This window comes from Coturnix japonica, chromosome 1, assembly GCF_001577835.2.
Source record: "Coturnix japonica isolate 7356 chromosome 1, Coturnix japonica 2.1, whole genome shotgun sequence".
In the NCBI taxonomy this organism is placed as follows: Eukaryota; Metazoa; Chordata; class Aves; order Galliformes; family Phasianidae; genus Coturnix; species Coturnix japonica.
The window spans coordinates 146,650,560-146,714,404 of record NC_029516.1 but is presented as its reverse complement, the minus strand read 5'-3'; the positions used below and the strand labels follow the sequence as shown (position 1 = coordinate 146,714,404).

At 35.0% G+C, this 63,845-nt stretch overlaps 1 long non-coding RNA gene across 1 annotated transcript; it reads right to left on the bottom strand.

Annotated features, from left to right (window-relative positions):
• Positions 1-14,548: 14,548 nt before the first annotated feature.
• Positions 14,549-33,164, bottom strand: LOC107308198. The gene is made up of 3 exons (XR_001552685.2): positions 32,841-33,164; positions 25,576-25,679; positions 14,549-15,199 (listed from the first exon to the last, which is right to left on the bottom strand). It is a non-coding gene; the product is annotated as an uncharacterized LOC107308198 (long non-coding RNA).
• Between the last annotated feature and the right edge of the window lie 30,681 nt (positions 33,165-63,845).

The following is a 63,845-nucleotide window of genomic DNA, read 5'->3' as shown; positions in this document are numbered from 1 at the left end:
CTATGGTTTCATCAAGAACACATAATAAATTTTTAGATTTTTTTTTTTCCTTCCCTATGTCCAGAAGTTATTGAGAAGCAGACAAAAACATGAAGAAACATATTGAAACTGGACACAATCTGGAACACAAGAGATCCATTTGCTGCAGAGACTAGCCTCAGGACTGGTGAGACTACACTGCGCAAGAGATCTGGAGTAAAAAAGGCCAACAAAAAAGCTCTTTTTAAGGCTTTTTTTGAAGCCAGCAACAGTGCTGCACTTGTGCAGTGGGGCTGGCAGCTTGTGGGCAGGCTGCTGAGCAAGCAGGGGTGGAGCTGGCACATTAGCAGTACAGTTTAAACACCCTATGAACGTGTCATCACCTGCCCTTGACCTTGGCACCTGGTGATAAGCTTTAAATAGCCTCAGGGAGCACACCAGGTGATTGAGGACCTGGGTTGTGTCCAGAGAAAGTCAACAAAACTGGTGAGTAGACTGGAGCACAAGACTTATGAGGAGTACCTGAGGAAGCTGGCATTGTTTAGTCTGGAGAAGAGGAGGCTCAGGGGAGATGTGATTGCGCTCTACAACTTTCTGAAGGGACATTGTGATGAGGAGGGGTTTGGCCTCTTCTCCCAGGCAACAAACAGGACCCGAGGAAATGGTTGCAAGTTGTACCAGAGGAGGTTTAGTTTGGAAAGAAGGAAAAACGTTTTCTCTCAATTGCCTGCCCAGGGAGGTGGTGGAGTGGCTGTCTCTGACAGTGTTCAAGAGGATGAGGAGCTATGAGATATGGTTTAGTGGCTTGTGGTATTAATGGTGATGGGAGGATGGTTGGACTAGATGATCTTGTAGGTCCTTTCCAACCTTGTGATTCTATGATTCTATACATGGAGGGCCATTTCATTACTGTGAAGATGATGAACTGTAGCACAGGTTACCTAGGGAGGCCTCCCTCCTTGACATGTTTGAAAGCTGCCTATCCTGGAAAACCTGGTTTAGGTATTGCTGCTTGAGTAGAGGTTTGGAACTGAGCTTGGGAAAACCCTCCCAACCTCAGTCGCTCTTGTGATTCTGTGACTTTTGAGAAAAAATGATACTTGGTTTTCGTCGGAAACACTGTTAATAAAATCTTCATAGAAGCCCTAAGAAAAGCTCCCACATTTAAGGTTAAAATGTTTTACAGAGTTGGAGTTTGGAAGGAATTTTCTTCCATGTGAAATTGTCAGAGATTATTATAAATTTGCTACAGGATATGATATTTTCTACATTTCATGGCTTATATTTTTTTCTCAAATTAAGTGCAAGAACTGCAAACCTTAACAATTGGCCTTCTCTCTCTTTCCTCCTCAACATCCTCTATCCCTTATCCTCTCCTATTTTATAGATATTTGTTGTTTTCCATTTTTACTTTGTGGTTAATGGAAGTATGTTGTGAGCTGATGAATAGAAATGCATTTGAAATATTATTTACTTTGAAAGTACATTCACTTCTAGTTATGAATGGTCTTAAAAATGCGTGATTGTTCATTTTTGAGAGAGAGGCAGAGATTCAAAATTTATTGATGAATGTGAGATGAACTTTCCCTGTTAATTAGACACTTGAACTCTTTTTCTAATTAATTCATTAATAAAATCCCCCTCTGGAATTACTTGGTTCAGTTTCTAGCCATCACCCATAGCTTAATTTTTTTTTCTCTCTATATTAAACAATAAAGAAAGAAAGACATAAGAGAATAGTTTGAAGACTAGACTGATATAATTCACAAACAAAATAAATAATAAAATTCATAGGAAAAAGTACATAGGAAATCTGAATAAAAAGCAATAAAATATAAGATAATTAAAAACAACAAGAAAAAATAATAGAACAGATCTTTATGTTATAAAGTATATCAATGTCTTGCACTCTCTCTCCCGTTAGTTAAATCTGTTCTTATATTTTGTTTAAGAGTCTCTCCTTTTCTTTCCCAATTCTGTCTTAGCTTGTATCTTCAGCGGCTGGAGGCCTGTGACTATTTTGTTTTTTTCAGTTCAAAGTTATAGGCTTTTTTTTTCAGAAATAAATAAAGGATAACATAAACATAAACATGATTAGAAGGGGAAGAGTTTAAAGCAATGTCTTCTATTTACTTTCATGAGGGGGAAAAAAACACAGACATTTATGACAACTTTGCATTTTATTGCATTGTAAAGATTTTGTTCCAGAATTCACTGATTTGAGAGTAATATTACTGTGAACTTCTTGAAATTACCTTATCTGTGGTATCAGGATGTTGCATGTGTGAAAATAGTAACTCATTTGATTTTTTTTTTTGTCTAGATTTGCAGAGTAGTAAAAAGCAATGAAAAGACATGTTGCACTTTTCTGATGTTCTTGCAGTGTCCTATTTTCAGCTGAAGTATGGTTCATTTTCTTCACAGTGGCTAGTATCTTATTGAGTTTTGGATTTAGGATAAAAATACTGTTGGTAACATATTAAAGTTTTAGTTGCAGAGCAATGCATACACTAATCCAAGAATTTTTCAGCTTCTCATGCTGCCTTGCCATTGAGGAGGCCAGGAGTTCTCAGAAAGCTGAGAGGGGACAGAGGCAGAATGCAAATTGTCTAGATGGGTATATTTATATATTTATTTATTTATTTTTTATATATATTTATATATATATTTATATATATATATTTATTTTTTATAATATTTTCCCCCCTTCCTTTTCTTCCCTATTTACTTGTCTTCATTTCAACACAATATTTTTATATTTTTCCCTTTCTCTCCCCCATTCCACTGCAGCAAGTGGTTGTGTGGTGCTTAGCTGCCTACTAGGCTAAAAAAAATAAAGAACATACTCCTATTGTGAGCTTGTCTTGCTCCAATTTATAGGCGGGATAAGAGGTTATTTGATATCCGTATACCCAACATTTTATTAAGAAACTGTTCAACTGTTTAGTACAGTTTATTACAAATCTTAATCAGGGAAATGGGGAAGGGAGGACAGGCACTATTACGAATTAGGGTGATGGGGGAGCAAAGGTGGGCAAAAGAAAAAGTTGGAAAGAAGCAAGAATTATGTTAAGTGGGGATAGTCACCACCAGGATTCAGCAGTGTCCTGTTGCATGCCATTCTGATGGTCCAAGGCAAAAGCACAGGGGGAGAGCAGCAGCAGCAGTGTGGCCAGCCTTAGGCAGCAAGCAGGTAGTAGGAAGAAGCGGCAGGGTAAGTCCAGGAGGAAGCAGCAGGTCTCAGGTAGCAGGCCCAGGAGAGTCCGTCAGCATGCAGGCATTCCGTAGTGAGGGATCTGATGGCAGACACCTCTTCTTCAGCATGCAGGCATCATGTTGTGGGAGAGCAGCAGCAGAGTGGCAGGCCTTAGGCAGCAAGCAGGTGGAGCACAGAGCAAGTCCAAGAGGCACGTCGTGAGGCTTCTCATGTCAGAAACATTTTTCTTCTTCTTTAGCATGCAGGTCTAAGGTTGTGAGGAATCTGATGTCAGAAAACCTCAAAAAACATGGTTGATGGTCCCTTTTTTATCCTTCTTCTGCCAATGTGGCATTCCTGGGTGCTTGGGTAAGAGTCATGTGCAGTACCCCCTGAGATGGCTATCTCCCTCAAGATAAGCCCACACAAAAGCCTGCTTCCCAGCTGTTAATCTACATCATATCTCTCACTTTTTGCCCCTGGCCTTGTCCATCTCTATCCCTCAGACACAAGATTTCTCAAACTTTGCCCAGGACTTGTCTGGACTTGTCCATCTGTGTCCTCAGCAAGCTTTGAGACAATGGTATAAAATAATAATCACTTTCAGAGCTAAATGGAAATGTATTTTCTGTACTGTGACAACTGAGATTTTGCAGTAATAGTAAGGTAGTGATCAAGCACAAACTATATTTCTGCGCTGTTACTTGTTTATTTGGAGTACATTTGTATCAGAGAAATTAGGAAAATGGCTTTATTAAAAATCTTGTGCCATTTTAAAACTCCAGTAATAGGAAGAACTCTAAAGAACATTTTATGCAGTATGTCAGGGAGAGGGAGTGACAAGAAAAAGGAAAGTATTTGATAGGTTACATTAATCATATTTTTTATTACAGTCACAGACAAATGTTGATTCAGTATGTGTTTTTCAGTTCTTTTAAAATGAATCTACAATAAGAGAATTCACTAAGAAATAGAGGGAGAAAGATGCTATGGAGGGCAAATTAATAAGTTCCAAGTAGGAACGTTTCACCCATTCAATTCCAAAATGTGCTCTAGCTTTAATAAAATTAATTTGAACTCAGAGAGAAAGCACATAAGACAGTCAAGCAAAGAAAAGTTCACCAAAAAGAAAATAAATAAATAAATAAATAAGAAATGACAGATAATGATGTGATCGGTGACCACCTAATTAGACTCATAGAATCACAGAATTACTCAGGTTGGAAAAGACTGAAGAAATCAAATCAAGTCTGCAACCGCAGCTAACCTATAGTATCCTAAACACTAACACACTCTGGCTAAATCATATTACTGAGCAACCACATCAAATGGCTCTTAACGCATCCAGGGATGACGATTTAATCCACCTCTCTGGGAACCTATTCCAGTACTAAACTACCCTTTCCTGTAAAGAAGTGTTTCTTTTTTAAACAAAAAAATCCCAAAAACCTAAACTTACCTTGGCGCAACTTGAGGCTCATCTCCCCTTGTCCTGCCACTTGTCACCAGTGAGAAAAACTTGCCCCACTCTCACTGTAAGCACCTTTTTGCCAGGTACTGGAAGAGGGCTATAAGGTCTCCCCTCAGCCTCTTTTTCCCCAGACTAAACAGCCCCAGCTTCCTTAGCTTCTCCTCATAGGGTTGATTCTCCAAGCCTTTCACAAGCCTTTCTCTGGACCTGCTCCAGGACCTCCATGTCTTTCCTGTGCTGAGGTGCCCAAAACTGAGCACAGCACTCGAGGTGAGGCCTCACCAATGCTGAGTACAGGGGCAGGATGACTTCCCTAGTCCTGCTCACCACACTATTATTAAATATTATATTAAATATATATATATATATATAATAAATTGATCTTTTAGAAACAAATTATAAACATCTTGAGACATAATATAAATATTATTTGCATCAACATCTGTCTACATCTGATTTAGCAATCAGAGTAGGTTGATGCTCTGCTTCTGATGCAGGTAGGGTATCAGAGAAGTATGTTTTTTCCAGATGAAGGGCAGCAGGAAAGGTCCACGTTAGGCTGTTAGTGGAATGAGAGCAGTTGCCCAGTATGGGGCCTGGCTTAGCCCTGGCTGTCATTTTTCAGTTCTTGAGCATGCTTGTGTGAAGTGTAGCCTCCTGCTGCAGAGCAGATGTTGCATATGGGGCACCGTGTGCCCTGTCATTTACCTCTTTGTGCCCTCTTGCAGAGAGGCCCTGTGGACTGCTATCAGGTTGGTGCACCCTAACAACATAATGGAAAGCCATCTCCATCCCATCTGAAAACTCAGTTCTCAGGAGGTTGGTTGAGTACTAGAAAAAAATTCTTATCAGAAAGAGAGATGAGGCATTGGAATAGGCTGTCCAGGGAGAAGGTTGAGTCACCATCCCTGCAGATGTACAAGATACATGTGGATGTGTCATTTAATGAGACATGAACATTCAGTTGGCATGGTGGTGATGGGTTGAAAGTTGAATTAAATGATCTTAGAGGTCTTTTCCAAACAAAAAGATTCAGGGATTCTATGATTCTATGATTAGATGATTTGAAACAATTACAAAGACTAACAACCTCATAGCATTGTTAGCATCGCAATTATCTTAAAGGAACTTTTTATTAGAACTAAGACAACGTTACAGGCAGAAGAATTTGCTACTCACAAGAAAGTAAATCAAGCATTTTTGCTTTTAGGGTGGAAGGGCAAGGGGAAAATCGGAACTACCAATGATAAAGTGTGGGGAAAAAAATTTAAAAAAAAAAAAAATTACAATAATGAATTTGTTTTCATTAAAGAAATTTATGATATTATACATAAAGGCAAATATACAACTTATAAAATGCTGTTATTGGATAACTTTTGGTATTGAAAAGAAATGTAATGAAATGCAAATGTTTCATACCCTGTACCTCATCAAGAGTATATTAACTAAAAAGAATTAGATACCATCACCCTTCAAGATGAGAACAGGTCTTCTGAAGATAAAGTATTTTGGCATTCTAGAAGAGCACTGAAGACGGGTCAATGCCTCACATTCCATAACCTTGCCACAGTTCCTTTCTGTGAGATTAGAATAAGAATATTTCTCTGGAAATCACTGTGCATTAAATTATGTTTTTGTCCAGTGTAGGAAAAAAGTATCAGAAATCTCTGCTTGTAAACACAAGTTAAAAGAATTGAGTGTGTTTAAGATTTTCTGCAGCTTTCAAAGAAGAGATGTTCAGGAAGTGATGTGTGATGCCAAATATATATTTCTTTATGCTTCATATATCAGCAGGACTATGCTAGATGCCTTTAGAAAAATAGAAAATATATTTGTGTATATTCAATGGCCCCTATGGGAAACACTATTTTCTCAAAGTGCCATTTGGGCTCCGCTCAGTACATGAGGTGTTTTACAAAAAGCAAAACAAAACAAAACAAACAAATATATATATATATATATACACACACACACATATACATACACAATATATAAAAATATATAATATACTATATTATATATTATTATTATATATAATATTTTTATAATATATAACATATGATATATGATATATATGATATATTATATATTATATATGATATATATTATAATGTATTGATGGCATACAGGTTACTGATGTCAGCGCAGATAACATTTTGATCTGGGGAAAAGCAGAAGACCATAGCCAGAGACTCTAAGCAACATTTGAATGAAAAAGAAATAATGATAATTTAAAAAAATAAAATTAAAAAAAATAATAATTAAAAAAAAATAAATATCATAAATAAAAAAGTAAACTACGTGAAACTGAAATAATACTAAAATAATAATAGTAATTATCTTTACATTAAAAAATGAATAAATATATATAGAAAGAAATTAACAGAGAAAAATATGTATACATATTGCAAATATGTAAGAGTATGTTTTGGGTTGTGAACTACTCAGTTAAATTTACATCAAGTCCAGCTGTCCTAGTCAGAAAAACAAGAGAACTAAGGTATCAGAGGGAATGATTTAATGAGAATTTTGGAAACAAAAGATATTTAAAAGGCCCTAATAGTGATGTGCTGTGACTATATTTTCCACTGTTACATCCAAGAAAAGAAATATTGTAATCAGAACTCGTTGTGTTTCTGTCAAAAGCTGAAAATAACATTACCCTTTTACACAACCCATCTAATAGTATAAGAAACTCTGGAATAAATTGAACATTGCTGTTTACTTCAGATGACAGACTGACAATAAATTTTATCAGTGAATTTAATTTATATTTGAATTTAATCAAATTCTGTATAAAGCAGTATTTATTGTTAACTTATTATGGGTAGCTTTACTGAGAATTCATGTGTTGGGACTGATACTCTGCAACAAAGTGCTCTAAAGAGCTTTTAAAATCCAACCAACCAAGATAGGTTTAAGTACATTTTACACAATGGCAGGGAGTTGGAACGGAAGCACACAGTGTGGCTGACTTTCATCTACCTCTTCAACACTATGATTCCAACATCCAGTTTCAACCACCCCATAGCAAGGGGGTTGAAAATAGATGGTGTTTAAAGTCCCTTCTAATCCAAACCTTTTCTATGATTAGCAAACAAGGGGATGTCCATGCTTAGTGCGTTTCTTCCTTTTAACACAGAATCATTTTTTGTTAATTTCACTGCTTTGGAAAAGAGCTGATATTCAGTCTGGCTGAGAGAACTAAGATACTACTGAACTGATTCTGACAATTTTTGTTATTGACTACTCATGTCTGAAATAGGAGCTGTACACCTCAAACACATCTTGAACTTGTATTTCAGACACATTTGAAGCTATAAGTACATTAATATTTTGAATAATGTTACAGACACTTCTCAAATCTTGATTAAATGCTGAACTTTATGACATAAATCAATTACTTGGAAGGAGATATACCATTTTCTTGCTACAACTAGGAGCTGCTTAACTGTTTTCATTTGCATTTTTCTGGGAACATCTCTTCCTTTGGAGCTCATACACTTCTGCATTACCTTCCTTGTGGTCAATTTACAGCAAGAGTTTAGGCTGCATGAAGTAATTGAAATGAACGTCAGTTCTTTGAGAGTGTTTATATTTATGAAACACCTAAATACTGTGTTACCAATTACTCTAGTTATTTCTGCAGAGTATGGACTTTTGACTGCTTCTATGGAGTCAAAAACTATAATTATTATTTTTAAGCAATTCCATTTTCTATAGGCTTTTATTAACTTAGAGTGAACTATGTCTGGCAGTACAAAAACATGTTCTGTCTGCAGGTAGAAAAAATTTGAAAATCATAGAATCATAGAATCACAAGGTTGGAAGGGACCTACAAGACCATCTAGTCCAACTGTCCTCCCATTACTGTAGCTACAGCAAACCACTAAACCATATGGGGAACACAGCTACTTGCAGGCCTCCAACTAGACTCTGTGCTGCCAATGACAACTCTCTGAGCTCTGCCAGTCAGGCAGATTTCAGTTAATCTCATTGCCCTTTTTGAAGACCAGAGTGGCTTCAACCACCTCTCCCATTCTCCATGGTCTTTCAAAGATGATAGGGAGTGACAAGATCAACAAGGAAAATGATATATCTGCTTTTAAAAAATTAAATTTACTATGTGGATTCTATAAATATTACTTAAAAAATTGACAAGAACTAAAGATGTCTGGTTGTTTCTTTGTCCTGACAGATTCCCTCTGGATAGTGGGTAATGTAAGAAGAGAACAGGAAAGTTACCTCCCTCAATAACATCTGTGTGTTCAGTGAGGATGTGGTTCTGGATTTTAGGGCAGGACAAATACAGAGACAGAGGTGGAAAGATGTGGCAAATTAGAAATTTCATTGAAAAACAGAGGAAAGAGTTTCATCTAAAGAAGCACAGACATATGTGATACAAAGATAGTCATCAATACTCCCTAAAAAGGGAAATAAATTAAGCAGAGTCCTTAGGTAAACATCAAAATTATTTCCTGAACCACACTGTAAGTATCTGTTCCTTTTGACTGGCTGATTATAGAGCTTAGAGTGACTAAAAGATATTCAAGCAGGACTGTATCACTATATATTATAATATTGTATGACTACCACTTAGTAAAAGTATAGGAAGAAAAGGAAGCAGAGACAAAGAGAAACTGTCACATCTGAGGTGGTAAAACAGTTTTCTCAGAAACCAATAGAAGAGAGTTTGCAGTTTGGTATTTTTTATTATTATTATTATTATTATTATTATTATTATTATTATTATTATTATTATTATTATTATTGTTAAATACTGAGAACTTATTATGTTATTCCACTCTCAGGAGGAAAGTTGACAGCATTTGGCTTTATATGTAGGCTTTTGCAATTTGTGAAACCATATCAAGTATATGCTTCATCTGTGTGCTTTGTCTAAAGTAGTTTGGCATGAATGTCTCCAGAGAGATAGAAATAAAGAATTCCCTCACTGGTTTCAAAATAATGATAAATAATGATACTCTACTGAACATCAGACTAGAGCCGTGTTTCAATAATGACCTCTGATGAAAAAGAGAACACGATTATTATAGTAGATGACATGAAGCGGGGATGAACAGTTAGAACACTGAAAGACAGAATTAGAACTTCATGACAAATTGGAGAAGTGGCCTGGAAAATAGAGATAAAATTAAATAGGGACATGTGCATTTTCATAAGCTTAGACAGTGTATTGATTAGGTACTTAGCAGTGAGAGGCAGACTTTCTAGGGCATCTTTTAAGATATATGAATAAGGTTTTAACATTTAAAAAAACAAGGAATAATGCTTTCAATATTCTGAGCCTGGAATTGCAAGAAACACATGAGCTGCGGACACTCCCAAGAAATGATCTAACAAGCTGATATAGAAAAGAAGAGAATCATATGTATTTGAGGCACAAGATTTAAGAAAAGAAGATAAAGGCAATTACAGCAAGGAATAATTTGGTGAGACACAAACTTTTTAAGGTCCAAAATAGTGATACACTTTTCTCACACAGGTGGAACAGCTTAAAAATATAGGAATAGACTTGATTGATTGGTGTCACTTTGAATTACACATGCTTTATAATTAAGAATTAGAGTCTTCACTGAGTGAATTAACTTTTCCAACAGACAAAGTTGTGCAATCAACCACCACTTTATTCTAGAAAGTTTCTTTTGTTTGTTAACTGAGGGATGCGTTTTCACTGTTGTCAAACTTAATAATTCAGAGGGATCAGCAATTTTGAAAGTTTCAGCTCTGTGTTCTAAAATTCATTTTTGTTTTATGAGATTCTCAGTTTTTAAATGTGCTCTACCCGTATTTCCTAAAACATTGAAACCATTAAGGTTTTCAAAAATGCCATTGAAAAGTTTACATAAAAAATTATTATAGCAACATGTAGTAGAGTTCTCTGAAACTATGGGGGGTAGATCCCCAAATCCCAAAATGAAATTCTTCAACCAACTTGCTTTCATATTCACATGCTAAATTTAGTCTGACTGTACCTGTGGAAGTTGTGGGTTTTCCTCAGTGGAAGTATTTAAAAACAGTTTAAGAAACTTCTGTCATGAGTGATGAATGTTCTTGCTTTTAAGAGTTATTTTCAGTCTTTTGATTTGCTCTAATTATTCTATTTATTATGAAAAGAAGAGGGAATGATGAAACAGAGGATCCTGTATGTGAGATGTGTGGTACACAGGAAATCTTTCCCATTTAGTAAGGTGCAGAATGACAAGCAAAGATTATAGAATCTTCTTCTATGAAGAAAGGGCAAAGATAATGGATGAATAGGCAATTCAAAAGATGTTGTAAGATGTCAGAAAAAAGATGTTGTAAGATGCTTGGGAAAACAAAACAAAACAAAACCACCACCAACAAAAAAAAAAAAAAACAAAAAAAAACCAAAAAAAAAAACAAAACCAAAACCAAAAAAACTTTAATGACCCATTATTTGATTGCTTGTTAGTTTGTTTATGGAGTGCCCAATGAGTCTTTACTTGTGGGTAAAAACACAGTCCTGTGAGAAGAAGCTGCTTGAGGGGCCTGCTGGCCAGCCAGCCCTGCTTCCAAACACCAAATCTGCCATTCTTCTTGAAGCTGCCAGACTGTGGTGGCCCATGGCTAGCATCCTGTGGCTGCTCCTCCAGCTCAGGCATGTCTTTGGTCGTTGCCAGCTACCAGAGCCAGGCATCCTGCCACTGGTAGCTCACTCAGCTCATCAACTGAGATGTTGAAGCATGCTTCCATTTTCTGCTTAAGGAAATGCATCACAGATATCTTGCCATTTACTTCCTCACCATGCTTCTCCTTCAGCCCTCTCTAGGCTTAGCCCATGGAATGCATTTCTATAGAGCACTGTAACAGCATGGTCACAAAGCCCACAATTGAGTAAGGCGCAATGAAGTATGGAATATGCCCCAGAAATATGCTTAGAGCTGCCACCAGGGCATTATCTTACCCTTTCTCCTGTCAGCCTGACTGCCTAAAGTAGTCTACTGCAGACAGACGTGGCTGACAAGCCAGAAGGCTGTGCTGCCATCCAGTGAGACCTAGAAAGGCTAGAGAGCTGGACAGAGAGAAATTTAATGAAATATAACAAGGACAAGTATAGAGTCTTAAATCTGGGCAGGAACGACCCCACGTACCTGTATAGATTGGGGACTGTCTTGTTGAAAAGTTGTGTAGGGAAAAGCAGCCTGGGGGTCCTGGTGGAAAGTAGGATGACCATGAGCAAGTACTGTACCTGTATCCTGGAATGTATTAGAAAGGATATGGTTAGTAGGTAGAGAGAGGTTCTCCTCCTCTCTACTCTGCCCCAGTGAGACTGCATCTGGAATATTGTGTCCGTCTCTAAGTCCCTGCATTCAAGAAGGACAGAGAACTGTGAGATGGAGTCCAGTGCAGAGCCACAAAGATGGTTAAGAGAGTGGAACATCTTCCTTATGAGGAAAAGCTGAGAGAGCTGGATCTCTTTAGCTTGGAGAAGAGGCAAATGAGGGGTGATCTCATTCATTTTTTGTTGTATTAGGTGAAATACGGGGATCTTATCGAGATGTGATGTGACAGGCCCTTCCCCATATTCTGGAAGAATCTTAGTGTAATACAGTGGGTGTAGACAAAAAGGCGTAGGTTATATAAGGATGTGTCTGTTTCAATAAATCGCCATTTTGCCACTTCATCTCCTTGGTGTCACTTGGTAATTGGCCTAGCTGCTGCTTCAGTTGAAGGCGAGAGATCGTAAAGAAATTAACGACCATAAAGCCTTCAATTTTTATAAATATGTAAAGGGTGTATGTCAAGAGGATGGAGCCAGGCTCTTCTCAGTGACATCCAATGATATGACAAGGGTACAAGCTGGAATACAGGACATTCCACATAAGTATGAGAAAAAAACTTTTTTCACAGAAAGGGTAACAGAACACTGGAACAGGCTGCCCAGAGAAGCTGTGCAATCTCATTCTCTGGAAACATTCAGAACCCTCCTGGACTCATTCTTTTATGACCTAATCTAGGTGTTTCTGCTCTGGCAGGACGATCCTTCCAGGTCCCTTCCAATCCCTGACATTCTGTGGCTCTGTTAATGTTTTCATCAATAGAAGTAGAAATGAGCCAATCTAGTTGAAGAAAGAGAAAATGAGAATCTCATATAGTAGTGACAAACTTCATTTTACAGTTTAGTTCAATCAGTTTGTTGAGAAAGACATAACAGAAATCAAAGAGAAAATATCTTCACCAAATCTGACAATCAAGTAATCTGATGCCATTGGGGTACGAGACTTTAAAAAAAAAAAAAAAAAAAAAAGACCATCATAGAATTTTCTTCTGGGTTTAAATATGAATATACTAAATGCAACAGTAGATGATGTAAAGGTTATATTCAACAATTCTGTATTTTATTTATCTATTTTGTTGAAAGGAGTTTTATTTTATTTTCACATTCATTTCTATACCAGGTTCTTATTCCTTTTTGTTTCTGTATTTCACAGTTTTCTCTCCTGAACTTTTCACTTTAATGTGCTTCACTTTTTTTTTTTTTTTTCTTACTCACATTCAGACTTTTGATTTTAGTGTTCTACCTTGCTAGCTCTTGCCTTTGCTTTTAATGTTTTCTTTAGCATTTCTCTAAATACTATTTTTCTCCTCTCTCGTCTTCCTTTAGTTCTCAGACTGAGATCAATGCAGTGGCTTTTATAGGCACTCCATAGCACTATTTTCCTTCTTTTCACTTACCAATCTGTTTCACTATATCTTTTTACTATGTACTGCATTTGTCCTTATTTCATTATTTCTGCCATTGTCATTTTACATGTTGCTTGTATTTCAGGATTTTATTTTCATTGCAAATTTAGCTACTTTTCCCATAATCTTTGAGGTGTTTTCCAAAACAGTCTTTCACAGCTGGAATACTCTCTTGCTTTATTCTGAGACTCTTTTTCATATTCTTCCTTTAGACTCATTTTACTTAACTTATATAAAAGAACAGATTTTTAATAGTAAGTTAACTCAACAGAACTTTGTATTCACTTAAAAAGAAACATCAGGACATTTCAATACAATCCATCTACTTCCCACAGGTAAGTGTGAACATTTTTGTCACTTTCCAACATCTCTGATCTCTTTTCTTTATTATACAAATTGATGTATTGATTGAAATGAGATTACACATTCTTTGGTAGATGGATCATAGACTATCATAATCTGTCCTGAATTTGCTAAAATGCTATTTTTTGCTCCAGCCTAGATAGGCATCACAGAAAGACAGAAACTAATTCAAGTGGAGGCATGAGCACCTGCTAGTTAGACTAGTGCAGCTGCTTCGAACTGAGTCCCTCAAATGCTTTAATTATATATATATATATATAAGAAAAAACTACAAACAGAAGTGACTTAGAAAATCACTGAAGCTTACTTGGTATGCCTGATTCAGAAAATTCTTGGCAGAGAAAATGTGCTTTAATTTTGGAATGCAATTTGGGTTCAGATGAGAAAAGTCCACTTCAAAAATCATGCACAGGGTGAATACTACTGTGATTCCTTCACAACTACTTCCAACTTGCAAATAAAGGAATATAGATAGAGTATTTTTTTAGATTACTGAACTTTAATTTTTCACACCTCCTTCACATACAGCTAGGGTGGCTTAAGAGTTAGTAATAGGCATGATTAATTGCTTGACTTTTTGATGTGTGCAGGCATTCATACTGTATAATTAGAGTTTTCACTGAAGTGGTTACATCATCTCAAATCTTACGTAGATGGGAGAGGCTTTTACTTCAAAGATTTCTCACCAACAGCAACTTCTTTGTGGAAGATATTTTTCATTGGGGTAGACATTTCCTAATTCAATGATGTGAAATTTAACAGTTCAAAGGGACAAGTGGTTTTTGATGCTTCACTTTTATGTACCCAACTTGAGGTTAGGTACATAAACCTGTGGCAGTCATGATTTCCTAGTGTGCTAAGCCTTTATTCCTGAAAAGATTTCCTAGGCTGTAAACAAAATATTGAACACTAAAATCATACCTGTGAAAATAGTAAATTTATTTAGTACTTTCACTAGGGAACAAGAGACACTTAATGGCTTCACACAGTCACAGAGTTTTTGAGGTAGGAAGTGATTTCTGAAGGTCATTTAGTCCAACATCTCTTCTCAAAGCAGGCATATCTAGAACTGCTGTCAAGGTTCAAATGGCCTTTGAGTAATTTTGAGGATGGAAACTCCATAACCTCCCTGGGCAACTAATGTCAGTGCTCAGTAAGCTTCATTGTAAAGACACATTTCCTGATATTCAAGCAAAGCCACCTGTACTTCAGTCTGTGCCCTTTGCTTCTGGTCTTGTCACTGGATAAGAAGTTACACTTAGCACCACTGTACAATATAAGTATGTTAAACAGGACTGGACCCTGCATTAATCCCTGTGGTACACTGTTAGTTACTAGCCTCCAGCTAGACTTCATACCACTGATGACTGCCCTCAGCGCTCAGCCATTCTGTTCATTCTGTTTGTCCATCCATCAACATCTTGTCTACACAGATCTCCTGAGGAACAGTATCAAAAGACCTAGGCAGGAAATAACCATCATCAGTCTGAGTTGTCAATTAATTATAGAAGCTTATCTAGTTGTTTAAGCATTATATTCTCTCAGTGAATCCATGATGACTATTACTGATGATTTTCTTGTCCTTTTCATGTGCCTGGAAATGATTTTCAGGATTAGCTATTTCACCCACTTCCCAGGGATCAAGGTGAGGCTTACCATATATAGTTCTAGTATATGAAACTGTGTATATGAAATATGTATATTTTATAATTCCAGTCTCAAACAGTCATGATCTCACAGAACACCCACATGTTGCCAACACCTTGCCACTGACAACCAATACAGTTTGTAACTGTAACATGTATGAATGAATATATTTTTTTCTTGTCTGTCTCAGGGAGCACAGAAGCAGAATTAGATGCTACTTGCCTTCCGTTGGCTGCACTGACATGGCTGATTTATGAACCATGTGTATCTATGAAGGGAAAGATACAAGAATATCCTGTGTAGGAATACCACTGCTTGAGAAAGACAAGGAAGAGAAGGAGGAAAGAGTGAAGGAAGGAGGAAAACAAACAAACAAACAAACAAAAAAACCTTGATGCACTGATGCACTGTTCCTTTTAAGTTTTTGAGTCCACAGATGGAAAGTCACTTTTCTCATGGTCATCCAGCTCTGAGGTCTGGGAAGCCCAAATTCTGTCCTTATCATTAAAAAATGAGAAAATAAATAAATAAAAAGATAGATACAGTAAGTGCCTCTGCTTTTTCTTTATCCATCCTTGTCCGTACTTGTTAAGTAACTACCTACACCAAATATCTGTCCGGTGTTTTCCTTTGACCTGTTCTTGCTGTTGGTGTAATTTAAAAAGACATTTTAAAGGCTTTTTAAAGTCATCTGACACCATGCTAGCCAGTGTCAGTTGAAACTGTGATTTGGATTTTCTTGTTTTCTCTCTGCAAATGTGAAGCACGGCTCCATAATTTATCTGTGAAGCCAGACTTTGTGTCTAGACTTTGCATATTTTCTTCTTTCTGCCCTGGTTCCAAGAGGAGTTCTCTGTTCATGCATGTTGATCTTCTGTCTTGCTTGCTTGCAGCACAATGGAATTGCCTGCTCTTGGTCTTTTTAAAAGGTGATTCTTGAAGAGTGACCGGTTTGCATGGATCCCTACATCCTCTTGAGCTATTTCCAATTCAATCCCCCTTACCATCTTCCTCAGAAACTTAAAGTGTAGTCTCAAAGACTTGCTGGGAATTCTGCTGACCTTTCTTCCCATTACACCAAAAATTAAGAACTCAGTAGTCATGATCACTGAAAAGGGGGAATAATTTTAAACTACAAGTGGGGATAATTTCTTTTTCTTTTTTAAACTCATAGCAGTTTGAGACACTGGAACGGGCAGTCCAGAGAAGTTGTGGATTCCCCATCCTTGGTGGTGTTCAAGGCCAGAATGGACGGGACCCTGTGCAACCTGGTCTAGTGGTTGGTAACTCTGCCTATGGCAAGACGGATGGTCCTAGATTTTTTTTAAGGTCTTTCCTAACCCAAGCTATTCTATGATTCTAAGAAACTATTCCACTATTCTCCCACTTGGGGTAAGCAAGTGGCTATGTGGTGCGTAGCTGCCTGTGGGATTTATACCATAGCACTTTCTCACTGTCTTCATTTTAATTTGCAGTAAATTACTTTCCTCAATTGGAGTTTATTATTATTATTATTATTATTATTATTATTATTATTATTATTATTATTATTATTTATTTTTTTATTCTTTCCTCATTATAGTAATTGTATTGGGTTTACATGGTAGTGTTAAAGCAGTTTGAGGGCTGCAGAGCTGGCCTTTGTGAGATGAATTAATAAGTTCCCCCATTTTAGCTGAGACAGTTTCAGACATTTTGAAAAGGGACCTGATGCTGTCTGAAGTAAACCGTTGCACACCACTTGTGCTTTGCTGATAGTAGATATAAGAGAGTGGGAAAAACTGTGAAATGGCAGATGAGAAAGGAGAATGAGAAAAGGTAGAGGGAAACAACTCTGTAGATAAAAAGGTCAGTGAAGAAGGAGAAGGAGATAATGCAAGCAGTGACAAGAAATTCCCCAGCAGCCAAGGTGAGGGGGGACCTCTTAGAGGAGGTATAGCTCCTCTAAGGAGGAGCTCATAGTGCAGCAGTGGATGAGGTGTGAAGAAGGTATAGCCCATGGATACCCCTGAAGGTGCAGAATCAGGCTAGAGCTTCCACCTGTGGGAATATATTATATATATATTTCATATTAAGAAAGATAAAAGGTGTACTGTGTTAATAAGTAGCAAGCAGGTGAGAAGCAATCATTCTCAGTATGATACAAGTCAATTAGTAATAGCAAAGCCAAATTCTCATCTTCCCTGAAGTAAAAAAGAAATTCATGCTTCTTGGTTCTTCCTGTTGATTATATTAAATCAGTTAACAGATCAGGCTAAGGAAAAAAAAACCTAACAAATAAACAAACAAAAACAAAAATGTCACCAGGATTAATTAGTGAGAAGAGAAAGAGACTTCTACTGGGATGCAGTCTAGAAGAGACCTCTTTTCTGATTTTAGTGTTGTCTTTAGTAGCTCAAACTCGAAATCTCCAAACCTCAAATCCTCCCTTCAGACAGGTGTATTCATGATTTTATATGTTTAATGGTTCCTTGGTGTCAAAAAACAGTCCTTCTCAAGTTCATGTTCTCTAAGGTGTGCAGACAAGTTAGTGCTTTTTGAATTCAGCCAATAAGATGGACTGTATAATCTCACATTCATTTATTCCATGAAGAAACAAAGCTCTAACAAAAGAATGGCACAAAACCTAGGAGTGATTTTGGCAGACTGACAAATCCTGATGAAATCCTGCTCACAGTCTTATCCTTAAGTAACAGGAATGAAGAACACATTTGTTTTTCTTTTATAATTTCTTGCAACAGTTTATAGTGCTTAATTTGGCTTCTACTTTGATATTATCTTATTGGTTAAGCAGGTGTTTTATTTGAACAACAGTGTTTCCATGGAGACTGCAGAGCAGGAAGGCGTATTTTTGAGATGCCACCCATCAGATATAAATTACATGATATTTCTAGGTGGATGGAACATTTTGTGCTATGCCACAAGGAACAGATTGGTGATCAGTGGTCTAACTAGTATACTTACGCTGATTTAACTCTTTTCTCTAGTTACTGTTAACTTTTTGCAAACTAGAAAGGAAAAAAAAAAAAAAAAAAAAAAAAAATATAATTTAAAAACTGTATCTTTGAAGCAAATTTTGCTTTTGTCTGTCTTGAAGCATTTCTTGCCTCAAACTACACTAGTATTAGTATTTGCTTCCATCTGCCAATCATGAAATTAGAAATCATATTTGTACTTACTAAGTACTCTTGGAAGATATTGATAAATACTGTAATTTATGTTTCCTTGCATCCTACTGAACTCAGTTTAAAACAGTATTTATTTTGCTTCCAGGGACTTTGAATCTTGTTCAGAAGTATTACCTGTAGCACTTACTAGATAGCTGTAAACATCCAATTCTGTCACGATTCAACCAAGCAAAAATAGCTTAACAATATTTGGGTTTTTTGTTTGTTTGTTTGTTTGTTTTTTCCCATAAACCTAGTTCTTCAAAAAATCCCCATAGGACAAGAGAGGAAAGGTAGAGGAACATATGGGAATATTGAACTTCTTACATTTTTACTTTTGGCATCATTTTTATGATTTAAATAATAATTTAAAAAAAAAAAAAGCATAAAGGCTTTAAGAACAGTATTAATATGCCATCTGTAGAATTTACTTGAACAAGAAATCATAGAATGATGAAATAATTTGTCTTGGAACGACCCTCAAAGATCATGGCCTTTGACATGGTCTTGTGTCACATCCTTGTCTCTAAATTGGAGAGAGATGGATTTGAATGCCAGGCTATCAGCTGAATGGCTTCAATGAGGTCTCCCTGGAGCCCTCTCTTCTCCAGGATGAGCATCCTCAACACCTTCAGCCTGTCTTCATAGGAGAGGTGCTCCACCCTTCTGATAATCTCCTTTAAAGGAGAAAAGTCCTATCTTCTACAGAAAGCTGAAGTAAATATAAATCCGCTCATAGGGAAATGTCATTAGAAAACTACCCACTGAAATTTAAACTTGTTTGATCCATCCACTGTTGAATGCTTTTAAGTTAGCTAGAAACATAGAAGTAAAATTATTAGGATTGGAAAAGACCTCTAATTTAACCTAGTCCAAATGTCATCCCATCAGCACCTAGCCCACTAAACTGTCTCCCTAAGAGTCTCAGAGACAGTGACTCCACCACCACACTGAGAATCCTATTCCTGCACCTCACCACTCTTTCTTAGAAGAATTTTTTCCTAATATTCCCTGCCACAATTTAAGAATATTATCTCTTTCTGTTTCTAGTTGCTTGGAATAAGATGCTGAGAACAGTCACAGCACACTCCAAGAAACTGAACCTTAACAGTTTCACTGTCTCTCAGGACTTCCAGAATAACACAGAGAATTTTTGTTGTTGCAATTCTTAATTAATCTTTTTTTTTTTTTAATGATGAACAGAAATATGAATGAGGAAAATGTGTTCCACTGGGTTGTGTAAAGAACATGCAAATTTAGAGACTTATGCTAGAGAGTTCTGTAAGAAAGCTTTTCTGTATATATATATATATGTGTGTGTGTGTGAACTGACCTACAAATATATACATATATATGTATACACAGATGATAGTGAATTGTGAAAGTAAAACCTAACTTCTAGTCTTGGAAGAAGCCTCTTAGCACTTACAGTGGATGGATATTTCATAACTGAGCAATTGAGCAGGAAAAATACAGGGCTGAACAAAGGAAACAAAGAAGATAATTGAAAGCACTATTTCTGTTTGCTGTTCTTTTGGGATTTGTTGTGGGTTTTTTTGTTTTTTGTTTTTTTTGTTTTGTTTTTTTTTTGTGGAGGTTTTTTTGTTCTTGTTTTTTATTTTTATTTTATTTTCTGAGCGACTAGAAGGTGGAATACATAGCTACTTCAGAAAGAAATCGCTTCAAATTAGAAGAGCGAAAAATACAGATTTCAGAAACTCAAAGGTTTCTTCTTCCTCAGCACAGCTCTCTGCATCTTTTAGGAAGTTTTAAATAAAGTCCTTTCCTAAAATCAAAAATGATCTGATTTTTATCAGGTTGCCAATACTGTATTTTGCTTCAGTTAGAAAAACATCACTATATTGGATTTCTGCTGGAAGTCAGGTTTTTCCCAAATGCAACAGAGTCCTAATACCTTTAGATTTGAATTTATGAAACAAAAACAAATCCATGAAAGAGAAAACAATTCTGCTTACTGTAACCCCCTATTTCAATCAAATTGTTTTATATCTTTTTATATTGTTGAGATTTCTAGGTTCTGTAGGTAAACAGATCTTTTTTTTTTTTTTTTTTTTTTTGAGTTATTTACTTACTACTGAGAGTCAGTGTGTAGATATCACTTTATCTCACAGTTATTCTATGGTAAAGCTCCACTGAAGGTAATCTTATTTTATTGGAAGCTATATGTATACCTGAATTACAATATCACACTCTTAAGAACAGTTTTTTATGCTTTTTATTGTTTGGAAAAAAAAAAAAAAAGAAATAAAAAAGTAATGCTGATGCCCCTTTACTTAACTTCACATCCTTAGACACATGCAATCCCTGTTTTCTCTCCTCTTCTGTCTTCCTCAAATGCACTGAATTTGACCAAATACTGTGAGATGGATATATCCATGTACTGCCAGGAACAATCATTATTTCATGCCTTTCTCTGAAGATGTACTGTTCCTCATAATGAAAGGGAAAATGGGAACTGACGACTAATAAGCCATTATGAAAAGATATATTTTTAAAAAAACTTTTAAGACAGGTGGACTGACTAAACCTTATGAAATACTATGCTTTTTTCTTGCTGTGCTTTTATCTGATTTTATAATAAAATATATTTTTATCACTTTGATGGATGTAAGGTACTGTGCTTAGTGACTAGAGATACTACGCAATGACGCTTGGAGTACATTGTAATCAACAAAATAATCCTTCTGCTTTGCAGCCTTCCTTTGAAGGCCTGTCACAACAGAATGACATTTTGTATATTCTGTATTAAAACTATTTTCCCCCGGCTTTCATCTCTCCTGTAAACCATATAACATAATGGCAAATGGCTTAACCAAATGGACATAAATGTTAGTGCCATTATTTTCCCTTTGAGGGCCAAACTAGCACAGCAGGGCTGCTGAATGAAGCACAGTGATGTAATAACATGCATAGGTGCTTTTTTTAGGAGACTGTGAAAAGGATATGGGAGAAATATGATGGCAACTATCAGAATAATAAGAAGTACAGAATTTGAAGGATTGGCTGGTAATCTGTTCTGATCAGAGCTGAACCATGTTTTAACTGTCAGCAGCAAATCTGGAACTGAATAGACTTCAAAGGAAATGAAACCCCACAAAGGACATAAGGAATTATCCAAAGGTTGCAATTTTATCTGCTTTCTGGGACAGTCTATGATGAGCAAACATTCTCTTTCTTCCCTTTTTTCTTATTTTATTTTTTTTCCCCTTGATTAAAGCAAAATGCAGCCATACAAGAAAAATAAAATATGTTTATGTTATACAGCAAGAAAACAAATATTCATTTTGAAGAGATAAACTAATACACAGTAAACTGTGAATTCACCTTTGAATTATGAACACTTGGATAATTCCCTTAGAAACTAATCTAATGCTTGTGAAGTGAAAGAGCTATTGTTTGCAGTTTTGTTTAACAAAAACATTAATTTAAACTTTTTCAATACTGATATTTTGGGTAACTGCATGTACTTGTGTCTCGGTCCAATTTTTAGGAGGAAGAAGAGGTTCTATAAAAGAATAATCTCTTCCAACTTGTACTGTATAATGATGGCTAGAGTATGTGCAATAAAGTTATTGTATTATATGGTTTTGTACTGAAGTAATAAAAGAAAGATATATATGATGTTTTGGTGTTATATTTTCTAACTGAAAGTTCCTCATTTCTGTTTCATTATAACTTTAACAAATCCTTAGTATGCCATTTTTGTGGAAAGACAAAGCCTAACAACTGTTTAATTACATGCCGTGCTGCATAATGCCAAGGAACAGAAAAAAAAAAATATTTACATCTGAAAATGCAAATGAAATACACTTTAATTTGTGAATTTACTTTCACGAGCATGCTTAAGTCATAGGCCTTTCATAAAGCCGACTTTGACATTTCAACCAAAATAAGCAAAGTTGTGAAGGGCAGACAAGGTTCCAGACACCAAATAAAGTGTGTACAGTTTCTAATTCTTGCTTTCTAATTCCAGTTGAATTCAGTCTATTCAGTTTTTTTAAGCTAGGTTTGCCCAATCTTTTTAAAAAAAATTGAATTCAGAGAGATGGAGGAAGAAAACATTCTGTTTCTGTTGTTCATTAGCTCATGCTATACCTAGGATGCACTTCAAGGTAATAGTCAAAGGGCTTTTCCAGGGATATGAGACAATATAAACCAAATCTTATTCAGACCCTTATTCAGCTACAGAGTGCAATTAAGTGTTGGGATTCTCAACTTGCAAGAAAGTTCCCTCACTACCATAGTAGTGTCACTACTTCAGAACAGAGCAGCTTCAGTTTATGTATTATGAATGCTGAAATAGTAATTTATCCAGACCGAATGCTCATATGAACTATTTGCTATCTTGGAGGCACAGACTTTCACCTGAAAGGGGAATTAAATGCTGATTTGCTGTACAAGTTGTATTTGTCTATTCACAAAAAAGTGAAAGACTGACAACAGAAATGATCCAAGTGTCTTGATTTCCTGTATTCACAACAAAAGTGCTTATGCTCCATGAAAACATATGGTTTCGAAGGAAATAATCTCAAAACAGGAGTATGACTTGATCCAAATTTGTCTGCATATAAGTCCATATTCTAAATACATGACTAAATCAGATTTTTTTGAGAAAATATGTGTTTTCTTATTTCCTTTTTCCCTATAATTGACCCTATATAAACAATGCAATTTATATGTAAAATTTCATAACAAGCTTTATTTTCTACTTGTCAAAAGAACAATGAAATGATACATTTATTTGGGATTCAGAGAATTTTTTTCTACATCTTTCAGCTATTTGACTGAAGAATCAGCTATTCTTTCATCCATAGCCTCCAGATAATAGTTTAAAAACAACAGTATTTACCGTATTATTTTAATGTGCATAGTAATAAGATGATACCTTAATGTAGATAATCATACACAGTGCTTCAAATGGAGCAAGCTAGTCCAGTGAAAACAGGTAACTTTAAAAATGGTATAATTTTGGTTTACAGTGTACAGAATTCCCATTCATAACTAACTCTTTAAAAATTCAGATTTAAATTACATACTCATACACATTTGCCTCTTATTGTGCTTATTATCAAGTATATCTAAGAACTTATACAAGATAAATGTCTTAGATTTCCAGTCTAACTCAAAGACTGAGCACACTCAGGTATAGTTGATTTACATCTCTATGTATCCATTTTAAATATGTGTAATCCTTTGAATATCTCATAATGTTTGACAGTTTTTGTAAATTTAGAACTATGATTATGACAGTCCTAATGCACATGTGCACTTGTAATTTTCTGTTCTTATGCATGAAATATACATAACCCGAACCACCCCAAATTATTAAAATACAAAACATACATTGAATTACTTTTATCCGTACATTTATTCTTTCTCTTGCTGACTCTTAATTGTCACATATATCATTTTAAATTGCACTCTGTATGGTATATAATTGTAATATTTTAATATTATACCATAATTTTGTAGTTTAGGAGACTTTGTTTTAAAGTTTCACATATTCATTCTGAATTTTTGGAGTGTAAAAAGACAAGCTGTCAATAAAGGGTTGGTTAAAAAGATTTCTCAGTTGCATTTGGAATTTGAAAAAAAATGCTATTGCTTGTAGCTAAATTACAGTCATTTCTTTTTGTGTCCTTACACAGACCTTCTGTAACAAATGCTGCGACTTCTCTTACTCTTTGTGAACAGTAGCAATAGCAGAAGACATGACACATAGAGAGAAAATTGAGAACTGAGAATTGAGAATGTTGAGAATAACAGAATAGAGAAAAAAGTATAGGAATACATGGCCATATATGTAACGTCCTCTGAAATCATATAATTTTTTTTTCATTTTTTTTTTTCAGTGTCTCTTCTAGGATGGATCTAGGAAATGCCCACAGTAATTACAGCTACTGAGCTGATGATGAACTTTTGCTATATAAATTCTTGTTTTTAAACAATTGAGCAGATTTTCTTGTGCAGGGCTACCTGTTCTCTCTGGTCTGATTGCAGCTGAATTGACTTTGCTCTTTTTCATTAAGCTTGTCTCTTGATCCACTGAATTTAGTGGGTGTCATTTACTTTGTTATCTTGGAGATCCAGCTCCTCAGATCCATAGACAGGTAATGATGATCATGAACATTATGGTCTGCATAACCTCAGCTTCTGATCCTCAGTTCCATTTCCCATATGAACCCAGCATTTAGTGCCTTTAGTTAATTGTGCATTATCACGCACTGTAATGCCCCTCCTTTACAACTCTTTGTAACCCCCTACATAAACATTTACATGATCTATTCTTTCTCTCTGTGTATAAACAGAATTTATCCACACATTCTCTGTGTTTATGAAGGTCTATGTGTTCATGAAAACAAGGGTAATAAACAGGAAATTGGATTTTTTTTCAGCAATCTTATATTCTGCATCTACAAGTGTTCACAGATGATTATGATAACAGATATCCTAGACTCAATTAAAAGTAATCTATTAAAAACATTTGTCCTGGTTATAGATGTAATAATATATTTATGTGTATTATTTGAAGAACTGTGAGCTACTTACCACTCCTAATAGTTACATTTATTGTGAGAGTTAAGACTGTAAGTGTAGGATATATTGCAAATGAAAAGTACTGAAAATAACACAGGGTAGGAAACACTGACAATACAATTTAATGTCTATTATTGTAACTGAATTAAAAATGATTATAGGGCAAAACAAAACATTTCCTTCTACTCATCCAGCTATTCAATATAGATAACTCCTGCTGAAGTCGCATTGAAAATTTTGAATTCTGAAAATTGCAAGATGATCTCTTTGAATTTGCCTTTACATTTTTATATTTTTCCATAAGATGATCCCATTGGCTTTAAATGCATTTATAATATTTAAAAGATTCAAATTGCCCTTGCCATAAAAAGAAGAATAATAGCATCCTAGACTGCATTAATCAAACTATTTCCAGTTGGTCTATGGAAATGATACTTTCTCTCTATTGAGCGTTGTGGTCATACCTGGAGTGCTGTGTCTACAACAGTTCTCCTTAGTACAAGATAGATGCAGACATATTGCAGAAATCCAGAGTGAGGAAAGGCTGAGAGAGCTGAGGCTGTTACACCTGGAAAAGGCTCATGAGGGATCTCATCAATGTATGTAAGTACATGAAAGCAAGAACAAAGATACAGGCTGTGATGGTCACTGATGGCCAGTGCCAGGATAAGAGGGAATAGTCACAAACACAGGAGGTTCCATCTAAATATAAGGAAGAACTGATTAAGTGACAGAACACTGGAACAGGTGTCTTTGAGAGGGTATGGTATCCTTCCTCAGTACGGAGACTATTTTAAAATCTGTCTGGATATGGTCTTGGGCAAATGGCTCTAAGTGTCCTTGACTCAGAATGGTGTTGAAACAGATGACCTTCAGAGATCCGTTCCAGCTTAAGTCTCCTTATAGAATCTCATTGCTTTTTGATATGCTTCAAATCCTGAGCTAAATGAATCTACATTGAAAGAACAATATTGACAGATAATCGTATAGATGAACCATTGTTATTGCATTGCAACAAGCAATTTATCATTTGTAGTATTTACGGGATGGTATTTTGGATGAAATACTGTTTCTATTAATCTTTTAAGAGCTCATATCTGCAAATGTAGTATCTATACATACATGTACGTACAAACACGCATATGAACATAAATATTTATCACTTGTATTAAAAAATCCAAAGACATTCTGAAGGTTTACTCATATAAATTAACTTAGGGAAAATTTGAAATGTTGGAAGTACTCTGAGACCTAACTTTATAATAAATGTTACCATTTTCATAAAGTGCATATGGCAAGCATTTTAAGATGAAACCATAATTATTTAGATATAAAAAAGATCTTTTATATGATCTTCATCAATAAAATTCAGAACTGCTTATTTGTATAATTCACATCTGTGCAATGGAGTTCTACCTAATCCACTACAATGTCTCTGAAGAAGTAAATATTCTTTTCCATTTACTTTGCAAATAGATATAAATATCTGTGGTAGGCAAAGAAAGAAAAGTTTACTTGTCCATTGATTCTCATTTTACACTGACAATACTTTCATAATATATAAAGCTGAAAAAGTATATTAGTTTGATATAAATTTTTGGACCACTAAAATCAAAGCAGATGAATCACTCAAAGGTAACTATTTTTATAGCATTTATATATTTACATCTTTGTACACTATATAAAGCTTATAGAAATAAAATTATCATAAATAAACAGATGAACATTATAGACTAATCAAAAGATGGGATGATCTCTAGTACTCATTGAAGCTGTTTCTACTATTCTGATTTATGTTAATTAAATATTTACTCATATACTGAGTAAAATTCTATGATCACTGTTTTACTGAATTTGGAATTGGTGCTATTCTTTTCTGTCTTTCAACATCTGTTAGCCTTATTTTGTTTTCCTTAGAATGAGTTTGAACATATTACTTACAAGGTAATTGGCAAAATGTTTAGCTAAGAAAAGATCATAAATAATGTTTCAAATATTCTAATAGTTCATCTTTTTTTCACAGAGATTATTTACATAACAGAGGCTGATAGTGTTCCTGTCTCAACAGTACAACAGACAAGACAAAGTTATTTCCCCATTCTGTCAATAAAACTCACAAAAGTTTGTTCAGCTGCATCTAATGAAATTGTTAATAATGTAAGCAACATGGATAGAAAATAAAACAAGAATGAAAGTAGAACAGTACATTATGATGGATAGTTTTATCATTTACTATACTGAAATAATTTCTATCTGAACACTGAAGAGCTCTCTTGTGCTATTTATAAGTCCTGGGAATATAGTGCAACCCTTGTTAACTCAGAACACTAAGACGTTCTCAGGCTGGTAAATCATCTACTTCAAGTATGTGTTTGCCACTAAATCTGAACAGAAAACCATTTATTTCATCATTTAGAAGTGTGTCAACCAATCAGCAACAATGCAAATTATTTCTGGCTTTTATAAACTGACGCTACAGGTGAAAACTGACAAAGCTTTGGTAGCTCTTGACAGCTCCCATTTGAGATCCTAAGTAGTTGATTTTTTCTAGATAACAAAATTGTAAATGAATTTTTTTTCTTGTTTTGTTTTTTTGTTGTCATCGCCAATTACAGTGACACAGACATATAGAGAATGACTTCTACAGACCTCTAGGCTTTTGTCATTTGTAGAGGATTCTGCTGAACCACTGTACACAGTTTAAGTTGTATGGTGAATGCAAGTATATTTGTAAAATTGTATCTGAAAATCATTTTAAGGATTCAAATAGTCTTTACTCATGCTTTCATTGGCACCAGTGAGTACCAAAAAAAAAAAAACAACAAAACAAACGTGTGATCATAAGTACATTGCATAATACAACACAGTATGGAACATCCCCAGACTAGCTCTCAGAAAGCTTGAACCTCTATTTAAAGTGACGCAGTGTCAAGCAGAGGCTTGCCAACTTAGATCCTGCAACAGTAGTGAAGATTCTGCCTCATACAGCATCATAAGAAATTGTCTCAAAGGTATGAGGAATTATTTTGATGCAGCTCTGTTGAAATGATTATACCGATTACAAGTCTACAACTAATTCTTTCTGTGATAAACTGGGAAATCTCTGCACTAATCTTACATTACAGTCATAAGTACTTATAGGTCAGCACATAGTAGAAAACCAAATAAAGCAGTAGTGTTGTCAAAATTAAACACATTCTTTCTAATCCAACAAAATTTATAATTAGTAATAATATAGCTAAAGGTAATGTTACCTCATAACCTGCAATTTTTGATATCTTGATAATGCTTAAGCTTCTAATGGATAAACTAATCACATAATTGCTCTGACATTATACAGTTGTTCCCACATAAAGTAGTTGGCACTCAACTAACTAATGAGATGTGATTATAAATGCAGTATTCCTGACTACTTTAAAAAAAAAAAAAAAAAAAGAAAAAAGAAAAAAAAAAAAGAAAAAGACATGAGATCTTCCCAGATGTCTTAGGAAATGAAAGGCAATATGACAGGAGCAAGGAAAATAGCATGTAATAAACAATCATGACAAAAAACAAGTCTGAAAGATAATGCCTGGATTCCAGGACAGAGCTATGTAAATAATGGATTATTATAAAATGCAATGGTGATATGGAATCAAAAACATGTAAAATAAAGAAACAAAAGAAACAGAGTTGGAGAAATAAAGTTGAAACATATCAGCTTTTTGACAATAAATAAAAGCAAAGAATAATTAAGAATATATATTTCAGAGATCTCCTCCTAATCAATATGAAATTGCATTTAACTTTTTACTTCTATTAAGTTTTTGATTTTATGGATGGATATGGAAATAAAAAATAAACAATACAAAAGTAAAATTTTGTGAGGTAAATGAATATTTTTTGTTACAAACTGTGGAAGTGAAATGCCAGCATGCTTTGAATTCCTTGTCTCCAATATCTTCAATATTTTTACTGAAATCTTTCATTATATTCTACCCAAGTACAGCAATAGTTACCATCCCTAACTCATTCCATCTACTGAGTTTAAGAAAAAAAACAAGTTTCCCAGTGGTAAAGACCAAAGACCAAAACACTATTGATTGTTCTAATATATATTTTTGGAGACTTTATCAGGACATATTAACACTCTTGATTTTTCTATTCATTTCGTGTTTTCATCCACAAAAGTAGTATGCTACTTTAGCAAAATCTGTTTTATAAGAACATCTTGAATGAAGTTTGTGGAAGTTTACATCAGACTCTTATCCCTGAAGACCCTCACAGCTTTGTTGCATTTCCTCTTGCACTATTTGTCTTCAAGATTTTCTAAATGGTGTTATGATGTGATTTATTTTAATGTGCAATTTCTGGTACATTTCCAAATATTTCTATTATTTCAATATTTCTAAAGATGTTCTTTCAGAAGTACTGATTGTAATCAACAGCACTTAAATATGTGTGTGAGGCACACACTTATTTAACTTAAATATTTGTGTAGATTGTAGCAAGACATGGTTTTGTTTCACAAAGAGCTCATAAGCGCATTTATGTAATGGAATACCTAATAGCTATACAAAAGATCTCTGTTATGACTCGTTATGAATCAAAATGTCAGAATATTCCTTATATGTATCTAGTCACTTGTAAGCATTCCAAAATCCAGAAAATTCAATTAAAAATAACAGAGGAAAACATGACGTGAAAAGGTAAAACCTCAACATTTTTCACTCTTATTTTCTATTTCTAAGTATTATGCAGGATAAGATAGGCATTCACTAGCATGCTGAATATTTCAAGCAAAAGAGAATAACAAATTCATGGATATTATTGTGTGATTTTAATGTGAACAGTATCCCATGTACACCATAGCAAGTCATATGTCATTAAAATAAATAAAAAATCTTATTTACAGTATTTCTTTTATTCCCAAAAAATAATTAGGAACTTTATGAAATGCATAAAAATAGGCAAAAGACCAAAATCCTACCCAGTAAAATCCAATTCAACACTATTAAACTCTATGGTGATTTAATAGTATATGGAACTGAAAATCAAGCTCAAAATTATGTAAAAAATACTTGTAGTATTTCAATTTCACACTATCTTCAGCAGCAGACAGTCATAGTCTATCATAGTCTTGTGCGGGTTGGAAGGGACCTTAGAGATCATTGAGTCCAGCCCCCGGGATTTGAGCCTCCTGTGTAGCAGAGCGGCACTTCTACCACTTGTGCCACAGGGGGATTTGAACCCAGACCCCGGTGTTGCAAAGTGGCATTCCTACCACTGCGCCACTGGGGCACATATATCCGTATATATTTATTAAAATCTACAGTGTGTAACATAATTGATGTTACATCAACAACAATAAGATTTCACTCTGATCACAAATATTTAACCACTGTCGTATTACTGAATCAACCTAAGTCCTGATTAGGTGAAAGGAGATCTAATACAATTTGTGATAATAAAAGGGAGTAGTTTAAATGCCATGCTTCTGTGTTGCTCTACAACAGGAAAGTGTATTATGTTTATCTTTACTTCAGTGCATCCAGATGTAACCAACCACTCTAAAATCATATTGATTATTTTTTTCTTTTTCAGAAAGAAAGAAAGAAAGAAAGAAACAAACAAACAAACAAACAAACAAAAAAAAAAAAGGGCATATAAATACTAATCTGATCTTCATGAACAGAAAATACTGACTGCCAAAATATATGATCCTTTTACATCTAGAGTCACAACCCTGTCTACTAATAATATTGTCTAAATTCTCTTGTCTTCAAACAGTTTCAAACTCTTAATTTTACTACCAGTCAGTATGAATTTCTTTTGTTCAATATAGTTATCCTACTTTAGGTTCCAATCACCCATATGAAAACATAATAAAGAGTAAAGATCATAAAGTCATAGAATCATAGAATGGCCTGGGTTGAAAAGGATCACAAGGATTATCTAGTTTCAACCCCTCTGCTGAGTGAAACCAACCACTAGACCAGGCTGCCCAGAACTACATCCAGCCTGTCCCTGAATTCATCCAGGGATGGGGCATCCACAATCTCCTTGGGCAACCTGTTCCAGTGCTTCACCACTCTCTGTGAGAAAAAAACTTCCTTCTAATTTTTAACCTAAATTTCTCGTGTCTTAGTTTAAAAACATTCCCCCTTGTCCTATCACTATCCACTCTCTTAAACAGCTGTTCCCCCTCCTGTTTATATATGTTCCCTTCAAATATTGGAAAGTCACAATGAGGTCCCCCTGGAGCCTCCTCTTCACCAAGCTAAACAAGCCCAGTTCTTTTTTTCGTAAGTGCTCCAGTCTTCTGATCATCTTAGTGGCCCTCCTCTGGACTAATTCCAAGAGCTCTGCATCTTTCTTGTACTGGGACCTCCAGGCCTGAACACAGTACTCCAGGTGGATACATACAAGAGGTAAGTAAAGGGTGCACGACCACCTCCCTCTCCCCGCTGGCCACTCCTCTTTTAATGCAGCCAAGGGTATAGTTAGCCTTCCAGGATGCATGAAATATGTCTGCTGGAATTCAGTCAGAAGTTTGAATTGGAGACCAATTGCCAAACTCTTCAAATCATTTCCTATAAAATTCTTACCTGTGTTGTTCATTTTCTACTATTTTTAAATGTCTTCCATGTCAGATAGATTATATGCAGTTTGCAAGGCCGTGAACTGAATAACAGGAATGCAAAACAAAGCTAGAAAGTTCTTCTCCAAACTTTCCCCTGTTCAGATTGCTCGTGCTCAGTCAGGTTTTGAATATATCTCTGGACAACTCTAGTATATTCTAGTGGACTCACCACTACAGATAATAACTTGATGGTGATGGAGATTGCCTCCACCAACCCACTGGCAATGCTTTTCCTCATGCAGTCGAGGATGCTGCTAACTGTCTTTACCATTCAATTCGCTGCCCAACAAGCTCCGTGCTGCTCCTTGAAATGTTGATCTCTAGTTAGTTGCCCACAAGTATATGCAGATTCATGACTTTATGCTTTCCAAAGTGCAGTACTTGGACTTCCCCTTTGTAGAATTTAATGAGTTTCCTCTCTGCTCCATTCCCTAGTCTCTGTAGGTCCCTGTGAATGGCAGCACATTCATCTAGTATATCAACTGCTTTTTACAGTTCTGCACAACAAGAAACATTTTGAGGGTGCTCTCAAATTCACCATCCTGATATTTAATGACTGAGTTAAACAGCATTACAGCCAGTATCGAACCGTGGAGGACACTGTCAGTGGTTGGCCTGTATCTGGCCTTTTGGATGCTGTTCACAGCACTTTTAGTGCAGCAGTACAATTACTTTTCAGTACACCTTACTGTCAACTTCTAAAGCACATATTTAATCAGTTTTACTTGTGGGAGAGTTTCATAAGCCTTGTTAAAGTGAAGATATGAAATGGCTGCTGGTCTCCTATCAACTAGAGAAACAGTAATCTTACCATAGCAGATTATAACATTGGTCATAAGTTTCTGCTCTCATAAATTTATGTTGACTTCTCATAATCACTTCCTTGTCCCTCATGCATCTGTAACAGGTTTCTAAGAATATGTGTTTTTACTGTTTGATCAAAGTACATGCCCTCAGACTCCATACACTAGTCCAGCTTTTTAAAATGTTCCCAAACCTGTCTTATTCTGTAATTTTCTTTTGGTCTTAGGGACATAAAACTATTTAAGACTTGTTTTATAATTGACACTGAAGTAAAGAAGGCATTGAACATCTTGGCACCCTTACCAAATTATTTGTGATGAGAGTCTTTGCTGCATTCATCAGTTGCTTTAGGTTTACACAGTAAGATTTTGGTTGCAGAGGAGTTGCAGGAGTGGCCTCTGTGAGCAGAGCCCAGCACCTTTCCTTGTCAGAACAGAATCATCTCCAGCTGCTCCAAAATGGACCTGCCGCTGAACAGAGCTGAGCCGTGTACTATGTTGTCTGTGCCTCTGTTAAATTTAAGAAAGGGAAAAAATACTGCAAACTGGCAGAAGGGAATGAGAAAATATGAAACAGACCTACAGACACCCAGTGCAGGAGGGCAGAAGTTTCTCCAGACATGGAGCAGAAGTTCCCTGAAGTCCACAGCTCACAATTTGGCCCAACCCTTGGCCTGTGACATCACGACAGTGGCTCTGAACAACCCAGCCCCTGTAGAGATTCAGTCTAAAGCAAAAATTGCAAAGGTGTGGCTGCTTCACTTCCACATCAGATATTATTTTGTCAGATCACCCCTATTCTGCCATCTGTTGCATGGTAGCAAAATGTCATAGAATACTGGTGAGAAGATTCAGTTTCTACTACTCCATCAACAATGTCTGCTTGTGATACTGTGGACCAACATCATAAAACAAGGGGCATCACTTTATTAGCAAACCTCATCTTGTGAATAATCAATAATCTAAATTAAATTACTGAAAAAATAAATTATTCCCCAAAAATGTAAACATCCCTTTTTAAAAATATTGCTATATATATTTGCAGTTCTTCAAATGGTCTATTAATTCAACTTTTCAAAGCTTGTGTTTATTTTAAAGTAGAAGGCAAAGAATATGTGGAAAGGAAAGAAAAAATAAGGCAGAATTTTGAAATATGAATTTTAGTTGTTGAAGAATTAAGTATGTCAGTTTGGGGTTTACTTTGTTTTGAAAATGAAAACACATTGAATTTGAGTTAAGACATTTTGAACAATGATGTTTTATAGTTCATCTCTGTTATTCACGTTGTCACCCTGGAAAAGAGAATTTAGAAATCTCAAGTGCTTCTTTCTTCAACAGCAAAAAAGAAAAAGAAAAATTATGTATCCTATTACAACAAAATCAAACTGAACCATAAGGTAGAGAAAAGCTTACTTTCACTTTAGTAAACCAGATACTGTACATATAAAGCATAGTTCCTCATACCAAAAATGTGAATTCATATGTAGGCAGCTAACCATTAAAAATAAACAACAACAATAATAATAATCTACAGCATAATTAGTGTGCCCCGGTGGCTCAGTGGTAGGAATGCCACTTTGCAACACTGGGGCCCAGGTTCCAATCCCCCCTGTGGCACAAGTGGTAGAGGTGCCACTATGCTACACAGGAGGCTCGAATCCCGGGGGTTGGACTCGATGATCTCTAAGGTCCCTTCCAACCCGCACAAGATTATGATACTATGATAATAATATTTTATTTAAATAATACTTTATGTCATAACTACATCACTTGATTATTTCTAGTGATCAAAATGAATACTAATAGACATTAGAAGGTAGATTTACATATAAACCAAAGAAATTCTATTCATCCTTTTCACATTTTTGCACTATGCATTTCTTTTAAATGCTGTAAAATGCTCTGTATTTTAGTACTTTAGCTACTTCATCCCAAATGCTATTGTCAGCCTTTAGATGGAAGAAAAACTCTCCTTAAAGTTCTTAACTATTCTTCACCTTCTTTGCAGCATCACACTTTCAGTTTTACAACTAAGTTAAAGATAAAGAAGAATATTATCCCTATCTAAAATTAAGAAATAATTAGATTTCCTTGACTTAATTTGTGTCAAATTAATTCCTACCAACTACAGTAGGTAATGCACAAGCAAGAAGTAAAAGAGCTCTCTGTTTCACGTAATTATTCATCACTTCTGTCAGTAAAACTCTATTGTCTAAATTCCGCAAATTTAAAAGTAGTTTAGGTGTCATGTAAGTCTTGGGATTGTCATCACTTTTTCGTGGCATTATATATAAATGATTTTGTTAAAATAGTTCTTTGACAAAGCATGCACTTTTTTTTCTGTCTCACTTTCTACCCAGTTATGTTTGGGGCCACATTTAGTCACCTGAATTTGGCAAAGAAAATACACATTGATGAATGTCCTAATTTAGAGAAGTCCTTACATTTAATTTAGTTATCTGTCCTCAATAACTCCCAAGGGAAGTTATCAGCTTTTTCACCAGCACATGTACATAACCAAAAATAGTTCTTCATTTCATGATGATGAATGCATAATACTTGACCTTTCCTCTTATATAAGCATTAAACTCTTGAACAACCAGAATGTTATATGCTAGGGTCTATAGCTGCTAATCACAGTTCAGCCAATACTTGCTCTTGTAATATTCTGTCTCCTGGAGAACATCAAATTCTGTAGCAATTATTTGTAAAGATAAAATGTCATTCAACACCAATCCATATAATTTTAAACAGATGGAATTATACAAGTTAAAATACTTCTAAAATACTATGATGGCTGGTTAAGAAAAAATGTTACTTTCCCAAAACACAGATTTCATTGGGATGTATCAACAGACATACAGTAGATCTGATAAGTCTCAATTTAGGTACACACTTAAATGTTTCCAAAGGCTAGAAACAATGGCTTCTCTAATTTCCTCTCCAGGCTGCCTAATCAGCAGGTATGGAAATCCACAAATGCAAGCAAATCTAGAATATTTATGCTAAAATGTTATAATCATGTTATTACATGGACAAGTAATAGATTTTGAGAGTAGCCTCTATAATGACTCAGTCTCCAAATTAGGGCATGAAAACAACAAACGTTATGCAATATTCAATAACACCTGTTGTAAAGAAATTTTCCATATCATCTGAAGATGCATTCAGGGATTCTTCTGTATAGAATTATAGAATCATTTAGATTAGAAAAGACCTGCAAGACTATCGGTTCCTACCATCAGCCTGGCATACCAAGCCCTATCACTAAACCATGTCTCTTGGTGACACATCTACATTTCTTAAATACCTTCAGGGAAGGGGGGACTCATTACTTCCCTGAGAAATCTGTTGCAATGTTTCACCACTCTTAATGTGAAAAATAAATAAATAAATAAATAATGATAATAATAATAATAAAAAAATCCTAATTTTCAATCTGAACCTTCTCTGGTGCAACTTGTGACAGATTCCTTGTGACTTATCACTTGTCCTGTGAGAAATGAGACTGACACCCTTCTTGCCACAGCCTCCTCTCAGGTAGATGTAGAGTAATTTAGTCTCTCCTCAGTATCCTCTTCTCCCAACTAAAGAACACCAACTCTGTCAGTTGCTTCTCATTTCTCTAGTTTTCTGGTCTCCTCGTCAGCATTGTTGCTCTTTGCACATTCCTGAGCAACTCAATTACCTTAACATAGTGAGGGGCCCAAAATTGATCACAGTACTCAATATGTGGTCTCATAATTTCCAAGTACAGATGAACAATCAATTCCTTGGTCCTTCTGGCCCCACTATTTCTCAGATCTAAGACTTGAATATTTAATTAAAGTTGGAGTGGTATCATGTTTGAGACTGAAAGTTGTAATTGATCTCTAATACTTCAAGCTGTATCCCTTGCATATGCGTTATAAATGTTAAATGTGATGATGGTACCAGCAGTACTGAAAGTTGAAGAGAAACATTACACATAAAATTGAAAAGAGACCAAAACATAGACATTATATGTCCCCAGAGGACTGTTAAAAGAAATGGAGTTAACTTCCAAACTAAATGCATTGAAGAAATTATTTAAAAATTACAGAGAATAGGGCAGACTCCATTAGAACCCAATTAAATACACTACATTGCATTAAGATAGTAATTTCTTGGAGTGGAAGGGAAGTGTTAGTGGAGCAAGTAACTTGTTTAATTTTTGGTGGCAGTCGAGACCTTGGCTTTTTTCAATTGAACAATTTTTTACCTTTCTTTTCTTATAAGTACAATCAATGTAAAACTAATAGATTTATGAACTTAAAGTAACAAATGTTCCCTCCCCCCCAAAAATAAATTCTACTGAATAGTGATAAATATATTTTAAATTAGATAGTAGTTGATACTAGCTTAGCCTATATAATACAACTATGAAAGGACTGGGTTAACACTTGGGAAAAAAAAAAAAAAAAAGAAAATTACAAGCAATTTCTGTCATTTATGACCAAAACTTCTGAAGGCTCTGCAGCATAAAAACTGAAGAATGTTTCCCTGTGCGTATTTGTTTTAGGAGACAGAGAAGCATATTCTGTGTGTTAGTCCTCTTTTCACATTGCTGTTGACCTCTGTTTACAAGCTATGGTGATGGCTTACATTAATTATGTGTTTGGTTTCCTGTGTGATTCTCAGCCCCTAAGCACAGTCTCTCACTCATTCTAGATTAGATCTCTAGTTGTCCATTGGATCATTTTCCATGGATCCGTCTGGTATGCAAGTTGAGTCGGCAAATTCTAGGCCTTTTCTTTCCCTGTGGAATCTTTATGACTTCTGCATTTTTCACACCTTTATTCTAATCATCCCATAAAACCATATTTAAAAAAAATTTTAAAACATAAAATTTGTTATACACTTCCATTATGTTACTGTCAATTGTATCTACAATATCTAAAATAATACGTAAAAGGTAAAATGGATGATTTTGACTTGGTGAGACTATGTACCATGTGTGTTAAATTTAAGACTGTTGCAATTTGATGTACCAGTTATAAGTCCCCTAAAGCATGATTTATGACGAAAACTTTGCAAATTGAACTACAACTGCATGCACATGCTAATAGCATGAGAAAACTCAGTGCTTTTCTAGTAGCAAAATGTGCTATTGCATTTGTAAATTTATAAATGCAGAGATAAAGTTCTATGAAGGCAATACATTTTCAAAATGAATGACTTTTTTTTTTTAAATAATTAATTGAATCAGAAAGAGTTAACCATTAGTAAAAATAAATAATATACTAACAGTGGTGAAAATAATACACTGACACTGAAGAAATAACAACTCTGTAGAACTGAGTATCCCTAATGGATTTTAAGGCTTTAAATTACTGTCTTTGTTAAGAATAAAGTTTCTTCTTCTTAAAGTCAAACTTAAAAGCATGTACTTGGCATTCCATTCTTTTCCTTCTTAATATTTCAGTACATTAACTTAGAGACTTTAGATTCAGTATGTAAAACTATTCTTCCCTGCAGCAAAACTATGCCTTCTCCAGCACTGTTTGCTGAGGTAATTTCCTGAAAGAGGAACAGATTTGTATATGAGCTAAGGATGTACATTTGGAAAGCTGTTTCTCTGTTTTCCCATTTGAGGGTTGCTTCATCCAAGTTAAAGCAAGTGCTGTATTTGTAACCTGAAATTCCCATTACCAATTATATCTATATATATATACACACATATATATTTCTTTTTTTCCTATTTAGAATATGCGACTTGTATACAGATTCTCCAGCCTGAAGGCAGCTTCTTGAAGCACATTTACATTGAAATGCTTAAGCCTGCAGAAGATAGGCAAGCAGGTTCAGGTATCCACTCTGGTTAAAATTAGTCACTGTTTCTGCAAATTTTCTTGTAAATAAGAACAGAATGAAGCCATGTTTGGTTTGCACTCTAAGTTTGGCTTCTTGTCTTCTTTGGTGAGGTTACCTATCCTTTACCTTAAATTTTGCATTAATGGGAAGTGGGGGAATTTCAGGATTGGGTGTTCTTCACCAAAACTGCATGCAAAAGCTTGCCCTCAGTCACATCAGAGGCTACTCTGCAGATGAATGAGCTCCGTTCCCTAGCTATGTAACCAATAACCTGCAAGGTCTTTCATACTGTATTTGTGATGCCAGACATCCGCTCTCAGATCTCTAAAGCTGGTGGTGCTCAAAAAATTTCAGAGACAATGCCATTTCTCTGCCTACAAATGGCTGCTCCCAGCCCCCTCCAAAAAAGCAGCAACATCAAGACAAGCAAGCAGCTTTCCTTCTTCTTACCCAGCCTTAAATCTTTTAACAACATATACTGGGCTTAGAAAGCAAACTGGAAACAGGCATACTAAATATGTCTACCATCTGTCACAAAGCAGTCACAGCAGATTTGCATATCTTGTGCTGCCCTAGCAGTGGGGATGAATGCATTTGCTCTTAGTAGTAAATAAAGAAAATGTATCAATATACTGTGGACTGTGGCACCTTTTTCTTCATGGTTGTTGTTGTTGTTTGTTTGTTTGTTTGTTTTTTAACTTTTTTTCAGACACAAGGAAGTATTTGCATTAAATTGTACAGTGCTAGGAAAAACATACAACCAAACAAACAGACAAAAAAAGTGAGACAAATATACCAGTTCGTTAGCCTCTTATGTTTCAGATACTTACCTTATCAAACTTGGAAACATTTTGCTTAATTCAATGAATTGGAGTTAATTCATGATCATTTTCATAGCTAAAACAAAAAGAAAGAATAGAAACAGAGCTCAAACTATGGCATGGGTAAAAAGTATCATAATTAATAGGATATGACTTGCTATTGCAGTAACTACTTGAAATGATGACCTTGTTCAGAATTTTATTTTTACGGACAGGAAGTGCGGCTTATAAGGCTGTCCTTCCCAGAGACAACAACACAGAAACAAAAAGGGAACTGATTGATTTCTACACTAGGGATTTCATACAGACGGTTTAGTTTTTCCATTGACTATCTTAAAACGCTGATACACAATCAGTGAGATATCCTTTCTGTCACTAGCTAAGTAACTTCTGCATAGTTCATTTTATCTCCAGCTACAATCTTTTCAGCAGACACTGGATCATGTTGTTGAAATGAATGAAATATATTGCTCAAATCAATACAGAATTTTCCACAGTTTGCTGGAACATTATGAAATGTTCATCATAATATATGCACATGTGATTGTTTCTACATTTTCTACATTTTATTTAGCAAGTACAAATGTTATGATTGTTCAAGAGTGTAAAATGCTTGTCAACAGAGCCACATTTTGAAATTAAAACTTACCTCAACTGTTTACGATAAATAAGAGATATTGTTCACCTCTTGACAAATACTTTCCCATGTCTTAGTGGCTTGCTTAGATCATGTTATCACTTCTGTCATAGAGAAATGTGTAACAGTATTGTATCTCTCAAGAGTGAATCATTCCTTTTCTGAGGGGAATAACCCCCATCTGCTTTCTGAAATCTTGAAAAGTTCATTTAAAAAAACATTTTTATTTATATCCTTATATGGTACACCATTAACAGCAGTAGCCATCTTTATTCAATAAGATAATGTTTAACTTTGCAGATTGATTTCTTTCATCCAGAAATCTCCGAGTAATAAGAATAAATGCAAGAAAATCTTGATAAAGTGTTATAGAGACATATCAGTCTTCTGAAAAGAAATTAGAATAAAACATGAATTTTATTCTTTTTCAGAACAAGCAGAAAATTTAAGTTACTTTGCTATCATATACTTTTGGTTTTTGGAGACTAATTCATCATTCCTGTCTTTTGTGTGTATTGCTAAACACTGAAAAAGGAATAAAACTGAAAGGGAGGAGAAGAATACACCAAAAAAATTACATTGTCTCGTAGAACAGTCTAGAAATGTGAGCTGTTTGGCATGCTGCAACAAACAGCATTGGTTCACCAGGAACTTCACTTGTAGAATAAAAATATACCCTGCCTCCAGTTGCCAGATGTTATGTAGACAGTACACACACAGAGATACCCTTTGTAGACTATAATCTCCATTCTTTTAAATCATATTTTAAGGTATCTATTTTTAATGGAATGGGAGAAAGAGGAAGAAATGAAGAAAGACCTTTTTTTTTTTTTTTTTTTTAAATTGCCAATTATTTTAAGTATATTTTATGAACACCTGTTTGAGGAAGTACCACACATAGTAGCCATACTTTCTTTTGATTCATAGCTGTTTTTGTTGTTGTTGTTGTTGTTGTTTGATTGTTTATGTTTTGGTGCTGTTTATTTAGTTTGTTCTCATTTCAACAACACGAATGAGACAGGACAAGCTTATTAAATAAGGCTTTACTTGGGCCTCTACAAAAATTTTCTGCATGCTTCCTTTTGTCTGCATGCTTTCCTGCTCCTAATTTCTATGGATTCTTTTAGAAAATTCGTTGTGTGTTACACATTTACCACACTTCTCAATTTAAGTACTCTATGACAAGTTTATTAGTCTCTTAGCAGATCTGAGGAATTTGAATTACTGCCAGCTTGAGGAATTTGAATTAATGAGTTACAATATTTATCAGACAAGATCTAATATTAAATCCATATTTTGTTTCAATTCACATAGGATATATTTCTGTTACCAGACACTGTCTATGGTGCACTATTTATGAAAACAATATATTTATATGTAAAGATTTCATTGATTCAATATTTTGCATTTATCCTCTTATAAAATAAACAGAAGATAATACTAAATACATTTTCCCCCTGCAAAGCTTTTCAAAGCAAATTTGTTCCAACACAACAGTTATTATGATACATGATCCTTTTATATTGCATGATCTTTAATTTCTTCTAGTTATTTTTTTTTATATTTTTATATATTTATATTTATTTTATATTTATATTTTATGCTTATTATTTATATTTATATTTATATTAGTTTTTATATTTATATTTTTTATATATTTTTTTTGTAGCATATCTTACATATAATGCCTCCATTTTGTTTTATTGATCTATCATTTCTTCAAAGGGAAAATATACTAAGGAAGACTTGAAGCCAGAAGTGGAAATTATATGAAGCTCAAGTGTTTCTGAAATAACTTTGTGAGATGTGGACATCTACAGGAATGGCACTCAAGCCAATTCACTGAGTCAATCATAGTGATAAAAGTCTATTTCAAGTATATTTTGCCTTACACATTCAAAACTTAGGAAATTATTTTAGAAACATGAAAATCTTTCCTATTCTTTAATTTTAACATCTTATTTACTTTATTTTTTCTGAGTCTGTAGAGACCATGTTTCTAAGTTTTTCAACTTTTTCTTCTCTGACAGCAAAAACATATGAAAATTACTTTTCAAATTAAGTAAAAGAAAATAAAAATGACTTGAGATGTCTTTCACAAAATTAACAAATAACTTGTATATCATAATAAAACTTTAATGAACTGTCAGTTTTTTTCTATTCAAATCTATTTTCCCCTTTTGCCCTGCTGGAAAGCTGGATGAGTGTCTAGCAGCTGGGCAAGGTCAATGCACCACAACAGTACAATAATTTATCTTTTCATTACAAGTATTCATTCAAAGTTATTTAACAACATTTAAAATAGAAACAAGTGATGTGCCAGTACACTTTGCTGATGAGAAGAAAACAAGAGAAGGATGAGGAAGGATGTGAGGAGCGAGGATGGTTTAGTTTCAGTTCACCAGCAATTTAGAGCTAATTGAAACACTTCTCAGCTTAAAACATATAGTTTTCCTATTGAATAGTTTCATATTTTAATACCTTGTTCCCCCTCATTTTTCTCTAGAAGGGCTAGTTATATAATACTGTCTGCATATAATAAAACATTACAGTTGTATTATTTGTTCCTCTCAACAGTATTGTTATGTGTTATTGTAGAGTGAGCTTGTACTATCAGTATAATGCCTAAAAAGGAAGACTGAAAAAAATCCTGCTCTACTCTTTTCACTAGGCAGAACTCTTGTGCATATCAATAAGCAGAGGCAGAACAGTCCCTTACCTATGTAATGAGCATAACCTTGCAATGTTACAGAGCCAAGTGGAGAAGAAGGAAGAGGGAGCAGTGCTGCTTGAGAAACCCCATTCTGAATGGATGATTGCTTGGTTTCTCCTCTGATGTAGCCTTCCACAACTCGATTGTCATGGAACCTCAATGAAACGGGGAAGAGAGACATAAACGTGGACACTGTGGGCTTAACTCTCTCTTCCAATTTACTGCTGTGTCACATTCCTTATCATCCTAAATTCCCGTGCAGACATGTACAACTGCCACTCACCCAATGCACATGAGAAGACCTACACACACACACCTACCCAAACTCCCCACCCACTAGCTCCCTAATCTACAGGCTGTAGCTCAACTATTCCATATCACTCATCCTACTCAGAACTACATTCTATACATTCGTTAACCCTTACACAGGAAACTCAGTCTCCCAACACTCCTTGCAGTATTCCATGTAAAGGCAGGCTTGACTCATTGGGAATTAGGAGGAGATTCTCAACAAGGCTAGGCAATTCTCCTGCAGAGCTGTTCAGTTTATGAGTGAGTCAATATGGAAATGTGACTAGGGCACTTGATGAGGGTACTAATATAGATGTTTGCAGTCACTGTAAGATTCCCATCATTATCTAATCTCAAAGAAATCCTTCTGCTGTAGTTGGAAACCCAGAGAGTGCAGCTTTGGTTGTGTTTCTTTTAATGAAAGTTCCATGTTTCATGTTTTACAGTGAAGTTGCATGCTTCTGGAAATTAAGGAATGCCTAAAGGACAGAGTAGTCTTTCCTAAAAGACAGAGGAAGGAAAATAGTGAGTGGATTGAGGAAATAATCAGTTATGTAAGGCAAGAATAATATGAGGAAAAAATGTAAAATTTCCTCTTCTGTTACCTGGGCATATAAATATGGTACAAGAAAGTTACATTTATTGTTATTAGTATTATAACTATTTCATAAATTTGTGATGGGTTACGTGCATGGAAGTGCAATAAACATTTGTAGCAAAATGATTCAAAATAAATATACTTCTTCATGTCTGTACCCATCATACACACATAGTTCAAAGATCATTATAAATCCTGCTGGATTCTGTAATGTCCCCTATAGTGCATTCTACCGCCTGGGCCACACTGGAATAGTAGATTTGCAGAATATTTAACAGTCGAAGATTAGTTAATTGAAAAGTAATTCCAGAATATGGGGCAAATGTGCTGGTTAACCTAAATTGCTGGCATGGGGATTTTATTTAAAAAATAAAAAACAAACAAACAAACAAAACTAAAAACAAAAACAAAACAAACAAACAAAAAAAAGACCACTAAAAGAGGATCTATTAACAGGATAGGCAGCTGAATGGAGCTGAAAAAAAACACAAAAGGATCATGTCTTCACAATATGTTATGCTGTCATACAAATTATATTAGTAATGCGCCTGACATATTGATATTTTACAGCTGAATGCTTTTTTTAACTAAAGCTGGCTAAACAGATGCCCCGTGAAATCTATCTTTTCCTTTTGAAGCATTCTATGTGTTTCTTCTCTTTTATGCATTTTATTTTACTTTATTTTGAAAGTCCTGTAATTCATACTAATGGTTCTAAAATTATTTCCTTCTAAACTTCAAGAGGTTTTTTGGTTTGTTTGTTTAGTTTCAATTTTTTTTGTTTGATTGTTTTTGTTTTATTTTTATTTTTGTCACTTGCATATTCAGAAACAGTCAAAATTCCTAAACAAGGAAGAAACAGAGAATAAAACTTGGCAATGGTGTATAATCTTTACATAGTGGTATTGTCAAGAAAATAGATGTCTATTTTAGTGTCATTTCTGCAGTAATTCACACTATTATTTTAAAAGACTTTCAAAAGACTTATCGTGAAAATATTAGTTTTGGCTTCTGCTTATAAGACAATCTTTATTTTTATACTAAACCTATTTGAAACAATATTTCTTTCTTAAAAACTTTTTTTTTTTCCAACCTCTCTGAGAATTACTTTAACAAGAGCTATATTATCATTCTAGTTAATCCTTGTTCTGAGTTTTCTATCAGCAGTCTCACCAAAAATGTGGTGAGTACATCATATCTGGTGAACAGATGCTATAATCAAGTGCACTACAATTTTACTTCTCTGTGAAAGATCCAGTGCAAAGAATAAAACTTTATAAAACTAAAATATTTCTTCATAGATTTGTTTAAAACCTTGCTGATATATAAACTTTCATGTTTCAGTACTGTTGATACTTTTAACTTGAAACTTTGGTATTTCTAAATACCAAAAATCCACCTTCAAAAGTCTAAAAATAATCTGAAATAGGCATTCTCTGTTAATAAATAACTCTATCTTATCACATTTTTATATTAAAATGGCATGGCCTATTTGAGATTAGGAATATGTAAAAAGACAAGCCTTTTTGTTTCTTAACACTGATGTAAACCTTATCTACTTAATTAAAATGGTTAAAAGTATTCTTAAGCTCAGCAATTATATGTACAAAAAGTTGAACAAACCCATTCATTTGAATCAATGCTTTGACATTTTGCCTTTAATAGATAGATAGATAGATAGATAGATAGATGATAGATGATAGATAGATAGATAGATAGATAGATAGATAGATAGATAGATAGATAGATAGATAGATAGATAATATTCAAAATAAAGAAATGTAAAGACATGAAAAGCACACAGATTTCCTTCTTGGTAGTGTAACAACAGTACAGATCTTGGACTCTGCCAAATGGTCTCTGTGTCATCCAAATAGCCAACAAATAGTCTACAAATAGCTACAAATAGTCAACAAAGACTTTCCAAGTGTTAGGAGTTCCTCTGTCAGCATTGCTGAGCCCAGTTCAGCCTAACTCAATCAGGAAGCCTTCATCAGCCTCCTTCCATGGCTTCCATAATTTTCGTTTAAGGACTGTGTACACACAGGCATGATACTGTAGGGTCTCTACTTCAGGAGGCTGGATCTGACCCTTCTTTCTTCCTCTCATCACTCTGTCACGTTCCACTAGGAAAAAATGTCATTTATGATGTATGTCATACACTAAATATTCTCCTATAGAGAGAACTAGACAACATAGTTTCAAAAATATTGTCTTAGCTACTAACTAATAAAACATCTGAGTGTTGTATTAACTAGGTATATGAAAAGCCCAGTTACTTTGTAATATTGAATCTTTAAATTTCTTTTCTGAAAATATAATACAACTTTTTTTTTTTTTTTTTTACTCACCTCAGAAGATGGGTAAAGAAATGGTTTTAAAACATGATTGCACAAGACTGATCCTTGTATTAGGAGTGAATAAAAAGATGCTAATAGAAAAACTAACAAATAGGAATAATACCATGTTTCATCCTTTGGAAGAGCCTGAAGTTCTGCGTACTGAACAAAAAAATATTTTCATGATAAAAGTGATTTATTTCTGAAAACAAATCACAATCCTGGTAGCTGTTACCTAATGTAGGAAAATGTTATATTTGTAAAAACTACTTGCATATTAGAATTTTTGCTCTGACTGTTTCTACTTGCTTCTTTATAGCAGCATCTTTTCCTTCTTTCCCTTCACTCCCTGCACAGTACTGTTTCTCTGCTGTGTATTTTTGTTGTTCCTTGTCTATTTACATTTGTTTCTATTTCCTTTACTTTTTCTTCTCATTCCTGTCTTTTTCTTCTACTACTTTATCTAATGAACATTAATACAGTTTTTAATTAGTTAGCATTACTGTTAATCCTATAAAGCTTGTAGTTTTCATTTATTTCATTTTACGGATTATCCTTCCCACATGAAGGCCATAGTACAATTAAGGAACAGTGTTTTCCTTTTTCTAGTTTAACATTATTGTTCTTTCAAGCTAAAATAGTGCTGAATACTAATGAAGCAAGAGCTAGTCCAGCAAAAGACATTGGAGGGTCATTAAGTACCACGCACTTAATTTAGTAATTCAAGTTCCAGATGAATGAGGTTGCTCATTAATATTTGGGCTATCCCCAGATATCAAGTTTTCCATCTCCAGACCATGAATCTGAGTATGGCTTTTTGTTGGGTTTTATTTTTTGTTTTCTTTGTTTGCTTTTTGCATACGTAGGGAGCAGTAAGTGGGGGGATGGAAGAAAGGATACTTGGCTTTGGCTTGTTTCCTAACAAAATTTATATGCAGAAGGTGTTTTGTATAACTTTCCAGTGGAACTTACACAGAAATTGAGCACAAATGGAGCATAAGTTATTCATGAATAGAAATTGTAAGATTGTTGACAAAAGTGGATCTATTCTTTTTATAGTTGTTGTCATCCATATGGATGCATTTCAGCCTAAATGCAAGCATATAATACTTTATTTCTTAAAATATTTTCATAAGAATGAGGTATCTGAATTGTTTGGTATTGACACAGACTTGGAACATAGGAAAATATAGACTAAATTACAAATTTATTTCTAAATTGTCAATTATCATACTCAAAATGCAAGGATAGAAGGGAAATAAATCTTGCTATCTTGCTCTCACAGTTTTTATGACTTTTTCCAAAGACACTTATTTTTTTCATGTTTTTCTGAGAAATTCTTAATTGCCATGCAACAAATATTCATATATCTCATTAAATACATGGGCACTGCATTGCATATGAGGATGCTATTTTGCGTGTTTATTTTTAAAACTGGAAAATGCGTTTGTTACCTAACTGGGACAAAAACAAACAAAGGTCCAAATCTTGTATCAGAGCTAATAATAAAAAAGCTTGGAAGGTGGGTTCCAGGTTTTATTCTGAAATAACTTCAAAATAACATTGCTATTACTGTTATCACCTATATTTTCAATATTTATTAATATTATCCTGCAGCATCATGCATATATGTCTATATGCAGAGTTTAGTAGAGACTTCGCCAACATTTATCTAAAGCTTTTTGACAACAAAGAATATGTGCAAAAACATATTAATAATTAGAAATCACACAACCAGATTTCAGTGCAAGAACATGTTCATCTCACTTCATAGTCACCTGTGTATATATATACATATATAGGCACATAACATTAAAGAGTTCTAGACCCTGGAGTAAAGGTTATAGATCACACAGAAACAATTAGTGATTGCTATAAATTTACGATCTGTGCTGAATGTGTAGATACAAATTCTACCACCTTCAGTTTTCATTATGAGAGTTTCTAAGTCTGAAAAAAAATGTGATTATAGAAACCAGTGGAACTATTAAGATGTTAGATCTGTCTCTGTATCTTTTTCAGTAACCAGTTCTTTCAAGAATAGAATCCATAACTTCTCTGGATAACCTGTTCCAGTGCTTCACTATGTAGCCCAGGATGTATTTGGCACACTGCTTGCTCATGTCCAGTTTTTCATTTACCATGACTCCCAAGTCCTTCTCTACAGAACTGCTCTCAATGAGATCTTCCAGTATACCTTACTTGGGATTCCCCCTGACCAAGTACAAAACCTTGTACTTGGCCTTGTTAAATCTCATTATATTCTCGTGTGCCCAGTTTTTGAGCATGCCCAGGTACCTTTGGATGGTGTCTCTCTCTTCTCTTGTGTCAACTGTAACACTCAGCTTGGTGTTGTCTGCAAACTTGCTAAGGGTGCACTCGATCTAACAGTCAAGGCCACTGATAAGAATGTTGAAGAACACCAGTCCCAAAATGGACCCCAAGGGACACAACTCATCACAGGTTTCCACCTGGACAAAGAGCCATTGATCACATTCATCTGGTTGTGACCATCTAACCAATTCCTTATCCACTGAATAGTCCACTCTTTAAATCCATGTCTTTCCAATTTAGAGATAAGAATGTGATGTGGGACAGTATCAAATGCCTTGCAGAAGTACAGGTAGATAGCATTAGTTGCTCTGACCTTGTCTACTGATGTTTTCACTCCATCATAGAAGGCCACCAGACAGGTCAGACATGATCTGCCCTTAGTGAAGCCATGCTGGCAGTCATGTATCACCTCCTCATCTCACATGTGCCTTAATGTCTCTTCCAGGAGGATCTGTTTCATGATCATCCCAGTCTCAGATTTTAGGCTTATCAGCTTACAGTTTCCCAGATCTTCCGTTCTGTCTTCTTAAAAATGGGATTGATATTTCCCTTTATCTAGGGATGATGCACAATATCTTGGCAATTGCATTAAGCAGTTACTTCATGCCCCTGTGTCTCATGTCATCAGGCCCTAAAGATGTATGCACATTCAGTTTCATTATCTGGTCTTGAACTTCCTTTTTGCCTTCAGTGGGAGGGATTTTGGTCTCACCAAGAGACAGGACAGGAGAGGTGTGGTAAGCCTTACTGCTAGTGAATTCTGGCAAAGGACTCGTTGAGTACCTCAGCCTTCTCCACGTAGCTAGTTTTCGCTTCTTTTTTAATCAGAGCAGGACAATCCTTAGATTGTTTACTCTGACCAAAGTATCTGTAGAAACTTTTCATGTGGTTTTTCACATCCTTCAATAAGTTCATTTCCATCTGTCTCTTAGTTTTCTTAATCCCATCTCTGCATGACTGGACATCACCCCCATGTTCTTTCCAGGCCCTTCTTCCACTGCCAGTACGTATACTTCTTACACTTCCATTTAACTGGTAGGTCCATGCTCATCTGTAATGGTGTCTTGCCTTCTCTGAGTTCTTATACTGGGGAATGGAAATCATAGAACCATAGAATCACAGAATCATAGAATCATAGAATGGCCTGTGTTGAAAAGGACCACAATGATCATCTAGTTTCAATGCCCCTGCTGTGTGCAGGTTTGCCAACCACTAGATCAGGTTGCTCAGAGCCCAGAGACATCCAGCCTGGCCTTGAATGCCTCCAGGGATGGGGCTTCCAGAACCTCCTTGGGCAACCTGTTCCAGTGCGTCACCACCCTCTGTGTGAAAAACTTCCTGCTAATAAGTAACCTAATCTTTTCATTTCTCAGTATAAAATCATTCCCCCTTGCCCTACCACTATCCACCCTTGTAAACAAATCTCACGTTATCATCTGAGATATATTCCCTTCATCTATGATAAATATTCATCAGTTTTCAATCATCCCTCATAAATTCCTATTTTCATAACTATGAACAGCATGAAACCTAGTGGAATACGTAAAGGGTGGAAAAGTGCACACATGCATTTCAGTTTGTCTTTAAATAGCTGGAAAGCAATTGACTTTTAAGCAATTTGCAGTGTTCTGTAAAACATGATGCACATTAGGAAGAGTTACAGCATATTTTACTGCATGATACCCTGTACTATCCAAGACCTAGAGAGGACAATAGTGTCTGATCTCAATGAAAGGATGGGTTGTACATCATTTTGCCTAGCCATAAACATTTAGACAGCTAAAGACAGAGTTACCTGACCTTTTCTCAGTCTCATATAAGGTTGAGATTGCTGGATAAGAGAATGATTAATACACAATAATGCATAAATCCATATCCATATACAGTTCAGAGGAAGATTCTGTTAACATCTGTTCTTAAGAATACTCTGAAAACAAAACAAATTTCCCCAAAACCTTGGAATTTGACCATCATCAATCTTCTCTAATAGCTTTGCACAGTTCTTTTCTAAACCTCTTGTAAAAAAATGATTATTTCTTCATAGGAAACATTGCATTTAAAATAGAATGGAGTAATCTGATACCAGAACAAGAGATGTTCACTGAGAAAGAAAATATGGGGAATTAAATATATTCGTTTCATAAAAATAAAAATTTAAAAATAAATAAATAAATAAATAAATAAATAAATAAATAAATAACATCATTTTTTTTTCAGTTTAAACAAGACAAATAAGCATATTGAGAAAGAAGAGAGAAAAGAAAGAGAAGAACAAAAATAAGAAAGAAAGAAAGAAAGAAGAACGAAGAAAAAGAAAGGAGAAGAAGGATAGAAGAAGGAAAGAAGGAAAAGAAGGAAAGAAGGAAAGAAAGAAAAGAAGAAAGAGAAAGAAAAAGAAAGAAAAGAAAGAAAGAAAGGAAAAGAAAGAAGAGAAAGAAAAGAAAGCAGAAGCAAGAAGAAAAAAAGAAAGAAAGAAAGAAAGAAAGAAAGAAAGAAGAAAGAAAGAAGAGAAAGAAAGAAAGAAGAAAGAAAGAAAAAAAAAAGAAGAAGAAAGAAAGAAAGCAAAAGAGAAGAAGGAGTAAGGAAGGAAGGAAGGAAGGGAAGAGAAGAACGGAATGGAAGGAAGGAGGAAGGAAGGAAGGAAGGAGGAAGGAGGAAGTAAGGAAGGAAGGAAGGAAGGAAGGAAGGAAAGGAAGGAAGGAAGCGAAGGAATGGATAGGAAATTGAAGGAGGAAAGGAAGGAAAGGAGGGAAGGAAGGGAAGGAAGGAAGAGTAAGGAGTAAGGAAGGAAGGAGAAGGAAGAAGGAAGGAAAGGAAGGAAGGAAGGAAGAAGAAGGAAGGGAAGGAGGAAGGCTTAGTCGTAATAATATTGCATATTATTTGTTTCATCAAACTTATTTAAGAAATAGCACTATTTTGAACAATATTATAGGATGCTTAAGTATATAAATACAATAAATAAAATTTTATTCACAGAGATATATTAAGTATGAGGACAGATGGATCTTTCTGTATTGAACTTGCTATAATTATTGAGCACATGTAAAATATGACAATGTTTTAAAGCACCACCCAGCTAATATTTCTCCAGTTTGAAATAATTTCTTAAATTCCAAAAGAGAGGGTGTGGTAAATTTATATATGATATATTTTGACTGATATGGTATCATACGTGTGACGTACGATTTTATGAAGATTTTGAAGTACATTAGATATGTGAAAATCAACAACATCCTTATATTAAGAGATACACTGAGAGCTCTCTGCTGTAAATCATCTGGCGGTCTGAAGTAGGTGAGAGGAGGATGCAGATCAAAAGGCAGGCTGGACAACTATTAATTTCAAGACACATGATTAAATATAAAATAGTGCATGGGGATAGGACTAGGGGTAATGGGATGAAAATACAGCATAGGAAGTTCCGCACAAATGTGCGGAAGAACTTCTTTACAGTGAGGGTGACGGAGCACTGGAACAGGCTGCCCAGGGAGGTGGTGGAGTCTCCTTCTCTGGAGATATTTAAGACCTGCCTGGACACCTTCCTGTGTGACATGGTGTAGGGAGCCTGCTTTGGCAGGGGGGTTGGACTTGATGATCTCTAGAGGTCCCTTCCAACCCCTACAATTCTGTGATTCTGTGATTCTGTGATTCTGTGATTCTGTGATTCTGTGATTCTGTAATTAAAGAGTTTACTTAATGCTAAAATGAAACTAAATAACAGCAACTAAGATGAGGATGATGATGATAATGATAATGATTGGGATATCTGTCACTGACATTTTTTTGTTTTCTTTTTTAAATATGTCAATAAATTGTTTGACATCATAAAACCAAACAGATTAAAACCTTTTCACAAGAAACTTACATTTCTCTTAAAATCAAATTTTGGGCAAGCTGTTTGAGACTGATTATGTGCATAGATCAGTACATTTGTCACCTCATTATAAAATATCTTGAATTTATCATGAAGCATATTTCCTTGAGTTAGAATGTGCTAAAGTTTATGACAGGAGACAAAGTCCTTGAACTAATCTATCTAAGCTTAGGCATCTAACCAACAACTTAATTAAGCCTTGTCATTTTAGTTTCTCCCTTGCCAATGAGCACAGACATTTCTGAGATGTGACTCAGCATGCACAAGATCTAGACACAAGCTGCTTATATCCTTTCATAAGATCCTACCTCATTTCATGAGACACACAAAAACTTAACAGCATGGTGCTCAACTTATTTGCTTACTGCACACTTTTAAGTGGGACAAAACTACAATGTAACTGAACTTTAACCTGTGATTTAAGGCCAAAATGGCATAACTGGGGCCCAGACTGAAAGTCTTACTACTTACAGTATTAGTTTGTATTAGTATTTAAATATAAAACAATAAAGTTTTTACATTCAGATCAGAATTGAAATCTAGAAAATTATCAAGAAATTTTTACCTGCTGTTCTTACCCTGAGTTCTTTAATTCAGAACTTGAAATTATTTCAGTACACTTCAGGAATAAACATTGTCAAAAAAAAAAAAAAAAAAAAAAAGGGAGGCGGGATGAATTAAAAAGAGAAATTAAAATTAAATTTAAATTAAATTAAATTTAAATTAATTTAAATTTAAATTAAATTAAAATTAAATTTAAATTTAAATTAAATTTAAATTAATTTAAATTTAAATTAAATTAAATTAAATTAAAATTAAATTAAATGAATTAAATTAATTCGTTAAAATGAATTAAAATGAGAAAATACACGATTATATCTAAAATGAATAAAATTTAAACTTTAGAGGATCATTTAAATTTAAATTTTAGAGGATCAGGCCCAACAAGCATGGGTTCACAAAAGACAGGTCCTGCTTGACTAACCTCATCTCCTTCTATAAATGGGTGACCCAACTGGATGAGGGGCAGAGTGCTGACATAGTCTACCTAGACTTCTGCAAAGCCTTTGACACTCTTTCCCACAGCATTCTGGTTATGGTCGCACCCCATGGATTGGATGGGCTCACTGTTTGCTAGGTAAAGAACTGGATGGAGGGCCAGGCCGAAAGAGTGATGTGAATGGAGATAAAACCAGCTGGCAAATGATCACAAATGGTCTTAGGAGAAGTGGCAGAGGGAACTCAAACTGTTCAGTCACAAGAAGTGGAAGCTCTCAAGAAGTGGAACCTTATAGCTCTCTTCTACCTGAATGGAGGTTGTGGTGAGGTGGGTGCTGGCTTCTTTTCCCATGTAACAGCAATAGCTGTTGAGGGAATGACCTCAAGTTATTCAAGGGGAGGTTCAGGTTGGATATTAAGAAGAATTTCTTTTCAGAAAAAGTGGTTAGGCATTGGAATATGCTGCCTTGGGAAGTTGGGAAGATACTGTCCTAGGAGGTGTTTAAGGAAAGGGCAGATGTAGTACTTAGGGACGTGGTTTAGTGGACAATGTTTGTGGTAGGCAGATGGTTGGACTAGACAGTCTTAGAAGTCTTTTCCAACCTCACTGATTCTATGACTCTGTGATTCTTCTAAAACACCTATGGTCCAATAGATGTGGTACATGTCACTCTGTGCACAAAGTCAACTGTTACATTGATATGTTGTGATTCTATGTATAAGTAAATATATACATTTTACAGGTTTCTTGCTTTTGCAATCAGCAATACAGGAAACAAAAAGTGAGTTCTCTTCCATAAAAATATATAACCTCTAAATATTGCTACAAATGCAGATATGTGGAAAATAATACACTTGTTTTGATAAGTCTGTGCCTGAAGGTATCTGATTCCTATTATTGTTGTTGCTACCCTTGTAATTATTAAAGACCTTACAGAAATAACTTTTAAGCTTCAGGACCAAGAACACCTGAACCAAGGCACTTATACATGTGTAAATTTTAGGCAAAATTTGCCTGACAGAATTTACTCGACAAAAATTGAAAGCTAAAAATTAAGGAATTTGACAAGTGGCCAGCTATCAAATACATTGAAATATTCTGTCATGGGTGACATTTTTGTGAGGGTGAAATGGAGGAAAACATTGAATAACAAGGATTTATGCTGACTAAGTAATGACAGTTGGGCACATATACTTCCATGATCTGCTGTGGCACTGAGCTTGTGATCTTCAGTGAGACTGTGAATCCCACAGGTTGTTAAGAACTCTTCATTAAAGCTATTATCTTTGTAGAGATTTTATATAACATACAGAAGTTAATTTATTTTTCCTTTGCAAATAATTTTTGAATTAGCCATGCAGCATACACCCTTGTGCATAGTTCACCTTCAGGCTTAGTTAATATAATAAACTTGAAGTTTCTAGACCAAGCTACTTTTGAGATAAGCTGTGGAATGAGAGGTAGAAAAGAGACTGTAACTTTTCTTACACAGATTTTCTGTAATTAAGTACAACTTTCTGGGCAGCAGACAGGAAATAGATCTGTTTGGTATCCTAGAATATTATCTTTCCAGAGATACTTGAAACTTGTATCTGAACTGCTTACCACATGTTAAAGTGTTAAGGTAATGAGTTCAAATTTTATGAGGGATTCTGTATTCTGTATTTCCTTATATATATGTGTGTATGTGTGTGTGTATAATATAAGTACATGTAGAGAACATGTACTTTTTTTCTTCTTGGACTACAGCTACCATAAGAACTTTTCCTACATTGTACCAGCTTCTAGCTAATCAAAATCAGGTAACATATAGCACAATAAAAATATAAAAGACGTATCACTGAAAATAATACCTTAATTATATTACTACTGTATAATTCCTCAGCATCTTTATCAATATTTGGGGTGCCATGTAAATAACTATATTTTTTGTTTGTTTGTTTTGTTTTTCAGAAAGATTATCTGATATTGATGATGATGGAGTTACTAAGTATATTTGTCTTCGGAGGTTGAGATATGTTAGCTATTCTGCCGCTTTCCTGGAGGAGGCTGTCAGTGGAAGTGATGGTGACAATGGTCAATTCACCAATCTGCTGAAAGCAGACAAGTTGAGATGGTAACTGAGACATTCCACCCCCCAACATGAAAGAAACCACCAGGTCCCAGGCTGCAGGAAGTTCATGCCTAAAAGTGTGCTTTTTGGAGGCAATGTCTTTTCCAGACAACATACCAGCACCCATGTCCAGAACACACATCTGCTTTTAAGTCAGATTTCTTTATGAAGAACGTTTTGTACATAAGATGTTTTTAAAGTGAGAACACTGAACGGTTTTACAGCTGAGGCAGGATTTACACTGACTGTAGCTAAGAGATTATATGAGCTTAGTAGGTGTGCTCCCTCATCTTTGCTATCAAGATTCACATCACCAGAGCATCAGTAAGCGATGTGTGATTAATCAATATTTATTCTTCCACCTGACCTATTGAGAAACTGTAGAAGTCTTGTTCATATAGTCTAAAATTGCATCCAAAATTTTTTACTTTGTGAAATAAGTTTTGTTTTGTATTGTTTTAATATAAGAACAATAAGTAATCCAGGAGAAAACAAGTAAAATTTTCCCCTCTGGCCTAACTTATCTCTTTAATTTAACTTTAAAGATAAATTCTCTGGTAGACCATTTTGGTGAAAATAAAGGCTAATTGTCATTTCATTTTTTATTTATTTTTTTTTTTTCCAAGCTGTAAGTGTCCCAGACTTTATTATGTTATTTTTATTATTATTGTTTATTGTAATTGTTATTATATAAATATAGCTGTTTACCTGGAGAAACAAATAGAATGTAGTTTTTGCAACTTAGAAATTATTTGTAGATACTGTTATTCTCCTACTGACTCAGCACAAAGCTTTGTGTTTTGCCTTGTGACATCTCTAAAAGAAATAATATGCAGTACACATAATAGTTTCATTCACAAAATATAGTCTCCAAGGGAAGGAGATCAACTACTCAGCTAGCCAAATGCTGCCAGAGAATTATTTGTAATTGTAGGAAAGATATTTTGTGGCTACCATCTTCAAGTATCATTCTTAAAGAGTGACAATTTTTGTTCTGTTTTGTAGTTTATTTTGTACAGTGTACATTTACAGAGAAAGTTCCTTCTTTACATTCTTCACCTAATCCCACTCTTTCAAATGCTGTCACAGAACTAACCTTTTGTTATGAATAAGAGTGAATCACTTCTTCAAAATTGAATTCAAGTTCTCAGATTCACAGTCTGGCTGAGGAGATATAGATGTCACGCCTCCATTATAGATTCAGTCTCACAGAAAGAGAAATAAACCACTCTGTAACCACTTCTCCATTTTCATATTAGGTTTGACTATTCTGTTGTGTGTCTGGAAGTCTATGGGGGTATTTTCATCGTTGACTTCAAATTAATCCAGGCAAATCAATGAAGGGAATTCTGGACTTTGCGGCATAAGACATCCAGGGAATCCCAAAGCTTATCCTACTAATTCTTGACTGTTGATCTGACAAGATCAGAGTTGTATAAAACACCAAATCTGTTCACTTAGATTTTCAACATTTGGCCTTATTATTGTATCTTAATAGGACAGTGGTCTAATTCCCAGTAGATTTATTTGTATTGATTAATAAATTAGAATTGGTTTAATGTTTGCAGAAGAGTCAGTGGAACTACATTTTTCTAGTTTCCAATTCCAAAAGCAACCAATGGAACCTTAATGAAGTGGAGGCTTTAAACTGTTATTAATCTCTGTCTAAAGAGATTAATTCTTTAACAAGATTATTAGTCAGAAAAATAAATAATTAAAAGTAAATCTCAGGTCTTTTTTTTTTTTAAAAAAAAAAAAATAAATCTGGAAAGATATGAAGCATCTCTACTCTTGTAAAGAGATTCTGAACGACCTTTTAAATCCTACAGGAAAATCCCTTTAACAGAGAATAAATAAGCATATCCATAGTGAGTGAATACCACTTGGCAGGAAAACCTGTTTTCTATGGTTTATGTAGATGTATAAATAGCAGTGCCAATTAGCAATTGCACTGCAAAACTGACATTTTCATCATGTATTTCTGCAGCAATATGTGCAGTGACAATAAAAATTCCAAGATAAAAAAGCTTGAACTACTTTGTAGAATTTGATGAAAGTCTGGTGTCGAGCTGGGCAAACCAGAAAGATGGATGAAGAACACTGCTATGCATTCTAAGTTTACAAGAGAGAACATTCCCCTACTGCATTTTCTGTGCTGTGATGAATTGTTCTAAATAATTTGCATGATATATGTTCTGTTTCTTTTGGTTGCATAATACACAGCAGACGCTATTTTTAAACTTGCCTATAATGAACTTGCTACAGAGTTGAATATATTTATTCGCCTTATTTATTTACTGTTTTCAGTGAAAACTAACACCATAAGCTGATTGCTTCCAGTTGGTATGTTTATAAAATATTACTTGTACGGATACTCTCTTCCGTGAATAAGAGTTAAAATTTAAAGCAAGATTTTGAATGAAAAAGCTGTAACTATGAAAATATAGAAGTTGCTGCATTAAAAAACAAACAAAAAAAAACAAAAAAAAAAAAAACAAAAAAAAAACCCCAACACTTAAAAATAAACACAACAAAAGCGTTTCTTTATAAATGCACACATCTATTAACAAAAGTTTCCTAATGTAGGTTTCTATTGAGGCACTGAGGATCTTATTAATTTACTTGCTTCTGTTTCTGAAAGGTGAACATTTGTCTGTGAGAACGTTAAAAATTAATACAGCCATACATAAGGAAAAATCAATGCTACATGTCAGCATGCATATATTATGCCTGAGCTTACTGTAGAATGAAAGATATCCTGTATGAATTGGTGTGCTATTTGAAATGTGAAGTCTTTCAAATACTTTGTAATCCATTCTGCATGAAATATTTATGCTGAATTTAAATATATTTTTTAGCTTTTGTTTTGTTTTGTTTTGTTTTGTTTTTTTTTGTTGTTGTTTTAGCTGGGATGCATGACCTTCTATTCAAAACTTAGACCACATTGACTCTACTTGAGCATGTGAGCACATGTGGATACATGTGGAAAGCTCACTGTGCTTTCTAGTCAAAATTGAGCAGCCATAGACATTCTGTTCTATATAAAGTTAACAAGTCCAATTTAAAAAAATTGGACTTTTATATATATTTTTTATATATATATATATATATATATATATATATATTTCATCCACATAACATTAAACTTAGTATTTGAGTGCCAGTAATAGCATGTAACTAATTGTTCAAAGGCCAGGTTTTGGCTACAAATAGGGGTTATGTATGCAAAAAACTTTTGTATTATCTAATGAAGGATGGGATGGTTTGTGTGAAGATTATGACCTTTAAACCCCATGTTTAGTTGTAGTAGCATCAGTAGCATATCCTGAAAATTCTAAGAACCCATTTTACTTTCACATGTATTTTTAATCTTCCTTCCTTGTATCTTCCTTCTCTTTACTTCCATAAGAGTCATTCAATTTAAATTCATGATGCTTCAAGTGTACTCAGATCCTATCTGAAAAATAGAATGCAAATGAGCAAACTAAACCACCACAATTTACTATTCTATCATCACAGAATGTTTAAAATCAGAAGGGACTTCTGTATGTTATCTTGGTCAGAACCATGTCTAGGTGGTTTTTTGAGACCTCCAGGGAGACTCCACAACCTCTCTGGGGAATCTGCCTTATTATCTGCACAGTAAAGTATTTCCTGATTGTTAAATGTAACCCCTTGTGTTCCAAATTTTGTCCGCAGCCTCTTGTCCTAGCCCCGGGCACCACTGACAAGGGCCTGGCTCCCCTGGCTCTATCCCCTTTGTACTCCCCCTTCAGCTATTTATATTGGTAAGTTTCTTCTTAAGCCTCAGCTTCTTTAGACTGAATAGCCCTCCATCTCTCAGCCTTTCTGCATGGGAGCAGTTCTCCAGTTTGATGATGATCTTTATATATATAATAGGGGCCCAGAACTGAACACAGTACTCCAGATGCAGCCTTACCAGTGTTAAGTAGAGGGGTTGGATCATCTTTTTTAACTGTTGGTGATAAATTGCTTACAGAAGCCAGAAGTACCATTAGTTTTCTCAGCAGCAAGGGCATATTGCTTACCTATGTTCAGCTTGGAATCAAACAGGACATACAGGGCTTTCTCTGCAGTTAATTTCCAGCTGAGTGACTACCAATGTATAGTGGTGTCCATGTTTTTTATTGCTGACAGGAGCAAGAGTTTGCACTTCTAGTTGAACTTTTGTGTGTGTGTGTGTGTGTGTGTGTGTGTGTGTGTGCGTGCTTCTGTTTTTGTTTATGTTTGTTTGTTTGTTTTCTCTGCCTATCACTCCAGTTTGACAGGAACTCTCTGGGTGGCTGCATGGCCAACTCCCCTCAGTTTTGTGTCATCTGTAAATTTACAGGAGTTGCACTCTAGCCATTGTCCAGATTCTTAGTGAAGTTAAGGTAGACTGAGCCCAGTATTGACCCTAGGGGACTCTGATCATTACTGGTGCCCAGTTGTGCTTTGCAGCACTAACCATTATCCTGGGTCCAGCTGTACATCCAGTTTTTGATCCAAGTGCTCTCCTACCTGTATCATTACTAAAGAACATGAAAAGTCACACACCATCTCAGTTCAAGAAAATGCTACATAATTTAGCCAAAACCAGAAATAAAAATGGAAAATTGGAGATTTTAACACTAGTGCAATCTTTAGTCTGATCAATTTCCTTCAACTGTCAAAAGATTTGCCTTAGATGTGGGTCTGCATGTACAGTTGAATAATGATTGGCAGAACTCAAATTGCAAAAGCCAATAATGCAATCTCTCACAATCAAAAAGTAGGATCTTGGATTTATTTTTTTCTTCTCATCACAGATGCCACAAATCTTTGTGTTTTTGGCGTCTGAAAGATTATTCTCCCAGTCTGACAAAAGCTTTTATTTTGACAAGTAATTGGATTAGTTTGTCAACACAGTGCACATAACTTCTACTCCCAATGTACAAAGTATGATGACATTTTGTTTATGTAATAAATATGCCACTGAGCCCAAAGATTGCTGATCAAGGAAATTATAATGCTAAAATGCTTATATTAAAAAAAAAAAAAAAAAAAAAGCTAATAACACTTTCAGATTTCCTTGTTAAAGATGTTTGACTTCAAATCCTCAAACACAAAAACATCACCTAATAGCTTGATAAATATATAAATTATGAACTAGCATAAAGGCATGACTAACAAAAATTTCTGATTAACAAGCATTCTCTTGGATGGTCTTGGAGTTAGGCTGGCTTGCAGAAAAAGGGAAAGAGAGGAAAAATGGAAAACTCAGGAACCAGTTCTAAAAGTGTGCAAAACTGAGACATTCTGAAACATCAGGAAGCTGCAAAAAGCCCAAAGGTTTTAAAACTTCGGCACTTTGAGGTTGGACTGCGAATATCCAGTGGAGCTAATCAGTAGAGCAAACCAACTGTATCACTGGAACCTTTGTCTTATCTACTCAGCAGGATGGGATGAGCTACAGAGGAAGAACCAGTGCAGTGTTACTGCACTCTGTATTTTCAGCAGAAGGTCTTTCTTAAGAGACATGATAAAAAGCACCAGTATCTCACGAGGCATAGAATACTGCTAGTGTTTTAATGATATGTGGTTAAAATGATGAAAAACTAAGTAGGCAAGAACAACCGCAAACTTTTCTGAGGTTTCAGGAAAATTTATTTTCACAAAAAAAGACAAAACTGCACCTCACTGTATTTCAAAATATGACACTGGCCTCAGGAACTATCCTATTCCTCCCCTCTTGTAAAGGTCCTCTCTTTGTCCTTAATAAACTGAAACATGATCACTTCACTGAGTCTTAGTAAGTTCTTCATCTTTATGAGAAGATGTTATGTGTCTGGTCTGCTGACTTACCTCTCACCTTCTGACACAGAAAATGAATTTAGCTGAAGAATTACTAAAGAATATTTTGAATCTGACACCTGGGGATTGGAGATTCATAATCCTTGAGGTGCCTTCCAACACAGGCCATTCTGTGTGATTCTGTAATGCTCAGGCTACTGTCTGATCCAAACCCCACAAGATAACATACAATTCTTAGTTCCTCATGGTTGAACAAAACCTTCCATATTTCACTGTGAACAGCTAATTTAATACATTAGAAGGTATCTCCTCGCTTCCGGGGGGGGGGGGATAAAATAAAATAAAATTTAAAAATTGAGACATTGCTATGATTTAAAGATGTTGTATGTGTATTGGAGAAGCCAGTTGAGCTACTCTGATAAGAAAGAGAAAAGCATTCCAGATACTGTTGACAGGGAAGGAAAAAAAAAAAAAAAAAAAACAACACTGAGGACACCTTTATCTTCTTCTAAACAGTAAGGAAAAAAAGTTCTTTTTTAGAGCTCAAAGCATACTCTTGAAGCTATTGCCATGAGTTAGAGCTTGGAAATAGTGAGGGTAGACTATGTGACAGGCTTCCCCACTGATCTTCATTCACCTCCATTCAGAAAGTTTGGATGCCCAGAGATCTGGGGGAACTGGCTGATGTAGTTGCCAAGCCACTCTTCATCATATTTGAAAAGTCATAGCTGTCAGATGAAGTCCCCAGTGACAGGAAAATAGAAAAAAAAATGCTCCTATTCTTAAGAAGGGGAGAAAGAAAGACTCAGGGAATTACGGGCTGGTGAGTTTCACTTCTGTGCTTGTGAAGATCACAATACAAATCCTCCTGAAGGACACATTAAGGCATGTGCATGATGAGAAGATGATGCAAGAGAGCCTCATGTCTTCACCGAGGGCAGATCATACCTGACCAGTCCGCTGGCCTTCTACTGATGGAGTGACAACATTGGTAGATAAAGGAAGGGCAACTGATCTTGCCTACCTGGGCTTCTGCAAGGCCTCTGACATGGTCTCACACAACATCCTTATCTCTGAATTGAAGAGAAATGGATCTGATGTCTGGAATCTTCTGTGGATTAAAAGTTGGATGGATGGTCACAGCAAAAAAAAAAAAAAAAAAAAAAAAAAAACCACACACACACAAACCATGGATAATCAGAGAGGTGCATGGTGGATCAGGTTGTCCTATGGCAGCGTACTGGTTCCACACAGAGCTGATATCCACATGCAGACATGGAGGGTTCCATTTGGCAGCAGTGGATCAGACCTGAACAATACTACAGCCCAAGGGGATGAGACTGCAGTGGAGCAGGAAGGCTGTGTGAGCTGCCTCCCATGGAGAACCATGATGGTGCAGACCACTCCTGAAGGATGGTGTCTGTAGTACAGACCCATGTTGGAGGAGTTTTTAGAGATTTGCTATCTGTAGGAAGCCTGAACTGAAGTATTTTGTCAAGGATGCCATTCCATGAGAAGATGCCCACTGGAGCAAACTGGATCCCTACTGGAGCAAAGAAAAAGTTTAAGGAAGGAGTGGAAGAGACAAAGCATTGTAAACTGACTGAAAACCTCCATCCCTGTTTCCAAGTGCCTCTCAAGTAGTAAGAGGCAGTAGAGGGCAGATGTGTGTGTTGTTAGTTTGCTTTTAGTTTCTTACTCTTCGAGTCTGTTTTTAGTAGGCAATGAATTATATTATTCTTTCTGTGCTGAGTCTGTATCACTTGTGATAGTAATTGGTGAGCAATCTCCTTGTACTCACCTAAACCCTTGAGCCCTTTTTTCATTGTTTTCTCCCTTCCTTCCTTAAGATGACTTTGAGAAGTACTTTGTCTGTTTTAATCAAAAGTAATATCCTAAATTTTGAAAAATAGTTACAAAACATGTTACATCTTAGAAATAATTTACGAGTTTGTGATGTAAAGTCTAATGTCTGATTAAATTATACTTTTATATTCATATATCTACTTTTTTTTTCCCTTTTCCATTATTTCTGTATTGTTTCTATTTTTCTGCACCTACAGTTTCTCTTCCAGTTCAGACTGCTAAAGCTCATTCAGTCACAACTGTATGAGATGTTTCCTTAATGAAATAAGGTTCCTTGAAAATCTTAAGGTCAGAAAGGAATTATTAAAGTAGAATTAAAAGAAGGATTTTGCGCACTGTTTGCAAGAGAGAAGATTCATCTACCAGGCTTTTCTCTGCAGACGCTTGTTAATCATTCAAAAATATTATTTGATCAGAATTATATTAAAAAACTATAAGCATTTATTCTAACAACATACTTGTATCCACAATTGGAAAATGTATTAGGGCTGCTGTCAAGCTAGCTAGCTGATGTGAAAAAACCTTCTTCGATCCAATGAGGGATTGGTGATCAGTTTCATCACAGTTTAGCTTTATGATGGAGGCTAAAGAAAGTATATAAAAGTTAACTGGGGGACAAACGAGAAAAATAAATTAAAAAAAAAAAAAATAAATAAATAAATAAATAAATAATAAAACAGATTACTGGTTTGGGAAAAGAAAAAAAAAGAAGAAGAAGAAGAAGTAAAGCAAATTTGTAAATTTGTACTTTGCTATATAATAAAAGTTTTAAAGCTTAAAATTGATAGGTTAATGATGCTCAGGTTTTATAAAAGTAGAGAATTTTAAACAAGCATTAGCAAAAAAACATTTGCAATATAGAGTTTAAATAAGATTTTAAAAAATCAGCAGAGTTGTGATGAAGATACTTATAGCATTGGAGGGGGGGAAAAAAATCTAATAAGAAGCAAAACTAGAGTTAGGTTGGAAAAATATCAGAGTTTCCAGTATCAGAAAGCTTAAATCAGTAGTACAAGATGACAAAATAAATTTCATTATATACCTGAAAGCACATAAAGGTACAAAAAATCACAACTATAGAAAAATAAATCCTGTAGA